The sequence below is a fragment of the Chiroxiphia lanceolata genome, chromosome 1, assembly GCF_009829145.1.
Source record: "Chiroxiphia lanceolata isolate bChiLan1 chromosome 1, bChiLan1.pri, whole genome shotgun sequence".
Lineage (NCBI taxonomy): Eukaryota > Metazoa > Chordata > Aves > Passeriformes > Pipridae > Chiroxiphia > Chiroxiphia lanceolata.
Window position 1 is genome coordinate 129,164,894 of NC_045637.1, and position 72,089 is coordinate 129,236,982.

The 72,089-nt window shown below is 36.2% G+C and overlaps 1 long non-coding RNA gene across 2 annotated transcripts; it reads right to left on the reverse strand.

Annotated features, from left to right (window-relative positions):
- Nucleotides 1–29,487: 29,487 nt before the first annotated feature.
- Nucleotides 29,488–47,249, reverse strand: LOC116794068. 2 transcript variants are annotated; one of them, XR_004359678.1, is made up of 4 exons: nt 46,994–47,249; nt 45,291–45,424; nt 43,694–43,806; nt 29,488–29,588 (listed from the first exon to the last, which is right to left on the reverse strand). It is a non-coding gene; the product is annotated as an uncharacterized LOC116794068 (long non-coding RNA). The 2 variants fall into 2 exon arrangements; XR_004359679.1 differs by having other exon boundaries at nt 47,173–47,232.
- Nucleotides 47,250–72,089: the final 24,840 nt, after the last annotated feature.

Consider the following 72,089-nt stretch of genomic DNA (forward strand, 5'->3'; position numbering starts at 1 on the left):
CAAAAATTACCACAGTGGATAAAAAAGATTCCAGTGGATAGAAGCAGTGGAAAAAAAGAAGCAGAGCTCACCTCTCCCTCAGAAATTCATCAGACCTTTCAGGATGAGTGTCCAAGGGACTGAAACATGGAGATTTACAGAGCATTGAGAAAATTGACTGTATGTAGGCATAGTCTTGTGATTTTTCATGTCTTCCCTTTTGAATTTTCCTTCATTTATTGTCAATCCAGATAGTATGCAGCCACCAAGCCAGTGGCTGGCTGCCACAATTTGTGTGATTTGATAATCAGACCCTACTTCCGCTTTTCCACTGTTCAGCAGCCTTCAGTATCATGGCTTAACTTAAAACAAATACAAGTCTACAGCAGTGGTGCTTCATCTGTTTATTTTTCTTTTGAAAATAATGGTATTAATATATAATAGCTATTCCATGAGAAAACCAATGATTGCTATTTCCCTTTCTGATGATAGAAAATATAAAGAAATTTTAAGAAGTTGCATTTCAGCTGGACTGCTCATAAACACTAAACTTTTTGCAGCTATTCTTTGTTAGAAACAGCTTGAATTAATTGTTTTCTGCAATGTATGCCAAGCAGCTAAACCAAGAAAATTAAAGCCAATGTGACTTTTTCTTTAATCCCTATTTGATTGCTTGATGCACTCTACTGATGAGTCTGTTGGCACAGTAGATTAAGTTACTCTTAAGCACTGCAACCCCTATTGCTCACAGCGCCAAATCCTAGAGGCATTTGTTTCCCTCTGCCATTTATTAGCAGCAAAAGTAATTAGAATATTTTGTAGATAAAACATGAGAATACTCAGTGGCTGAATATTCAGACCTTTCTGAAACTGCTGCAGTGACAGAGAATCCAGGTGGCATTTGCAGGTGCACAGCTGCAGTAAATGATGAAGCTGGCATCTTTGGCAGTTCTACTCAGTACTGATGGTAGTGCACGTTGGGTTCTTTTATCCAGTTTGTAATCTCCATTCCTCTTTTGTAAACACAGAAACACCCACACATTCAGTTTGTCTTCACATCTTTTCATTACATACATGCTATTAATTGCAGTCATTACACAAAATATTATTCTATTTTCCCTAATTCTGGTTTTACAAAGCACCACTTTACACATGCACACACATTCACAGACTTCAGTTTAGTTTAGTTTCAAATTTTTCATTGTGGGTGCCTGTACATACCAATTTTTTTTTAATATGAAGTTGCTAAAATATTGTAAGACAGAAGCACTCAAAACAACAAAATACTGTTGATAATTCTGAGTTTCAGACTGGAAGCCAGGAAATATTAATGACTTTTGTCTGATCTTGTCTCACTCAGCTGCAATATATGTCATTATGGCACATAATAACAAAATATAAATTACCTTAAAAATGTAATAACAAATACTTTAGAAGCAATAAAAATAACCCCCTCAAAACACACATGCACTCAAAGATGAGAAATTGAAATTTTAATAGATGTTTAACTAGAATCCTCACTCACTTTTTTCTGAACGTGAAAATAGAACAGAGCTTTGCAAAAATGTTTCAAAATTGGAAACTCTAAAAAATCAGATCAATTCCAAAACAGTGATGCTTAGCAGTAAACAAAATATGTCTCAATGGATTTTTTAAAAATATTATGATATCTATTTAAAAAAAAATATGACTCTTTAGTAGAGCCTTGATTAAGATGCCTTGTCACAGGAAACGTTTCTCACTTGTAAACATTTCTCAAGAAAACACACAGTTTGGTAGATTTTTGATATAGTAAGATATGTTTGAAATACGTTGCATCATATTGAAATCTAGTTTTGCATTGCAGATCAGATAATTGGTATAAAGCACTATTTGTCCTTTAAATATGTTGTTAGGACATTGATAGTCAATTGTCCTCCTGCTTCTGCCAAACCTGCCTGTCTGGCACAGTATTACACTGGCCACAGAACTTTTCAATCATGAAGAAAGATCCTGTTGAGCTGAACTCATGCTTGCTTCCTTTGCTTTACAGGCATTTCTATTTCATTCTTTATCTCCAGTAGTGCTTTTAGAAGGGCCTTTTCCATGTGACAGTGTGAATATGAGAACCGACATAATGAATTTTATGAGTAGCTCAGCATATGTGTTTTTGGAGGAATTTTTTTGCTCCCTAGTTGGAACTGTCTCTAGGGACAGTCTTCCTTCTACAGAAGACTGAATTTTCCACTGCAAGCCCACTGACCTGGATCTGAGCACCAAGGATTAACAAAAAGGAACTGTGCACCATGTGTAAAGGAGTTTTCTTCATTACTTTTTCACCTAAGACTAGTAAAGTAAAGGAAAGGAGCAAATAGTGATTCTCTGTATGATCTTATTAGTACAAAAGATAAAGCAATTAAAACTACTACACATGTGGTCTTTTCATCTCATAGAGCTCTCTTTGGTATTCTGCAGAAAGACCAACCAAATCACCGTCTCTATACAAAAACTGTTCCATATCAAAATCACTGTATTTGCAAAATGAATTTTAAATCTACTTTGTTTTCAAAATTCTTCTAAATGAAGCCGGTTGTTTAAATTGCCTAGCTACTTGAACAACCTGCAATTAACTTCATGTGTCATGTCAAATTATGAAATATTATAAGAACCTGTTAAGAGATTAAACATTTAGAGGAGGAAAGGTAAAGAACTCATAACAGTCTGAAGGAAGGAAATTAGTTTTCTCTCAGGTATCATTGAAACACAGCTTCCAAAACTGTTGGAATTGGTCAGGGCATAGTCACACATATCTGGCCACCCAGAATGGAATTTCCTGCCATTCCTTGCAGCAAAGTGAGTAACACAGCAAATTTGCAAGTCTGTATGTACACATGTATGAGACTTGAGAGAAAAGGTATGGAAAAGAGAAATGGTAAATCTGATTAAATATTCCTTTGACTTATCCCAGTGGCAAATTCTGCTGCTTCTGAATATTGGACACATAGAGAAAAGACAGGAGACAGATTTTTCATAGTGTGATCTGTAATGCGTATATCATAAGGCAAGACAAAAGAAAATACCAAGTCAAAGCAATTTCCAAATTGTTGTCTTCAAGATTTTATTTACGGCTGTGTATTATTTTCTAAGAGCTATTTTCTTCTTAAGTTTCTTGTACTATTTAAAGTATGAGACAAGTAATATGATGATACTGTACTTTTCTGTGCTTTCATTTTGCAATGAACTATATTAACTGAAATACCCAGGAGAAAGAGAAAACTTCAAAGCACGGCCCCAAATAACGTAGAGAATAGGTACAGTCTCCATACCAACTGAGCCCAAGCTTTAAGTTCAAACAACCTTTTAAGACACTTCCCAAGAAATAACTTTTTTAATGAATTGAGGTCATTTCAGGGGTAACAGTGATGTAAAAGTAGGTTCCAAATCTGACTAGTTCTCTTCTCCTGCACATGTCTTTTGTATCCTGCATAGCGGCTTGGGCACTGGGGATGACTCAGAAGCACCCTCACTATCCTACCACTTCCTGCAGTGAATAACTTGCAAAGCTAACATCAAAACCAGAACTTTCAAAACCTTTTAATTAGGAGTTTATTGTTCAGTTTAATCAGCTGGGAAAAGAACACAGATATTAAGAAATGCTCTCCATATGTGAAATAGAGAGGAAGTTCCCCAGTCAGAAACAAGCAGCTGACCTTCATAACAATGTTTATTTTCAAAATGTCATGAGACTAGATAATAAGTGTGAGTTGCCATAGAGTACTTCTGCATCATCAGAATTATAGATAGAGATGAAAGCCTTTCTTAAAATGAGAATGTCCCATTCATCATCACCAATTTTCATGTTTATTCACCCAAGAAAGAATGCCTAGATAGCATAATTTCCCACTTTATTGAGAAAATTTTCATCTTAAAGTGGGATGGCTGGAGCATCTCAAAATTCTGTATGAGATGTATACACAAATTATACCTTTTGGGTATCCTATCCGTAGAAAAGGATGCTAAGAGAAACTCAATGACAGTTGACTATGGTATAAATAGAATGCACAGAACTTCAAGTGTCACACTCCTGGCTTAATCCACGAGGAAGATGACTGTAGTTTTTCATAGTATTAATTTCAGGGGTTCTACTTCTTTATCCATTGGGATGTCAATTCTTGAGTGGATATGTCATAGTGTTCAAAAGCAGATTGTCTCCCAGAAGGAGGAGTCTCTAAATAGAGTCTCTTAGTCATAGCATATGAAAGAGTTCCCCAGAATAGTCAAATTTATCATAAAGTCCTCCCACTAAAATTTGGCATGTGATCTGTGAGAGGGATAGTGATCTGTGAGAGGGATATGTGGATGTGAACATAACAATGCACTCTTTTCCTGTCCTTAAATGGCCACCAGCAGTCAGTCAATCTGCAACCTTATTTGACTAATAGCTTTCATAGAATATTTCCCTTAAACCCTTCAGCTCTCCTCACCAGAAGGACAGTTTAACCCTTGATAACCATGTCATTCTTTAACACTTTTGACAAGTGACTCATCAGACCATCTAGGACTTTCAAGTGTACAGGTCCCTTTCTGCCATGAGCTCTTACCACTTCTACTCATCTGGTCTTGAAGAGTTCGATCCACAATGATTGTACCAGCTAGAAATAGTTCACAGAATTATGTACTCTTGTCCTTCCTTTTCTCCACCCTCACCACTCTCTTCTGAGCTGAGTGACACAAGGGGAAGTCACTGCTGTATCCAAACTGACTTGAACCACCTAATCTTCATGGTGATTCCTCTCCCTAATGCCTAACAAGTCTAGTTAGTTAGCTTAAGTAACTAGAGAGAAATATTTGTGCACAGCCTTTTCACAGGATAAATGTTAGGTTCACTGGCAGCAAAAAATGTTATGAAAGTGCAAAATGGTACTGTTATTCATCTGGCATGTGAATGCCACTTTTCCCCCTTCAAAATCTGGCATATCTAAGCCTTCAGTCATTTCTAAAATAGTCGTCCGTCCAAAATCACGTGGATAACTTCTGCAGTTTTAACTTGGATGTTTAAACTTTTCAGAAGGATCATTTTCAGAATCTTTCTAAGACTGTGTAATGCCACATATAACTCAGTTTGAACAAGCTGAATTTCTTTTGTTTTAAATTTCAGATGTCATTCATCTTCTTCACACTTCACACTCCATACTTCAAGGATTTTATTTATTGTGACTATTAGCTGGTCTAATTCTTGTAAAGGACATGCAAATTCTTTTGATATTTTCCTTGTGTAAGAACTGTCATTTATCACATGTATGTTGTTATCTCAGACTTTCTGTTAGTCTTAAAAATGAGAAAATATATGAAATATAAAATTAGACTCAGTAGATGAAAAAACTTTTTGTGGGTTATTTTTAAACCATATTATTTTCAAGAACCTACTGAATATTTAAATCCAAAGTGTTTATTTTTATTGTGGAGGTTTTTTGGTGTTTGTTTGGTTTTGATTTGGGGGGGGTTTTGTGGGTGTTTTTTTTTTTTTAATACTTTTTAATGTATCAACAGCTCACTAATTCCATTTTCCATTACCATTAACGATTTTCATGTTGAAACCTTTTCCAGTGAAAATTCTATGTGGAATTTTGCAACGTGCAACAGAGGTTATGAAGCACAATAGTAGTTTTAAGTTGTCCAGTCTAAAGAATACTGAGAACACGTGACTCATTATACTTGAGGAACTGAAATCATTAGGTGGTAACAGCTTGTTGTCATACTAACTACCAACGATCTGAATTAAAGGAGGCACCCTGCTGAGATCTTTACCAGGACTCATTCATTAATTCCATCTCCTTGTTCTCATCTGTTTTGCAGCTGCAGCCAGGTGAGAATTAACGGGGCAGTTTACATGAGGCAGATGGTAGGTTCCCCAGGACAACTCTATTTAAAGAATGAGGAGGAATCAGTAACTGGATAATAAGCATGGGACAAATACAAGATGTAAAGATTTAAGGTATTTTCCTGTATGCTTTTGACTCACAGTTGCTCCTGGTTGGAAAAAAAGAAAATAAAAGAAAAAAAAATAGACTGACTTCTTATAGTATAGAACCTTCCTGGTCAGTTTAATTTCCCTACATGTGTTACAGCTGACAATAGCTCTTGAAGTAACATATCTACTTGATAACACAGAATTCTTTTAAGTAAAATGGAAGTGCTCATGAAAGGCAGAATTAGTTCATGTCTGTTACTGAGCACATTGAAGGTAATTTCTATATTAGAAGTGAAATTAAGAAAGCAGACAAATGTTTTCTGACGTAGTAGGATCAGAGGTAACCAGAGTTGTCTACTATACAACATAGGTACTTTGAAAAGTGCCCTTGCAGTGGTTCCCCTGCTTCCTGAAAAATTATAGGGTCTGCTTTAGAGACAATCCTGAATAAAGAAGTCCTGAGACAGACTCTGAAGTACAATTGCTCCCCAGCTGCTTGCTGTTTGTCCAACATGAAGTGACCTTCAGCTGCACATATCTTGCATTTGCTTTTCCGTTTTAGGGTAAAGTCACAGACAGTGAAATAACGGATCACTCGGGCCTCCGCAGTCCTTGCACCTTTGAGCCACACCAGCTCCTTCCCACGTTCTGTAGGCAACCCATGGGGATAGTTTTCTCCTATTTTATTATTTACCATGGAAGGGCAGATCTAACCTATTCTCTATATGTGACTGCCCAGTCAGTTCCTAAGGGTACTTACTACCTTATACAGACCACACAACCTCCCTGAACAGTTTTCCTCTTGTTCTTCCTGCCCTTTTTTACTCCCACCATGCTTTGTAAGAGCTCCACATCCTTTGATATGTCTTGTTTTTTCATAAGTTCTAGTGTTTTCACTCAAATGTGTTTGTATACCGGAACACATGGGGTGTAGAACCTTTCATAGCTCCTGAGCACCATATTTTTCTTGGTAATGGATTTCGTCTTCTACCTGACAGTCTATGCTTGACACTTATAAACATAAAATTAAACTTCCAAACAAATTTTTAAAACAATTCTTTGAATTAGCACACTGCACAGTATCTCAGAAAGCTTTAGTAAGCACTGTCTCCCCCACACAGCTTCCCAGACACTGGATTAAGATGATGTTCATCACTCTTATCCTGTATGCCCTGTACTCACTGATTCTCTAGGCTCTTTACCATAAACTTATAAAAATTCAGAAGGGCACAAGGGAAATTATTTTTAAAATTGCTCCAGTTCTATTAAGAAGAAAATATCAACGACACTGTGGGAGTTTTCTTTTCCCTGATATGGTCAGAAAAGTTTTGCAAACACGTTGGCAAATGCCCATGAGACAAGTACGGTGTTTTTATTTCCATTAAGCTGATATGATTTTGACATTATTCGGTTTGGTATTCCCTCAAGATACACATTTCTCAAAACAAAGTATGCCATGTTTCTCATGTTGACATTAGCCAGATTTTACCTTCTCTCAGTTTTCTGGTACCTTATTTCTCAAGTAATAATATTCAACATATAAATATGTTCTCAGAAACGGCCTCTTATTAGTGAAGTTGTTTCTAGAACTAATGTTTGGCTTTTCAAAAGTACTTACATGAAATTGCAGTTTCAAAGAATTGAGCATAAACTGTGACAAACTTTAGGAGATTTAGGTGTACACATTGTGCATTTTAATATCTATTATAGATTTTTATTGGACTTGGTTTACATGTTTTGATCTCCAGAGGGGGGAAAAAATTAAAAAGTTATATCAGTTATTTAATAGTTAGTCTGTCCATATGCATTTCATGAGGATGCCTATTTTCTACTATAGTCTTTTCCCTGCAATTAATTTCCGTAGTATTGCCAGGTACTCTAGAGCTACATTATAACTTAACTTTTCCTCTAACCTTACCGTTTCATACTCTGAGATGCTTAAGTGACAACATGATCCCACAGATCAAATCCTGTCTCCTTGAAGCAAGTGAGAAATGGAAACCTGCTAGTTCGCTGCGTTTACAACTCGGTGTTCTACAGCAGCTAAAGGTTAAACGAGTGATGTGGTTTTTCTTCTTGTTTTTGTTCTATGATTTCTGCAAAGAACGGTCTAAGTAAAATGCTTTTCTTCTTTTGCACATTGTTCATTTGCATGTTTTGTTTCACTGGATTAAAGCTGATATCACAAAGGTTACATTAATAACTGGTGTTCTTCAGCTACTTAACTGAAAGTAATAATCAAAACCTTTACTTTAGATTTAATGAAGTTGAAATTTAATTGGTGTTCTTTACTGAAATACTCAGCTTCTTCACCCAGAATATTAGATTAAATAAAATTCCTTTCAGTACAAACAAACTGCATAAACAGTAAAAAAGTACTGAATGGATGCAACACTACAATGATATCCTGGTGGTATTACAGAACTCATAAAGTAAGACAAGTTTCTCTTTTAATTGGAAACTCCATCAGTACCTAAAACATTCCTGCTACCAGTACAGTAATTCCTGGTGAGATGAAGGATAACCCCAAAAAATCTGAATGCAAATATTATACTTAGGAAAGATAATTTTTGATCCAGATCTTCAACATAAAACTCTGTATCTAATCACCATTAACAATATTAATGTATGTTTGGAGGAACAGGTTTTGATAGTTTGGTAGCATAGGATATAACTTATACTGGGGGTTTTTTTGTTTTGTTGGTGTGGGGATTTTTGTTTGTTTTGTTGGGTTTTGGTTGGTTTTTTTTTTTAGGAAACACATAGATCTCTTTTCTAAATAAAGACTATTTGATTGAAAAGCTATTCTTGACTTCTCTCCTGTTTGAAAATGGCACATCCTCTTTGGCTACCATGACATCTTTCTAATATCATAAAACTTCAATGTTTTGAAAGTAAAGGTCATCCTAGAAATTTAATATCTGACTAGAAAAGATCTCTTCATCACTTTTTTCTCCTTTGATCACTTAATTGTCTGCATTCTCATAAATATGCCTAAAGAAGAACAGGATAGATCAGTCAAGTTCAATTTAGGTCTTTAGCCAAGATCTGAGTAATTAAAAAGATCTGTACTATTTATAACAACTTCTGATACTAGCATTTGACAGCTTAGAATGTCTGTATCTTTTCACTTCAACTAATGAAAAAGCCCTTGTGCATCTGCTTGAATTAGAGGACTTTGTTATTTCTACCTGCATATACATTTATTATTGTGCTATTATACACACAGAATAAAGTCTGATCTAGTGCACTGTAGCTAAGGAAATTAGGCATATGTACTCCTGTATTAAGAGTAATCTGCTTAAACACCTCTCTGGGTTCCTCTTGCTATACTATAGATAAGCTAAATAAAAGCAGAGTCTCTTAATATTCATTCCCATCTTCAGCCATGAAGTAAATGGCTATTCATTCCATATTGTGTTAGCTATAAAGTGGAAAAGGTATTTTATATTAACAAACAGCGTGCATACTGCTTTTGTAACTACTTTCAAGTAAGGAAAGAAAGCATGAGCCTCACCTACATCTTTTTAATGACCTTTTAATATATACTGTGAGAGCATAGCCTTTAGTTACAAAGATAAGCAGAATTTCCATTCTGCTAGACTTCAGAGGATAGAATTATACCTTCTTTATTTTCTTTTATTACTGATATGGAAGATACACAACATCAAGATGCTTCAGTTCCCCTCGAGGTATTAAATTTCTACAGCTAATACTATAAAAACCCTCTTTTGAGGAAAAATTAGTAACATCAATCTGTAATATTAACAGTCATCTTAAGCATTTCCCAATCTGTAGCACCACATTAGCACTCTGTCAGCTTTCACTCCTTTTTTATGGTTTCCATATTGTCTCTGAATATTACTTTTGAATCTTTCACACATATAAACACCTAAATACCTCCACTTCGAACAGTCTGTAAGTTAGCTCATCTTGTTCAAAGATCAAGCAGCTCATAGGTGTTCATGTGCATTTATTTTTGCTGAATCAAAGTCATGACTTGACACAATATATAGTGAACACCTGTTAGGGACAGTTTAGCAGTGAACACAATGGTGCTATTTTAACAGTTGGACTCAATCTTAGAGATTTTTTCCAACCTAAATTGTCCTATGATTCTCGTATTGCCACCTATTGCAACCATTTCTATCAGCTATGCAAGAACAAAGTTTCTTATCATCCTACCTATGTTTCCTTTTGAAAAGTGTAGACTGTTGGTTATCAATCTCAAAATAAAAGAAAGCATATCTATTATTTTATTACTGTATTGAATATATTTTTTCACTCCTGAAGGATGCTTACTGTGCCTGAAAGTTTCGTATGTTTTTCCAGGTACAACATTTGTTTAAATGGAAGCATTTACTTCTTTCTACAAAAGTTATCTTGTTTTTTATTCTGCTCATCAAAAGTGTGTGCTGCTAGAAGGTAATGTGGAGACTTCTTAATGTTGAGCTGACGAGGGAAAAAACATCCTACTATAATTGCATATAAATTTGTAACATATATTTCTTGAATTGACTATTTATTTGGCAATTATATGCACAGATAGTATATAGCTTATATCCCGTTGAACCTAGTTCTTCATATGTCACTTTGAAATTGAATGTGAAATTGAGGACAGCTGTATGAACTTCTGTGATTCAGTTGCAGATAGAAAAGTTCAAAACAAGATTCATAAACATTAAATCTCAGCACTGAATAGGCTGGTAAAAGCAAACACAAGAGAACTCACCTATCTGTGGTGCTTCAGGAACCACAAACCAAATCCAATTTGTTTTGCTCAGGTGGGTAGTTTCTCCCTTGAGTGCTGGGTCTGTCTCGGACAAATAGCTTTGCAATTCAAAGAAAATATGACTTTTACTAACAAAATTCCAGTGGTTGACATAGCAGTTGTATGAGTCTGTCCATTTATTTGATGAAGTCTGCAAATCATTACACAGAAGAGAATTGTCTGAAAATAATCATCATATTGATTCAAGCACTATCAGGAGTAAAATCTAAAGCTGAATTTTAAGATTCAATGGTGTATACCAGTTTTATTTTTCTTCTAGTACAATGAGTTTATAGGATACAACAAAAACATTTGAACAATTTTAAAGTAATTCAGGTTAGAATTTCAGACAGATTCAGAACTTCCCACAGGCAGATTCTGCAGTACATTGTGGAACTGCTAGGCACTATTTTAATGTTAAACTAAAATGATTAATGTCCTGGCTGGAGACCATGGTCATTCCAGAAACTCCTCCCAGAGAGTTCTGACCATAGAATTGACTAAACTGTACAAGGATAATGCACCTGTAAATGGTAGAAGGTGCTCCAACAGATGAAAAATTGATCATGTAGGACCATCCTTAACACAGAACTAAGATAGTTAGGAGGCATTTTGTATATACTTTAGGATGATCAATAGCAACAGATGGTGCATGTGCTGAAGTGATCAAATAGGACCACAGGCCAGCTGGGCATAAGAATTTAGCAAAAAATGCTCCATGGAGCCTCAGTGAATCCCACAGGAGTCACTGTCTCACTCAAGACACTGATTGTCACCACCAGGACAGCAGCTAGCCATCCTGTTCAAAAGAGTCACTTCTCCACGTGAGCTTTATCCTATGCAAGAGACACCAATATCTTCATGTTTTAGCAAATACTCTCTGCCAAATGTAATTCAAACATTTTTAATTACAATAATGAGAAGAAGTGGAGAATTAACATTCTAAGTATTCAGCAAGTAGCAGCATGTTTTATATTCTTCATAAGAGAGAGGTTTTTTTCATTTCATATGCATTCACAGCTGCTTCAGTGAGTAATTCTGAACAGTCATATGACTGCAGATATTAGACTTAACAAAGATTAAAAGGGGGGCTTTTTTGTGTGAAGATTTTATTTCAGGAACAGTATTTACGGCTTTTTATTTAAACTTGGAGGCAACCAAGAAATCAGAATTGAAGCAAAGCAACTAAATTTTTATGCTTCGCTGGTTTAGTCTCCTGAAGTCAAAAATGGCTCTTGACTCATACAATATTCCAAGCTTTCAGTACTGTCTTTTACATTATTGGTAAGTGGGAAAAAATTAATTTAGCTAGAAGTATTTGCCTCTAACAAAAATTTAACTTTATGGTTGTCTCTTTCAGTGTTACTATCATTCTGAACTGCTGTAATCAACTGACTAAGGAGATGTGAAAACACAACCGTATGATAATTATGGATAGGGACCTGTTCCTCTCTAATTTTAGTAACAGCCCAGAGAACCTTAAGCTTGAAGTGTAATGTTCATAATTCAATAGTTGCCCATGAAGAATAGCATGGGTTTAGCCTGGTTTGGTCTCAAATTCTTAAAAACTTCTCCCCAGTTGGATGTCCTAACCCTCACCTAACTGTCCCCTACTGATCTCTAAAAGCAGCATTTCACTGCAGCAAATATAGGATGTGTTGATGTAGATGTCTCTGCATCTAAAAAAGTCTCTAAGGCTTTTTGAAAGGCTTTCTGTCTCATAGTCTTTCTTTTAATAACTTTGCTAGCTTTCACCTTATACAAATTAAATGTATCCCATATTATTTTTACCTCCAACACGATTAATTACGTTGTGCAATTTGTTTGGTGCCTACTTCTGGGCACACAAAGATTGTAGAATTGTAAAATGGTTTAGGTTAGAAGCGGACCTTAACGAGCATCTCATTCCAATCCCCCTTCCCTAGGAAGAGATACCTTCCACTGGACCAGGTTGCTCAAAGTCCCACCCAACCTGGCCTTGAACACTTCTAGGAATGGGGTGTCCACCAGTTCTTTTGGTAACCTGTTCCAGAGCCTCGCTACCCTCACAGTGAAAAATAGGATTATTATATTATTATATTATATTGGCTTGGTGGAGGCGAGGGACAAGTTGAATCTCATGAAGGTGAGACACCCCAACCCCTACAGCCTCACCAGGCAACCTGGAGCAGCTGTCAGTCAAAGGCAGCCCGGCAGCATACCCCACCCCCTGGAGCCTCACATTGTCTGCCACACTGGGAGCACTGCCCCTCACCCCAACCCAGAGCCCCAGAGTGGCCAGTGGGCTGGAAGTCCTGCCTGGGAGGGGCAGCCACAGGGGGGCCAAAGCACATAAAAACAGGAACACATACTGTCCATCTTTGCTTGAGTCGTACCATCTGGCCACATAGAAGCCGGAATCTCACAGGACTCTGGAGGTAACAGTGAACTTCTCTTTTTCTCTCTCTGTCTTTACTCCTTCTTCTCATAATCTCCTTTCTTAATATTTTGGGTAACTTGGGACTGAATGGGTTGGATTTTGCTAAGTCGTATGGGTTAACATGTGGTAAGTCAGTGATCTGAGGAATGCTTTGTTTTGGTTGTATGTTACTCTTTAAACTTTTGCAAAGGTCTCCTATTTCCCAAGTTTACCACTAAAGTACCTCCTGAGAAAACGTGTGTAGCTCTTCTCCACCATCTCCACCATCTCCACCATGGTGACTCCACCATCTCCCTGAGCAAGATGTTCCAAAACTGGTGCCTACTTGTCTTAGTCTTTGCTGCTGTGTTTTATACTCTCTGTTTCTCTAAAGGGAAAGAAAAAAAAGACAAATAAAATGGTATTTCATAGAAGTAATCAATTTGGCATTTTTCTTTTTGGTGCATTGTGTTCATATATCCCTGGTACTTTCAAATTTGAGTTCTTCTTGGGGGGGGACTTTATGCTATTATTTGTTGGCAAAGTGCCAGGAACACTGCTTTTCAAAGAGATACTAACTTCTTTTTTATAAAAAAAAGTTGCTTAAGTGCAATCCAGTCTTCTTGCCTGGTAGCTGCAGCTGGTAAATAAAATCTCCTCCTATCCTCCTCTGTTCCTTCCCACGCAAACAGGCAACTATGTCTGACTTTGTTACTGAGATAGCACAGACTACATGGGCTACATAAAAGAATTCTCATGCTCTCTCTTACTGTTAATTATGTTTTTTCTTAAAATCTCCTTTGAGAATAAATGATTTAACCCCCAAGCTACCTGGCATCTCATGAATTGTGTTCACGCCTCACTTTTTGATTATGGTAATGCCACTGATAACATCAGCACAATAATTAATAGCAGGTTTTGTCAGTTTTCTGCTTGACAAAATCCTCCTCAAGCTTTACCTACATCTTACCACATCACACAGGATTACATTGCTTTCCTTCTCCTTTTAACCTTTTTTCACTTTTCTTGTTTATATGTGCATATCCTGAACTTGATTTTCCATAGTGCTTATGTTCTTCATCTCCAAGTGAAATAAAAAGGGTTTTCAGGGCTCCAAGTTTTCTGTTTTCTCATTCTCAGTGTTTAGTAATGCCTTACCAGCAAATTCTTCCAAAAAGAAAATAAGGATACCCCTAAACAGTTAGGTTTTTAGCTGCATCTTGAAACGGTCAGTTCGCAATAGGTTAAGCAAAGCTATTGACAATTTCAATTTACAGCTGGCAGTAATTAATTGAGAAAAACAGGAAATATCCACAGCAAGACCCCCATTATCTAATAAATTATTTGCTTTCAAAATACATTAAAATCATGCAGATCTTCCCAGGACTGTCTGTAGCACTACACTTACCTGCCTCCTGGCAACATAGTTAAAAAGACAGTGTGTCTCATTCCACTTCTGATTTTATAATGAGATATGAGCCTGCATTAAAGAGTAACGTGTTTGTTTTCTGACTGAAATTCCCCAGGTATTCCAGGATGGCAGGCAGTCTTTCTATCTGTCTGCGCTACTGTTAACGTGTTTCATAAATCTAACTCAAATGCGGCTGAATCTTTTCCATTACAGAGCATCAGGTTTTGAAGCTAGGCAGACATCACATGCATGAAGTGGTTAATTATGTTGTGGCTTTCAAAGGCAATCTTAGTCTAAATCATTTGCTGCTCTGTGAGAGGAGGGTCACCTATGCACCATAACTACAAAGAGAAGAAGGCATTTCTGCTGTCTGTTCTGTCTCCATTTTGAGTGCAGGCTGCCTGCTGATTATTCTGCATTCACTTCTCTAAAAAGCTTATTAATGTGGTCTAGAGGGAGACTGTCAGAAATGGCAGACTGAATCAAGGGATTTTCCTTCAACATCCAAATGACATGCTGCAGCAAGAGAATTAAACAGATGACTAAACAGTGCCCTTTTGTCTGCAGATGAAGATGGGATTGCCAACTTGTAAACCAGCGACTGACATTTGGGTGGATTAAATCGTCCTGCTATTGTACTGCTAGTTTCTAATCACTGGTGCTTTCTTGATCTCGAGTGCCTCAGCTGAAAGCCTTCTCAGTTCTCTGAGACTTGTTTGCTGAAACCCTCAGCAGAGTTTTTGCTGTAAACATTTATTCATAGGGAAGTACTGCTCTGACACTGACTGAGGAGAAGAGTTGGCTTCTAGGTATTTAATTAAAACATTAAGCAGAAAAAGCGTTAGTGTCAACAGTCACAAGTGCTTTACTATAGCTGTGGGTTGTTATAATTGAGTTTTCCTGCAAATGCTTCTCCTACCCTCCTTCCTCCTGTAAGAACAGGAATAGCTTGAGGTTTTCTTTGCCTCATGCTGTTAGTTGTGGCTTTGAGACTGTACCCCATGCTGTCATTCTCTGGATTCTTTCAATCTGGTTGTTAGCTTTAATTTCTAAAATCAAGATTGGATGGCAACAAGGGGCTTTAATGAAAAGTGGAAAAAAAGTCATTTGTTAAACAGCATTAAGAATTCTTATGTGCAGCAGCATATAATATGGTCAAGCTGATTTTGTTCAAAAGCTTCTTACCTTGTAATGTATTTTAAAAGGGAGAATGCACTATTCAGGAACCAAAGGTACCATGACACCTATAGAAGTTCTATCCAGTTTTCTATTTGGCACCATTGTGATGTTTTTAATTAAAAAAAAAAAACAACAAAACAAAACAAAACATAGACTGCACTATCCCAAGAACAATGACATTAGAATTTGCATTTAGAAGGTAGGGGAGGTCACACATTTATTTATTGTCAATCAGTTCAATAAAATACTACTCACAATAGTACTGCTTTATTTTAAATAAAATAAACCTGTATCTCCTAGCTTGAAAGTAATAAAACAGTACAAAATAATATCACTTCAGAACTCTTTATTGAATGACATCTCTAAAGAACATGCTTTTCTTTTCACACTCTGGGAAATCTTACTTCTACTACCTCAAATTGTCCGTGCATATTACATCTTCAACATAATGAGTCAAATAAGTTTCTGTTCCCTGAAGAAGGCAGGAAAGTAAAGATTTCTTTACATGTAACATGTAACATTTTAAGTCACAGAAACTACCTCTCAAAGGAAAAAAACCCTGTATGCTACCATTTCCACACTGCCTCTGGCACTCTGGACATAGAGGTAAAGAAGCTGGTAGTTACACATTCTGATCTCTTCACATCTGTAGTTATTATAGATTCATATTTTTAACCTCAATTCTCTGCTTTTGACAAACAGAAGTTAACGGGAGAAGTTCTAGTAGGATATGCTTTAATATAGTCAGCTGTCTGTTCACAGGCACCTCAACTTGAAAATAATGTATTAATACAGTATTTCCCCCTACTTTGCATACCCTGCTTAGAAAAGAAATTCAGGTTTAGGCTAGCACAACCCCCTTGTGCAAAGAGTTGCTGGAGCCCTCAGTTTCTCACACCTTGGCCTCACCTTCCTCTCTGTCACCATGCCACAGACAGCTGCACTCCAGGAACTCAGGCACTGTACTTGGTACAAGATCCTCCTTGTTGCTGCTAGGTGTTTCCCCATTTCTGCTTTTGACATAGAGACACAAAAGATTAGTACTTCATTTCAAAATACTTAAAAAAAGCCCCGGAGCACAGACCATTGTCCTGTTAAGCAACACATAGCTATTTTACAGACATAACGTGTATGACCACGACAAAACTGGAGCCCAGACTCAATTTCATGTGACCCCAAACACTTTGCCTTTTTTCTGCAGTGGTAGGGATAGGCAAATACCAGAAGACCAGCAACCGTGCTACTCCCTCATAAGTTAGGAGGCTATTCCTATTCTATTGTACGGTCACAATACCTACCATTCAAAATCAATGGAAATGAACCTTTTTCTGTTGCTACTTTATTCATAATGGGAACAACCACACTTTCCCAGCATCCCAAGTCTTTAGTAGTCTGATTTGCATACCTGTGCAAACAACATTGCAGAAACTTTTTAAACCTGCTAAATAAGCTTTTGAAGTATTATTAGAAGATGAAACAGTCACATGAAAAGCTTAAACAACAAGAGCTAGTATTAGTCTTTCATTCTGTAAAAAAAAGAAAAAGAAAACTTGATGCCAATACCAGAATAGCTTGACTGAAAAATATCTGAAACCTTTGAAAAGATTTCTTAGAAGGTGAAAATGAAATCTCAATAGAACAAATTTAATTGCAAAAGCTGTATTAATTCCATTTAATTCTAAGTTTTTCCTCTATCTGCACACATACAGAGCTTATGCATATGTTGTATTTTCAGCAAAACACATATCCTTTCGTGTATTGTCATGACTTAACTTATTAAGACTGGAATAGCCGAATAAACATTTATTTTTCATTCCCTCCACTTTCCAAGAAGCATTGGATTTTTCTTTTGGCAAAGACTTAAGAGGAAAAGAACAGCACATTTTGATACATTTATCTTTGTTTTTACTCACTATAGTTCTTAGTAAAAGGAAAAGGATTTCACCTAAATGTTATCTATACTTGAATATTTCTCCTCAAAAAATGTGAAGAGAAAATTCTGAGCAATCCTAATTCATACTAAAATTTTTTTCTGCAATTTATTTTTTATTTAAGTGTTGAAATAAATAGGAGTGAAAATACATCGAGCATTCTTACTATAATTTTTAAAGAAATTATAACAAGCTAGAAGAACTTTTAGCACATGAATAGGTTTTTGATGAAAAGTTGTGAACTTACACACTAGTGACTAGCTTAATTAGGAAAGATATTTTAATTAAGAAAGAAATTGTTCTGATATCATGTTGTCACTGCTTTCATTACAAGGTACTGCCTAAACTGTGGTAAAGCTATTAGAAGTCTGTTAATATAAAAGGATGATATCTCTTTAAAAATTGCATTAGCAAGCTGGGAATATCATTAGTATACAGCTGTAACCCTAAGAGTGTAAACTTGAAAGAACTGTTTATTTTCTGCCTTGCAGCTGTGTGTAAAACCCACTGAGAGAAACTTGTTACCAATTACTGGTTTAGAGGCTTCAAGTAAAGACAGCAGGTACCAAGAGAGTAAAACAGTCTAGCTCACAAATAAATATACAACAGTGAAATTCCTTAAGAACAGCTGTTAAAGGAAAGGAAATATAACTGCTGAGAAGAAAAAAAAAAAAGAATTTGTAAGTCAGGAAGTGAATAAAGCAAAGCAAGATGTAAGACGTAAAAAAAAAATAATTATCTGAGAGAAGGAAGGTTTTGCATCATCTTCCAGTGATAAAGGTGAGATCAATCATTACAATTCAGGAAACCAATATATTTCAAACAATGTCTGAGTACTTGTAATACGCAATTGGAAAGTCACTTCTATACAACATCATGTACATCGAAGAATATATTGCAAAAGGAAATATATAAAGGAAATATAAGTGTAAGAGAAACTATTAACATGAACAGTTGCAAACAAGAAATCTATCTTTGAATTGGAAGAAAGTCAGTTCAATCAGTGAAAAGAATTTGGTGGCATTAACTGGAAAAAAAAAAAAAAAGGAAGGATTTGGGACATACCAAGAAAATGAGCTCATAAATAAGAAATAACTGATAATCCTGAGATGAAAAATGTAAGTGACCAAGGCAGGAAAATCTTAACTCAAAAAAGTTATGTATGGGTTGTCTAATGTACTCTGGAAGAAGGGCTTGAATACTGGGGACTTCTCTCACCCACAACCCCTATTCATACTGTAGCTCCAGAGTAATTAGCGCCTCAGTTAGCACATGTCCCTCTCAATCTCTTCCCAAGGAGCTCATGACCTCATCGGACATGAGAGAAGGAGGACTCTTCCCACACCTAAGCCCATCTCTCCCATCCAAGGAAAAGGCATCCTGAGAAAAGGAGAGTGATGGCACAGGACCAGATGCTGCATAGTCAGGCAGGAGGGAATTTTGTCACAGAACAACTGTACTGTCCAAAGACTTTATCACTCCCAGCTACGCTGAACTTGTGTGAGTGCTTCTCATTTGTTTCCCTGCAAAATAAACCAGATTAACTGGAATAACCATAGGAGAATTTATGTGCTGAATTTTCTGCTAAAGCTAGTCAGGAAAAATTCACAAAATCCATGACCTTGGCTAGCTCTGTAAATAGTACTACATGCAGCAAGAGTAGCTTCTCTAACCGTTTGTGCTAGATTCATAGATTAACCTTAGACTTCCTTCTTAATATTTTGGTTTAGTCCTGCCTTTGTTCTCCCCATCTTGCTTATGGATGGCTACCAGTTTAATATAATCCTTGTATTCAGAGTAAACACAAGATCAATACTGCACTCAGAACTGGTACAAAAGGGAACATGGTGGACATTCTTGTTTCTTTTACGTCCTCATGTTGGTAGGATGAAGTCCAGCTCATTGTACTTTATGCTTCTACAGCATTTTTCAATAGAAGAGCTTGAAGTGCTGAACAAATATAAACCCTGTAATACCCACTGGAGAAAAAAAAAACGGTTTTGTTGTATCTCTGCCTCGTCCAAAATTAGAAAAGGAAAGAAATTTAAAGATAAAGTCAAAGTCGGACAGATACTAAGGAGAAAGCAAGAACAATGAGAACCAAAAAAGACCTTAAGCTGCTATAAATTAGGTACTAGAATGTCCATTCTTCAGTTTCAAACCTCTGAATTCCTTAAAGTAGAATCTACAAAGGGCAGTTATACATTTTATTCTCCACTACATTGTATAAGAAAATTGCTTGCATGAAAAGAGTGGTCTTCAAAACGCTTATATTGAGCCATAAGCTTCCTAAAGGAAACAATAATGCCTATGCACCTATGCTATTCACTGGGGTTAGTATATAGCGAAAAGTCTCAGAAGTGTGATCATCACAATATGGAAAAAGGAGACAACTATGATGGGCATGTTAGAAACACAACACAGAATGGGATTAAGTCAGAATCAGGTCAGATTCTTCAAAAGAGGCAGGCACACATGGGGCATTATATTAAAGCATAATGGTACAATAAGAGTTCTGGACAAGGCAAAAGGCTTCAAACCACAAAATGTTTCTAAAATTCTGTATTCACTGAAGTGAGCAGATAGGTGTTCTCAGTAAAAACTGGCTCAAGCAAACATTACAAAACCCTAAACATATCCTTTGGCATTGAAGGCTTGCATGAAGTGCATGAAACAAAAATGTGACAGTCTACAAAACATTTGTGTTCCTACTACTACAGCACAGTGTTAAATTTCTCTGTTATAGAGTCTTTCTTTGTTTTTTATAACTTGTACATAAAAATTAAAAGTTATTTTTATGTGTAATTCATTGATAGCAAAAATCAGGCAATTACTGATTAGAGAATGAAAGTTGTCATTTCTTGTGCTATTTAAATGTAGGTCACTAGTTACAGTATATCATAAACACACATACACTCTCTTAACCAGGAGCTAGTATTAATCTGACAGGAGGATATTACACCTGATTATGCATTGTAAGGTTGTGGGAGTAATTGAATTATTTCCAATTTTAAAGCAGTTTTGTTAAGATGGCTGTTGCTTACTCTAAATGCTGTTTGTTTTTCTTTAAAGTGGCAATTGTGACTGCATTCATTTTAAATGCACTCTAAAAGGATAGTCTAGTGAAAATTCCTTGTTTACTTCAGAGAGACTGCTTAAATGTTTAATGACATTAGCTTATTGCAAACGGTATTCATTTCCTGTATATGCAAATTTTCTTAATGTGAAACCCCCATAACAGGTAGAATGTAGAAAGTTAATGAAGCCATGTAATTACAATCACTATAGTGACTGCAGTCCCTGGAGAACAATAATGTGATAACATACATGGGGTTTGACTTTCTTTGGAAACAACAGCTTATAATTTGAAAATAGATAGTAAAATATTTTCATTATCTTCTGCTGTCTCCTAAGGCAAATGGCAGGTACAAATAGATTATGCTTTTATTAACTTCAGAAATGGGAGATAATGCAATTAGACAACATTTAATTGTTTTCCATTTTCCACAGCTGGCACTGGACTTGGTTTAAACTCTTCTTTCCAACATAGGGTAAAGCCAGGGTCAATGTGATTTCACCCTGGAAACTTTTTTTTTCAAACACCAGAAAGGTACACATTGAAGATAACCAAGTATATGTCATTGGTCACTTTAAAGTACATAACAGAGAAATCAAAAGCTAATTAGAAGCTTTGAATGTCATTTAAAGAAAAGATTTCAAAGGACCTATTTTGAATTTCAAAGATTTCAGTGCAATTTTTTTAAATAGTTTTGCAAATAATAGAAAAAAATTAGAAGTATTTAATACCTGTTCTTATAAGATTGTGGGGTTTTTTATTATTACTGTTAGCACTGTGAAGAGAAGAGGGTACAAAGAAACCCCGTCCTCCAGTGGCATGCTGTTGTGGTGCAGCAGGACAAACTCCTGCAGCATCAGGAAATCATCTCTCTGGCAGTTCTGGGCAAATAAGAGCTGTCCCATAGGAAGACTTGCTATACTCTCACCTCTTACCCAAGAGAAGCACCTAACTAAGAACCTGGTCAGCCTGAGATCTCTGTAGGGTAAGCGAAAAGAAATAAATGACATGAAGTCTCTGCTGGCAATATGCAAAATTTGTCTTAAAGGTGACTGTTTCTTTCCACTGAGTGGACCTTTAACTTAGGCATCTCAGATAGATGGCCAAGCTTTGTCGGTATTCTTTTTTTTTTCCAACTAATTCACTTCAATGCTGCTAAGAAACCACAACATTTATGTGTCTGCATTAATTTTCTGCTCTCAAGGATGCTTGTCTACTTCACGGAAATTTTATATTTGGCTATTACAGAAGATGCACTTTTAAAGGGAGGGAATACTTTTCTTCGCAGAATGAAAACATCTTCTTTAAATGATGAAATGTTTCCTTTAGCAAAATGTCATACTGTTAGAATATTACTACAGGTTCTACCACAATATTCCCATTGCCCACTGCCATTTTGCAACAAGGAGCACAGAAGTGGTCATGACAAATTTATGAGCTGACATGTACCCTTCCTCCTTTACTCCATGTATAACTCACCTGCTGTTTACTGTTCTAGAAAAAAATATTTCTTTTATTCTGTTGGTAATATGCTGCCTCCTTGTTTTCTTCTGACACAAACTTTCAAAACAGTAGTGCCAAGCAAGCAGGAATAGGTTGACTCAGAGCAGAGCAAGCAGCTATAAATTATGTAGGTCACTACCAGCTGGGGCTCTCATGCAGCGTGTAACAGTTTGTAGCAGCAGTTCACACCATATAACCAGAAGCAGGAGCAGGAACTGCAGGTCGACTTAACATAGTCAGCTCATCTTAATGATGAGGCTAAAATACTGAATTACAGCTAATGCCAGACATTTTCCATGAGTGTTAAATCTGAGTTGTTAAATTGGGTGCTGCTCATTGTATCCTGACTGAAAGTGAGCTGTGCACTATGGCACGTTCTGGGTGCAAGTTTCCCAACCCTGCACATTTAAGACTGATTGGAAGTTTGTCACTGCTCCAATCCAGTCGACAAACACAGGTTTCTTCCCCAAAAACAATCTTGAAAGAGGCACTTGTACATAGCCAAGTCTTTTTTCATTAATGGGGACAGGGCACATACAAGTTGCACATGAGGAACCTGGAAGTGTTGCTGGTTCAAGAGCAACGGAAATCGGGCAATTAATTTCTTGAAGCTTCTATATCAAACTCAGCCACATTAAATAATTCCATTGATTGAATTACATTTGCATAAAATTTTAACTCAATTGTTGTGAAGCACAAATAAGTCAGTAAAACTCCCTGTCTGTTCTTGAACACTTCACATTCAGGAAAATAACTATATTTCCAAGATAAATTAATTGTCGTGAATTCTTCATCCACCTTAATTTATCACCCACCTCATTGTGAGGATTAATTAACATCAGCAAAGTAATTATAAAGATGAAAAATGCTGTAAGTATTTAGACAACATACATATCTGTTCTGAATAGAATATGAATCACATCAAAACACTTCTCATTCCATCTCACAAATACTCTGGTTTCATGTGTATTCCAGCACTTTGGAAATCATGGCTAGGTTTTTTTCCACTACAGCTCTTCACCATAGATCTTTGATAGTTAAAGAAGAGATTGCTGATGGTGCTATTGTGTCAGGATTTCAGTGGGCTTTGGATTCCTAAACTTCTTTTGGAAGTCAAGCTTAGAATTGCAAGCATTAGCAGGCATCGTACAGCGTCTGACTTTGACACACAGATGTAGCCAATGATAGTAAGGAAGCAAAGGCTCCAATATGCAGAACCAAGTCATACTTTTTTTTGATGAAGAACTTTAGAGAGAAATGTCAAGTTTAAAGGACATGCCCATAATCTTTTTCTTAAAAACAATTATAGGCAGCAATTTGCATCAGACTGCTACTAATATTCTGAAATAAATTAATGTGGAAAATAGAAGGATGCATTCTGAACAGAGGTGTGATATGTTAAATATTCTTTTGAGAGAACTTCTCATAATGAAATATTTTCATTTAGCATTTAGCATTTAGAGGAGATGTGCTGCTTTGATTGTCCTTTTGTTGAAGAGAGGGAAAAAAATAGACAAACTGTTTCTAGCAGTTACACTGAAAACCTGAAATTGTTTATTTTAAGCTATTCAGGAAGTTCATTTTGCATGGAGACAGCTTCCAATTAAATTGCAGGTGTTGTTTCTAAAAAATGGGTAGTTCCATCTTTCAAAACATTTTGAAGTTGCATCTCAGAAGAAAGCACATTTACCAGACAATCCATGATTTCTAACAGGCTTGTGATAAAATTATATTTATGACTATTCCAAAGGTTATAAAACCATATCCTGAACCCAGCTGTGACTGTTGAATCCAAAGCCTCCTGAAAATATCAGAGACATTCTGATGGATTTCAGTGGGATTTGGATTTTTGCACACATAATTTTTGTTATTTTTCATGGATATTCCAGCAGATTAGACCTTTATATCTGTAAAATATGTTGAGATTAACTGATACATAATAACATAAGTATCATGTCTCTATGCTAAAATGGGAAAACAAGGTCTCTAAGTTTGGATAGTTAGGAGAAGGGAATAATTTAGAAATGTGTAATTCCAGATTTGCAATGGTACAACCATGCATCTCCACAGCAAGAGATAATTCATGTTTAGCTTGACATTTGAAACATATTTTTAAATGCACATGCAGATAATACACATTATTCTAATTTTTCCAACCCCTGTAGAGAGATCCATAGAGATTTTTCTTTAGAGAATAGCACCAAGAAGTTAGGTAGCACCAAACTTTTATGACCTTACTTCTTGGATCCAGCTATTAATCTAAAACTTGTAAGAGAGTCTCAGAATAGCATTGGCAAAAACAGAAAAAGAGACAAGAGCAATAACAACAAAATGGGTTTTTTTCTAAATGCTAAACCATCTGTGAAAATTTTCTTCCAACCCTATGGACACTTATTGTAGCTCTTGTATTTGTAATTACATGAGGCTGATATGTCCCACACTAAGAATCTTAAAAAAAAAGAAATTTAACAAAATTTAACACTCATAACAGACCACCTTTTGGTCAATACAGTCAAAAATACATGCTTTATTTCAGCAGTTTATTATTTTAAAATATAATCTGCAGAATCCAAGTGATTGTCTACATCATCGCTCTTCAATTTCACACTGGTATAGGATGGAATGGAAGGTGAAGGCTGTTTGCAGTGCCTTGTCACATCAGTAACACAATGGATTCTGTGAGTAATGCTCTTTTCTACTACTTCCTTGGAACAGTTCCTGTTTTGTAGAGTAAGCGAGAGAAGAATGCACAGTGAAAACTAACAGCTGTTTACTAAAAGAAGGTTAACATTCAGTGACCATTCAGTGACTTTCTACATGTTATTAAGGATTCATTATCTTCATTTTTAAACCTTTTTTTTTTTTAACCAATTTTTTACCTATCTTTTAAGTGAATGAAGCCTGGAAACCTTCATATTGGAAAAGGATGGAGAATAATCCTGAGATTGATGCTGTCTTAAGGAGGAGAGCATTATTTTGTGCTAATCTATATATGATGCATGACAATTAGCACAGTAGATATTCAGATAATTTGGTAATATTGTCTTAGAACTGCAGTACAGGTAGTAAGCTCATATCTCAATACTTTTAATTTTCTGTTAAAATAGATTGTGCTGGGCTTAAATGGAGTCCAGTGTCCAGAAGTTCTTTTTGTTGTTACCTGCTGTGTCCTTGGGCAGCTCACTTAAATTTTTTTTGCTATTCAGGTGTTTATTTTGCACACTGTTCTTAGTAGTTCTTCCTCCTTCCTTCTGATGTGTTGTACCTCATGTTTGAACACGAACATGAAGTGAGAGCTTCCAGAATTGATGAAGAAAAAAAATTAATAAAAAAAAATGCAAGCTGTTTATGTAATGAAGGAATTCTAGGAGATTTTGGTCATGTGAAACAGTATTATCCAATAGTTTAGATGTGGTTGTTAGTCAGAATTTACAGTTTTGTGAGTTAGGTGAAAGTACGCTAGTCACCAGATTTTTTTCTTAACTGCCCCTGAAAACATTCAGCTTGAGCACTTAAAGTCAGTTCTGAAGATGACAAACAAGAATTTTTATCTTTTTTTATCTGGAACAGTAAATTTACACTAAATCTGCATAACAATAAAGTATATTTTAACATAATTATATATATTGAGCTGGCTCTGCTTTGTAGATTTTGATCTCTTTTAATAAACTAGCTCTGACTATGCTAATAAAATGCATACAAATGTTACAGCCCTGTCTGTACAACCACCACTGTACATTAGATATACCCTGGTGTGAACAAATTAGAAAGAGCAAGGGATAACAAAATATACTATGCTGATAATCTGCTAGAAGATTACATTTATATATTAAGTATAGCATGAAACTTCAGGAATGTTTAGAGCAGCCAGTGTGAACTATCACAGCATGGTTTAATAAAATTGTAACATATGAACATGCAAACTACTGGAAGAGTCATTAGTTTCATTAAGAATATTACAGTGAATAAATTAACCTAAAACAATAAAACCTGAACAGCAGATATATGTAAGTCATTTACATCTTGTAGTAGCCTCATTTGGTGTAAAAAAAGAATGAATGTGTTATGGTAGGGGTTTCATTAGCACTTGCATTTCAATTGACTTAGAAGCACACCATAAGACTACAAAGGCAATAAATATCATCTATAAACAAGAATACTGTAAAAGGGTTTTTCTTTTTTTAAACAAGATGTTCTGTGCCATTACACTTTTTAATAGTCATTTTACATTTTCAGTATGAAAAAGCTAAAAAACTCGTGTTGGTGTTGTCAACTAAACTGATGTTCATATTTTATATGACTATACTACATAACTCTCCATTAACCCTAACAGTGCATTGCCATGTGATGAGACAAGATTAGAAAGCAGATTATACCATATTCTGTTAAAATTATAGTAACTTTACCTCTTCTAGATAAATTTTGTCCATGTTTGCTAAGCTTTTATGCAGCCTAACTGAAATAGCCCAGGGAGTAAAATTGTTTATGAACACTGTTATTCACTGACACCAAGAGACATTTTAGCATGTCTTAATTATAATTTTGGTAGTACCTGTGTAAATAATGCACAAGAAGTCTCTTGATCTCATTCTCTATGGGACAAGAAGACTGAATGGATTTCCTGACACCTGACCACATGTCTGAACTGTTTTACGCAATGTCATTTCTAGGAATAAAATTCAATATAGACTGAGCTATCAGTTTGAATGACTTGTATCTTATTTTGCATCAAAGATGATTGAAGAACCAGGATTATACTGTGCCTAGGGCTGATGCTTATCACCTGTAATCTGTTGCTGTTCATGTTCATATATCTGGCATCCTATGCATCATAGTAATACATGATGAACTATTTCTAAATCAGAAATATGTGAGGTATACTATGAAAAAATAAAACCCCCACTAGTTTCTGCCATCATAAAGGTATGACTGTATTTCTGCATCTCAAAAAGAGAATAATTTCTGAGACATTTTCATAAAAATGGCTAAACATGTAAAAATATTTATAACTTTTCATACATAAAAAAGGCGTGCAAACCACCATTGTAAGTCAAAACTGGAATCATTTTAGCCTAAGATGACACTAGAAAAGAGAATAGATCTCTCTTCTATAGAGAGATTGTGTTTTCAGAGGATAAGAACCTCAGTATGATAATTCTCTTGATAAATCCACTCACTTTACAAGCTTCATAAATAAGAACATCTTGATCACTACATGAAATAGTACATGTTTGGTTCTAATTTCCCTTTAATACAATTATATTTTTGGCATCCAAACATCCTTTGGTAAAACATCCAAGACTTAATGAAGTATTTCATGACAAGGATTATATCAAATACTCCACCCTGTCATGTCTCTTTTTCCAGTTGCTTTCTAATCTACTTCATCATTCCTTATACAAAGGTCATTCAGTAACTATGAATATAGAGGTTACACTGCCTTGTACGTTATATAATCCAATTATGTTGCTTTTGAGAAGGGATAGAATGAGATGGTGCATAATATTCATGCTAGCAGTTCATCACTAATTTGCTTGGGTTTAGAGATTTCTGTTCCGGTCTCTGTAATTTTCTTTATGAATTTTCTTTATATATATTTGTCTGTTTGTAGGAACAATTCAAATGCTCACTAAGATTTCTTTAGTAACAAAGAAGATAAAGTCCACCATAAATTAATGCATGTTCAGTACTGTTTCTTCAGGGTGATTGTTCTGCATTTAGTAACAATATGTAAATTTTCTTCCATATTGGCACTCAGACACGCATAAGATTTTAATTTTTGAAATGCTGGTGTTGTGCACTTGAACTAATTGCATTATCAGAATTTGTCATTTTCTTTTTTTTTTTTCCCAATCACTTATGACTGTAGTTGATACAACTTGATCCAGAATATCTCTCTTTGGGATTCTTCTAATATCCTCCTTTCTCCATAACAAATGAAAATCCCCTTTCCCATATTTTGTTTAATCCCTTGGAGCACTCCTTTTGATCCATGGCTGGTTAAGATTCATTGCTGAGAAACGTGTTCAGATTCCTGAATATGAGTAAAATCAAATATCTCGTCGTATGTTTTTTGATCCTTCAATGAACTCTGGCAGATTAATAAATATGGTTTCCCTCTAGAAAAGTCATTTGATTCTTTATCACGACATGAGGTGTCTACTGAACCTGTTATTAACTGTAGTTTCAACCAATTTACCCATTAAAAGCATCAGGCTTACTAACCTGCAGTTCTCTAAATTTTCCTATGAAACCCTCTAGTGTGTGACTATGTTTACAACCTTGCTTCTTTTCTAGTGTAAAGTGGATATTCAGTAGATAAATTACAAACCATATTTTGGCACTTTTCATATGTTGATTTCTTCATAAATTTTGGGTAAAAATAGTTATGGTATCAATACTCATTTCATCAGTTCTTTCAAAAACTTGAAATGATGGCACTAGAAGCTGAGATAGTTCATCTGTCCTATCCCACTCAAGAGGATGGGGGCTAGATTGTCATAAGCTCCTCTAAACTGAGCACTGAGTCAAATAATTCATTCTGACTTTTTATGGTGTCTCCATTCTCTTGAGAACCTACTTTAGATCTTGATCTGTAGGTAAGTGCTACAGATTCCCTGCCAGGCTGGCAGGATTTTTTTCTATATTTCAAAAATATATGAAGAAGCTGGTTTTCAAATTTGTTTGTTTGTTTGGTTTACCTTGTTATTGTTTGCATCTATCTTTTCTATTTAATTTAATTTTTTTTCTAACCACAGCTTCTGCTTTTGTATTTTATAATCTGAATTTTTCTATAATCTGTCATGGTTTTGGACCTGTTTTATGCACATACCCCCACACCCCCCCACACACATATATATATACACAAGCACACACCCTTGACTGAAAGAGAGCATGTACCATGTTCTTAGACAAGATTTATGCCCCTCGTGTTTATTTTATCGTTTTAGCTAGTTTTTTTATAAATTGTGTGACATGCTGTCACAATGTCATCTGAATTCCAAGACAAAACCATTGAAATAGTATAAAAATCACTTCAAAGTCTTGTCATATTGTCTCAGTTTTGAAACGCTGAGATTTTATTGAGATTTTATTTACCACTGTAAGTAATTTCCACAATATTAAGCAACTATAAATCAGAGCATTCAAGTACAGCACGAAAATTTTATTGGAGAGCATCATACCTTGCTTATATTTTTGTAAACTGATGCTACTGGAGAGCATCATACCTTGCTTGTATTTTTGTAAACTGATGCTATTCCTAAGAGATTATCTTTAGCTCTTTATAACAATGGCAGTCCTTTCCAAGCAAAAATTAGATATGGTTGATCACTGACTTTCAGGCAATCAGTTGCCACTTTTAGGGGATGAGGAAAAATAGACATCTTTCCTATTAGAGAAAAGAAAGACACACCATATTTGTCATAGAGATACAGTTTTGAATTTCACTAGTCTGCTGAAAATTGTTCTAATTCATCAAAGTTCCTGGACTATTAAACGTAATCGAGAGTGACTTTGCAATTAGCAGTCTGACAGTGCTCTACTGCTGACACACATGTATGCTTGAAAGAAAGACATATGTACGTTATATGATGTGTTTTCCATTAGAAAGAAAATGGGATATGTTTGTCTGTGCTTAATCAAAACAATAAGTCTGATAAGGAAATTTCTCTTGGGGTTAGGTGGGTTCTTTTGGTTTGGTTTTCTGTTTGGTTTTTTGTTTGGGTTTTGTTTGTTCATTTGTTTGTTTTGTTTGTTGTTTGTTGGGATTTGGTTTTATTGGGTTAGGGGTTTTCTGTTGTTTTTAGGGTCTGTTTTACACTGGACAGTTAGAACAGATTAGCAGGCTAGAAACATTTAGGGAGAACTTTGGGTAGGTCTCTGTTGCATACAAAGCTCATGCAGATATGCTCACATATCAGTATATGTGCTGTTACATCTCCAGATGTCCAGACTTCTGTCTATTTTGATCCCTTTCAAGCAGAGGTTAAAGAAATTCATTCAAAAAGATACATTTATTATAAAAAGATTAATTTCTAGAACTTGGGTTTTATGGCTACAAATTATTAAAAAATTTTAAGCATATCAGGCAAATCTCCATCCACTGTAGTGTATAATATACACATACATATAGTGAAAGAATGATAACCACATCCCTTGTACCAATGGCTTTGAGAAGAATCTGATGATCTGATGTCAGTCCCAGATACATCCTTTCTCAGTGTGACTGAAAATTCTTCAATTAAAAAGAAAGTACATAAAACAGATAAAATGTTTTGGTTAAGATACTTATAATCAGATTACAGATAATTCATCCTGAAACTAAGAACCAGCCAAGGAACAATGGAAAAGTCTTTTTGCTTTGTCATAGGTGATACAGATAAGAATTGCAATCAGTAAATCCATGGATGTGAAGGATATGAATTTCACTTCATACATCCCACCAATTATCATATTTAGGAATATTGTCTAGGTTTACCTCCACTAGAATTAAAAACTGTGACATAATGAAACGAGACATCAAGTTTTCAGAAAAAGAGGCTATAAAGCTCTAACCCAGCTTCAAATCAGTTAATGAGACCCATTCTAGATATATAAATGGGCTCATTTAAAGTACAGTTTGAAAATAAATTGAAGCATTTAGAAATTTTTTCTTTGCATTCATGATTTCTCCTCCTCATACAAAATAGAAGAGACTGTTTAGTGTAATAACACTTAAAATCCCAAGACTCTCCTTTATTTTAATTGCTTGGGCAGTCTGAATTTCCAGAATGAAAATAAGGAATGATCATTTAGTTTGGGACTTGTCATCTGGGGTTACTCTTTAGTGTCTTATGACTTCTGCAGAACAGGGTGAATACAAAGGCAGATCCACAGTCTAGAGAAACTCCAATTCTTCCACAGTTTGTCACTATGACATATGAATCTAATTTATCAGATTTTTTAACATTGTTTTACCCTGTTTACACCGTGACTTCCATTCTGTTGACCTGAATAACCGAAGCCTATATATTTCTGATGGGATTTTTGTAAATAATTTCTCCGTCTGGCTTTTAAATTTCTTCTTGTGTGTTCAAGAGGTAATTTCAAAAGCTTTTGCAGGTTCTGTATCTAGTAGTCAGGAGTTTATGATTATCATCAAACAATTTCATAACTAAGATGCAGGGAATACATGCCATGAATTTTGAATCAAGTAACAGAGATGCAACAAGAGGCAAAAAACTTCAGCTGAAAATCTTTAACATGAGAGTCTTGATGGAGTCTGTACTAGAGTTTCATATGCTTTTTTAATGGTATTAGAACTTTTTTATTAACAAGATAAATAATACATTTTATTTCAAAATCTAAGCTTTATTTAACCACTATTTGTTGGTTTTTTTTTTCATTAGAAGCTAAAATTTTGGACAAAGTTCATTAAAAAAATGCAATTTTCAAAGAGACTTAGTTTCTCCCTGAAATAAATTCTTATTCATTTACAAACTCACTATCTGTATTATGTATTATGCTGTAATTTTTACTGTTTCACTTTCCATTATTTGATTGATTCAAAATGCAAATTAAAAACAGCAAAAAGATTATATACTTGCAAAAAATCCCCCCAACTTTAATAACTTTTGGTTGAACTGAAAAATTCTGAAACATTCTGAAAAATTTTTACCTTGGATTTGTTTTGCATTGCCTTTTTTAGACAATAAATTTGCTTTTTTAAAGTTTTATCTAATCTTGCCAGCGGGATTCCTATTTATAGTGAATATTAATGCAATGTTATCTCATGAGAGAGATTATGTTATAAATATTTATATATTTTTTTATAGCCTACTATAATTTACTGACCAAAACTCATGGAAGAACACAGTTCTCTAGCTCACTGATACAGAATATGTTAAGCCAAAACCCATTGAAAGACTCCCATTAACTTCAGGGGATCCTTTTAACAGATTCAGTGCATATTTTTTACCTCCATGTCTGCTGCCAGCAAATATGCACTAAGCATGAAAAAGATATCTAAAAAGCAGCCAGATATACTGCCTGGATCAAAGGAGCATGTTTCACTCTGCAGCCAGTTCCACAGCACCCTTCTGTTTTCCCACTGGCTGCTGGGCTTGGTATCAATTCTTTGTGCCTTGTACTAATCATTCCTCTTTTGTGCCTTTGCCTATTGAGCAGAAGCTTTTTATTGTGTCCAGAGCAGATTTCTGAAGTCACCTCCCAGGACTAAAAGCAGCACACGTACTGGACAAATACCTGGTGCTTTTAGTCTTCTGATAGGCAATCTGAAGCCCAGGAGGCCTGATAGGGTAGGAATAACATGATAGTGGAACTGGGAAATATGCCTTGACCAGGGACCATCCTAGGTGACACAGCAGTTGGTGCAGCCTCAGGAACTTTCTTCCCTTGTCTGATCCTATAACCCCTGCCAGCCAGTGGGAACTGATGAAGCACTTACCTATTATAAGAGTCTTAGAGTCAATGCATGAGATTTAACTAGCCTGCATCCAAACAAATTAGATAGAAGGGGATATTTTAAAATGCTTTTTATTGTTTTAACTTTAGAGACTGAGAAAAAAGACCTTTTTTAAGATTCTGTCATTCCCCTGCTTGCAGAAATACTGCAAACCTTCTACCACTGCCATAGTTTCAATGGCTTGCTGCAATTTGCCATTTGTGACAATGTTCAATAAATAGAAATTGTAAAGTGCATCAAAATTATATTTAAGAATCCTCTTCATCTGCAGAAGACCTGGTTATTAGCTATATTGCACATTTAGCTCCAAGGGTTCTGATTATAATCAATAACTAATCAGAAAGTAACTTACACAAATGAAATCCTGAATAATATAAAACTGAGTCATAACTTCCCCAAGTACATAAATACTAACCCTTTTATTGAAAAAATATGCAGTTAGCACTTTTTCTCTTTTTATTGTAGCATCTTTTTCAGAAACAAATTTAAAAAGTGAATTTGCAGCAGCAGCCTCTGCTTTCAGGGGCTCTGTATCTACAGTAGTGCATCCACTTTAATCAGAAAAGTTGGACAAGTGCCCTCTCAAAGGCATGGTGCTGGAGAGAACATGCAGGTGGACCTGATTGGAATGGAAGATCCAGGGGTAGAACACCTCTCTGAAATGGACAAAAATGAATCAGAAATCCATCTGCAGAACATGCAAGCTAACGCTTGCCTCAGCTCGGAAGCATAACTCAAATGCTGTGGGAAAAAGTGTGGTGAATAGAGTTATTTATGGATGTCCAGGGATGAAAGCTTTGCCTATAAAGAAAACCCACAGACACTCAGTGAGGTAAGCACCAACAGTGTAATAAGATTTAATGTGACCATCAAAAGGGAAATAAAATGGAAAACTTTTTGATCACACTTTCTATAGCGAGGGCAAACTGCAGGAATGACCTTTACTGCTAATGCCAAAACAGTGAGCCAAATTCACTCCCGGTGTGACAGTGCTGAATTCCAGTAAATTACGCCAGGGATGACCTTGGTCCATTCTGTTTACATATCTTAGCTATAAGTACCCAACAGTACCCAGAACATATTGCTTGAAGCAAAAACTTTTAACAGTCCAGAAAAATCACAACCCCCCCCAAAAAACTAAACAAACAACGAAAAAAACCTACAAAAAGAAAAAAAAACTCACAAAAACCAGCCAATTTTACTGAAAATTCAATTCAACTTGGGCTTAACTACAACACCAACAACAAATTGGGGGTAATTCCTGCTCAAGAAATGGCTTCACTATCCACCCAAAACACAATAGCATGCACCAAACATTTCACTACCAGAGAACAAAGCAAAACAGAACATTTTTCATTTATTATGAGTATCCTGAAGGTAAAACTGTAGTACCTAACAGCTTCTAAAATGTTCTTGCTTTACGTTTTTAACTGTTCCATGGACAGCTTTTATGCCATCTCTTATTTGGCTTTTATCACTGGCCCTCATGGCAGGAGAGATGAAAATCTACAATAATTCCCCAAAACATCAAGAATTCATAGCAGGCTTAGCTCATGTAATTCTAACTAACAGTAAAGTGCTGGTAGCAGTGCACCTGTAACAACTACTTAGACCTTTTTCCCCTACATTGACCCCAAAACAATCCCAGGACACCTACAAGAGGAAGTATCGTCACTGATGGACTCCAGCACCTGCAAAAACAGTTTTTTAACAAAAATGTTAAAATTGTTTAGCAGGTCCTGGGGTCCATCAGTGCTGGCACATTTTAAACATCACCTCCTAAGGGCACAGGAGCAATAGTTCCCAAATGCTGGAAGTTGAGCAGGAGAGGCAGAAAGTTGCCTTGGATGAACAGGAATCTTCTCGTGGAAATAAGGCAAAAAAGGAAGTGTATGCCCAGTGAAAGCAGTCAAGTGACATGGGATGAATAGAGATGCTGCTTGACACCATAGGCAGAAAATTTGTGTGATCAAAGCTCAGCTGGAGTGGAAGCTGGCCAGAAACACAGGAGACAATAAAAAGAGTTTTTCAAATATATTAATGGCAATAGGCAGTATAGAAATATCATTGGGCCATTAGAGAATGAGAATAGTCACCTCACAATCAAGGTGACAAGACAGAGGTGTTTAACACTTTCTTTGCCTCTCTCCAACAGTGATGACGGAACAAGGGGGTCTCAGTGCCCTGAGGTAGAGGACCATGACTGCCAGAACGATCAACTCCAAGTCGACCCTGAAATTGTGCGGGATCTGCTACTCAAGCTGGATCCCCACAAATCTATAAGGCCTGATGGGATTTGTCCCAGAATCCTCAAAGATCTAGCTGATGTCATCACAGAACCTCTCTTCATGATTTTTGAGTGGTCTTGGGAATCCAGAGAGTCCCAGCTGACTGGAAGCTGGCAAAAGTTCTCTCAGTTTTCAAAAGGGGAAGAAGGAGGACCATGGAAACTGCAGGCCTGTTAGTCTCACTTCTGTGCCTGGTAAAGTTATGGAGAAGATTATTCTGGGAGGTACTGAAAAATGCCTGAAAGACAACGCAGTCGTTGGTCACAGCCAGCACAGCTTCATGAGAGGGAAGTTCTGTTTATGTAACCCAAATAGTTGATCAAGGGAAGCCAGTTGATGTAACTCTTTGGATTTCAGTAAAGCTTTTGGTACTGTCTCTCACAGGATCCTTCTGGAGAAAATGTCCAGCACACAGATGGATAAACACATCATGTGGTGGGTGAGCAATTGGCTCACAGGTCGAGCAGAGAGGGTAATAGCAAATGGGGTAACGTCAGACCGGTGACCTGTCACTAGTGGGGTTTCACAGGGCTCCATTTTTGGCCCTGTGCTCTTCAACATCTTCATAAATGACTTGGATGCAAGACTGGAGGGGATACTAAGCAAGTTTGAAGATGACATGAAACTGGGAAGAGCTGTCGATTTCCTCAAAGGCAAGGAGGCCCTGTAGAGAGACCTTGACAAATCAGAGGGCTGAGCAATCATCAATCATATGAAATTCAACAAGGCAAAGTGCCAGATTCTGAACCTGGGATGGGGTAACCCCAGATGTACAGACAGACGGGGGAATGAGATGCTGGAAAGCAGTGCCTGGGGGAAAGGGACCTGGGGGTCCTGGTCAATGGCAGGTTGAATATGAGTCAGCAGGGCCCTGGCAGCCAGGAGAGCCAACCATGTCCTGGGGGGCATCAGACAAAGCATCGCCAGCTGATCGAGGGAGGGGATTGTCCTGCTCTGCTCTGAACTGGGGCGGCTTCACCTTGAATATTGTGTGCAGTTTTGGGCACCACAATGTAAGAAAGACATTAAGCTGTTAGAGAGCGTCCAAAGAAGGGCGATGAAGATGGTGAAGGGCCTTGAGAGGAATCTGCCTGAGGAGTGGCTGAAGTACTTGGTTTGTTGAGCCTTGAGAAGAGGAGACTGAGGGGAGACCTCATTGCGGTTACACCTTCCTTGTGAGGGGAAGAGGAGGGGAAGGCACTGATCTCTTCTCTGTGAGGATCAGAAACAGAATCCAAGGGAATGGTCTGAAGTTGTGTCAGGGGAGGTTTACACTGGGTATTAGAAAAAGGTTCTTCCCCCGGAGGGTATTTGGGCACTGGAACAGCCTCCCCAAGGAAGTGGTCACAGCACCAAGTCTAACAGAGTTAAGGAGCATTTGGACAACACTCTAAGGCACATGGTGTGACTCTTGGACATGATCCTGTGCGGGGCTCGTTGGTCTTTGTGGGTCTCTTCTCATTCTGCATGTTCTGTGGTTCTGTGATACTGTAGTTCACATAAATATATATATACATATATATACTTATATATATATATACTATAGCGCTTTATAGGGTTATTCCCAGGATAAATGGCTTCACCAAAGACAGATAGTTGCTTCAGTAATAGTAGTGTATGACTTGAGACAATACCAGAACAACTTGGGACAATACAGAATCAGAGGAACTGATTCTGCTTTATTGTCTTCAAAACAAAAAGCCTGGGCCACTGAATGACCCATGGTCTCTGGCTCCCCCAGAGTTAAAATAGTCTTCCAGTGTTGTACAGATTTTCCACTGTACTCACAGTATGCGCTCAGAAAGACCTGCAAAGACCTCAATATCAGGACAAGGATCTGGGTAGCAATTCGAACCATAGCTTTCTTTCATTCAGTGACTACAAATCAGAAGGCAGGGTGCCTAGAAGCTCAAAACATCTCTACTTCAAACTGCCCAGTCTTCTCAATCCTTCCTTTAGTAGGTTTCACTTTCTCATTCTGTAGGCACTCAGACACCAATGGCAACTGTCTTTCTTCAGTGCTGTGCTTTTCATCTGCCTCACACCAGTCTCAGCCTGTGATCCTATTTCTCTTTGCACATTATGATGTGAAATCTTGTCGCCTACTAAAAGCCACACACATTAAAAAGAATCCTTAAGAAAATGTGAGTAATTGTTTCAGGCAGACGTATGTAATAAGACAGAATGGAAAACTGATATTTCTGAAAGTGGTTTTCTGGATACTGAGTTTACTGAGATGTAAAACACAGAAATCCATGGAAAGACAACATGAACTCTGCTCCCTACAGTTTCATCTCATTTCACAAGACATGTCTATCAAAAACCTCAGTGATTTATTAGAGTTTTTAGTGAGAATGTAACAAAGACATGTTAGAGTTCATTAAAATGGCAATTTCTGTGATAAAAGCAAACATCCACTAATAAAACCAGTCAAAACTACTTATAAAGGAACTATCAAAATAAATTCTGTTATATGGTAAAAAGTAAACAGAAATTGTAAAGGAAAAGTAGACTTTTCATCTTGTGAGCACCAAAAAGTTCATAACAAAGCTAATCCAGAATTATGACATCATAAACCAAAACTAACTCTGGATCATCTTCTTTGGGTTTATTTCTGTTTAATTTTTTTTTAATTCTTTAGGAAGGAAAGGTGTCTCTTTAAACAAGAATAGAGTGTAAAAACTTACCAAGTAGAATAGCAAAACCAGACTGAGAATATATGAAATGTCCAATTAACTTCCATAAGGAGTTAACACTGTAACCTGGAGGTGATGATATAAATACCGGTGATATTAATTGTTCCATTTTAACTGCATTGTTTCACACTAATCTCACTGGTAATGTTATTATATCATAAAGATACATTCTCTGCCACTTCTCTTTGTTCTCAAATACCCTAGTTTTTGCATAACAGGAACTGTCTGTTAGAGCCTGGAGTCAGCTCTGGCCTTCACAGTGTTGAGGCTAAGATTAACTCTGAAATGTGAAAAATTGAAAATGTAATCACAGAGTCAAGTTGATTTGTTGCTATAAAATAAATGCAGCAGGGCTACTCTATTATATATTTTCATATGTATTTCTGCAGAGCAATCACATAAAGAAGTTATAAACAAATGTAAGATGCTGGACAATTTTAACACAAAACCCAGGAATCATGTAGGAGGCCATAAGGTTTTCTTCATAATCTATTCCCAGGATAGTTTCTGAAATATTTCTGACCATAATTTGGATTAAAGCTTTTCTTGACTTGAAAAACACATTGTTATACCTGAGTTTTTCAGTGGGGCAATTTTAGGCAATTGCATAGGAACAGAAAGTTACCTATAAGAATTAAGAGATCTCCCACAAAAGACATATAATAAATGATGATTCTGTGAAGGCTTTCTCACATAAATGACTAAGAATATCCAGTCCATTTTGTGAATTGGTAACGGCAAAAAAGTCACCTTCAGAGGAGCGCTTAGCATAGAATTAGACAGACACAGGATAAGAAAATAGAAAGGATGTTAACCAATTACTTAAGCACAGCCTGTACAAATGAAATCAATGAACGTTTACCTACATCAGAAATTAGATTTACCAGGACAAAAGAGAAGAAATTAGAAAGTTTCTTGATAACAGAGTTAATGATTATTGAAAGGTTTGAAACTTGCAAAATACTAGCCCTCTAAGATCAGAGTGTATACATTCAAGTCCAAAGGAGTTAGAAAACAAATTAATTTAGTGGATATTTTTATAAGTTTATTAAGCCCAAGAGAAAACATTAAAGTTTGAAACATGTCCAACATCATTACTTACAGAAGAGTAACAATACATTAGGAATTTTCACATTCCCTAGCCCTACCCATATTTGTTGTTACAGATCACATAAAATAGATTTAGTTTATGTTATTTAATTTTGTATGAAAACCTAAGTATTCAGTATGGCTAGGAACAGGAGACCACACTTTCCTCGGGATAGAAGTCCTTGTTGATATGCAACAAATCATTCTTATTACTGGCAAACCAGTCTCAGTTTTTCACTGACTTCCATGCATTCTTCAAGTAAAGGCTTGGGAGAAAAGGAGAGCTGCTGACTTCTGTTGAGGTAAAACTGGTTCTGGTTTTAGTAGTTGAGTAGTTGAGTTAACATTCTTGCACCAACTCTATTCACAATCTTTTTCAGCATGATGCTCCAAAGGGCCACAGCAGACCTCGATGATCAGGACGGTATCTCCATTCGATAGCGTACTGATGGAAGCCTATTCAACCTAAGGCGACTGAAGGCCCACACTAAGACCTTAAATCATCTTGGCCAGGACCTGCTTTATGCTGATGACGCCGCCCTTGTTGCCTACACAGAGGCAGCTCTGCAGCATTTAACATCCTGCTGAGTTCTTTGGGCTGGAAGTCAGCTTGAAGAAGACAGAAGTTCTCTATCAACCTGCACCTCAGGAAGTCTTCCTTCATCCCCATATCACCATTGGCCAATCAGAGCTCAAATCAGTCCAGCAGTTTAATTACCTAGGTAACCTCATCTCCTCGGATAGTAAGATTGATGGAGAGATAGACAACAGGTTAGGAAAGGCATATAGTGCCATCGGAAACCTTAATAAAAGAGTTTGTTGAAATAAACACCTGAAGAAAAGTACCAAGATCAGTGTTTACAGAGCCATAGTGCTGTCTACTCTCTTATATGGTTCTGAATCATGGATCATCTACCGCCACCACCTGCGACTCCTAGAACGCTTCCATCAACGCTGCCTCTGCACAATCCTAAACATCCACTGGTCAGATTATGTGACCAATACATCTGTTCTAGAACAAGCAGCAGTCACAAGTATTGAGGCCATGTTGCTGAGAACACAGCTGCGTTGGGCAGGGCACATCTCCAGGATGAAGGACCACCGCCTCCCTAAGATCCTGCTTTATGGTGAACTTACCACTGGCTGCTGCAAGAGAAGAGCCCTCAAGAAAAGATTCAAGGACTCCCTGAAGCAACATCTCAGCCTTGACCATATTGATCAACATAACTGGTCTACTCTGGCCTCTAATCGGGAGACCTGGAGACACACCATCTACAACGCTGCTGCTTCCATTGAGAACGCACGCAGGATCACTCTTGAGGAGAAAAGAATGCTGAAAGAATCGTGCCTTGGAGAATTTACCACCTAAGGAGTCCTTCTGCTGTACCTTTTGCAATCGGACATGTCTATCTCGTATTGGCCTTATTAGCCACCAGTGTGCTTGTAACAAATGTGGATAGAGCCTTTCTCAAATCTTCGTTCACGAAGCCCAGCCATGATGAGTTAACATGACTTATATTACTACAAACTAGTGATCAAGTAACCAAATAATTAGATTCCACTGTGTTAGCAGAATAAGAAACACAGAATGGCACAAATTCATTGTCTTATGTTTTCTTTCCACACTTCTTTCCTCCTTCACATCTGTGGCATGGTTTGGATGAAGACAAAGTAGAGCAGAACACTGTCTTGTGGGAGCTTTAGATCAAAAGAGAATTTACCTGTACAGGGGCAATTCTTAATTTCTCATTTACTAGTATAATCTGGTCCTTTCAAATTATCAGATATCATTTAGTCCGCAGAAGTTTGAGGTGAAACAACATCAGAGTTTTCACCAGGATAGATGCAAATTATAGGATGTTTAATACTAACTTGGTGTTGGCATTTCCTTTTGTTTAATTTTTTTAATCAAATTTTCAGAATAAAACTTGTGTGGGACTACAAAAATTTTGTCCTATCAATAAGGGCTAGTCAGTGGTATTTTCAGCATCTCTATATTACAAACTACAGAAATCTGAACTAGATTTTCACAGGTTTACTCAGACATGCAGGAGCAAAGTAGCTGCAATAGCACGAAGTTCATTTGAAGTGAAATCTAATCTACTGAAAAACTGCCTCAGAAGAAGGATAATTTAGCCTCTGTGGTATTCCCTGCTAGCATGCCTAGACAGCTCCCAGTGCCATGCTAATTAACTTAAAAATGGCTCACTAGAGGTATCTATGCACTGTATTCTTCAGGAGCAGTATACTAATAGCAATATGCAAAAAACACTTTGCTGAATAAAAATGGATATATATAGTGACTTGAGATAGCCTTGTACTTATGCTAAATGAGCATCCTCAAAAAGGACAAATCATGCATCTTTCCTGACGTGAATTCTAATTAGACATTAAAGCAGTTTGAAGGAAAGACTCTAAGTGAAACCTTGCCATATTTAAAATTCATGTGTATGCCAAAAGATTAATTTGATATAAGATATGCAACTATATGTAGACAGAAACACAATCTTTTTCCTATACATTTTTTTCTTCAATAAAAACCTGGATTGTAAGAGTGAAGAGAAACTTCAGACAAATTTTCTATTGCAATCTTAGCTTTATATGTAGATTATTTGCTCTAGCAAAATACAGACTCTGTTACCACAGATTAGAATCAGAAACCAGGAATGACATAAAATGTACTAGAAACCTATGGAAGACTGGGTCTACAATTGATGAGACAGAGTAGAGATCAAAACTGAAAGCCATTTTCTACTCCAATGCCCAAAATAAAAAAGCAGAAGAAAGACACTTCCACAAAATATCACCAGTAATAAGAGTTCTCATACAAAGAAGAAAACAGGTGTAGAAGAATTAGGCTAAGTTTTAGAAAAATTATAGTTGGCAGAAAAATAACTGAAAGACATTTCAAGCAGCTCTGGGTTTGGAAATAAAAAGTAATTCCAAATGTACACGACAAAGTGTTGTACATATTTTCTTGAAATTCATCTTATTCAGATGTTGATTTGTTCACTTGTTTACTGGTTGTTCTGTTTAGCCATGTCAAATATCCAGGCATGAAAGTATGATGAATTATAATAATGGTGATGAGACTGCAAATAAATTACCTTAAATACATTAAAATGAATCCTTAATTAAAGCTAAATACCTAAGCATATGTAATGCTAAGGGGTTAATATCTACACATATACTTGAGTGATTTCCTGACAACTGGGTTTTTTTCAGTAGATGTAGGTATTATAGTTCAGTTTCACCTTTGTGATTCATCATAAGTGATTATCAGGTGTTCATTGAAGTTTTCAGCTTCTTCACCTTTGTTCCTGAACTTGGCTGCTAAATTTCACATATATGTATTAATACAGAAAATAATTTTAGAAACTTTTATTTACAAATAGTTAATATCCATTCTAGAAAGATGTCTACTTTCTCACAGTGATGGTACAATATTAATATTATACTAATCTTTTTATATAGAATATTTACATTTTAGGGTACTTATTGTGTGAAAAATGTTTGGTTGGACAAGTAGATTAAAGAGATAAGAACATATCTTACTCTCTGTATATGTATTGTAACTGAACTATTTTATGCCAAAAGAAAGTAATTTAACGTATTCTGGCATATATGAACGCACAGGAAATTAAATAGAAAGTGTCTAGGGATTTTAAAAAAGACAATATTAATTGAAAGAAGGGACAGGAGACTGTGTATAAGGGTCTAAAGGAACAAAGGTAGGTTATTTTTTATTCTGTGTAAGGTCTAGTGTAGCTGATTGTTCGAGATAGTCTGCCCGTAAAAAAGAACAATATCTAATGAGGATGGATGTATCACCTAAGCATGTAAGAAATGGCTGCAGCAAGAAGAGAATTGTGATGCATGTGGAGGGTTCTTTTTTCTTCAGGTCCCTCTTCTATGATTGGCTTTGAAAACAGAGAAAATTTTTTCTACATTTGTTGAAATGACACAACGGAAACAAATGTTAACCATATTTAAATGGTTTCCCTTTGGGAAAGTCAGAGATGCAAGAGAAGTGCTAATTTCCATGCATGCTTTGTAAGAGATTGAGGTTTTCATCCTCTGTTGTGTGTTGGCATTATGTTGTTTATTTCCCAGTGATAGAAAGAACTGTGAACATGGTGCAAAATAAGGAACTGTTGTTAGAGTGTGTCTATTCACATGGAATGCTCATTAATCTTATACTGTTCAGACAGGACATATCTTTTTGTACTTTTAAATTTTGTGCCATGCTTAGGCATCAAGAGCTATGTTGATTTGTAACAGACTAAAATTCATAGTTGTTCTTAATCATATTAATTTCTGTTGCCACCAAGGCCACTGTATTAATTTCTGATTAATAGAATTAATAGAATTAGATTAATAGAATTAATTTCTGATACCATCCCATATTCAAGATTAATTTATTGCATGTACACTTAATAGTTTAAAATAACATGTATTATAAGGTTTTGGCACTTTAAGAGATGAAAACAGCTGCAAAAAGACATTAAAAGGTCAAAAGTTTTAGTCAGTTTCCCATCAATTTTTTTTAGTTCTATGTCCTTTTTCTCATTTCATTTATCCTTGTTCAACTTCTCAAAATTGATCAACACTTTTCTCAACAACTATTCCACCCTCCACTACATCACTCTCCTTTAGAACACACATCTCAGCTTTTGATGAGAACAAAAAGATGAAAGATTGAAATCTTCCCGGGATCAAAGCCTGGGATATTTGAAATCATAAGAGTTTTCCATATATGATGCAGTGACTTATTGACTCTGCTTCTTTCACTGTAGAATTAAGTGCCTTCCTTTCCTTCTGACTCAATACCTCTCTGGATCTAGCTGGAACAGCCCTAAAATAACTTTTCTTCTTGTGTCTTAGTCAAAACCCTGACACATCAGCCCAACAGAATGGGTCTGGAGAAAAAAATGCTTATTCTCAGATCCCAAGGTACCTGATGAAAAGAGGTTTCTCCAAGGTGGATTGCTCCACCTTGGGCTCCAAGGAAGTCACAGGAATCATGATCTTCAAAATGATTCTGGACTATGGAATATTTTGAGTCCACTCCTTCAATTAATCAGGTGAGAGAAAGGACAAAAAGAAGGGAGGAAAAAAAATGCAGACATTAGTTTCCATTAATTACAATATGTAAGACATATTTCTTTATTTTCTGATAAGATCCTGTTACTCTTGTGTTTTGGACAGCTACCATTCATTCTACATATTCTTTAAAGTATTTAGCACAATGAAGCTTCATTTAGTCCAAACCATCATTACTGTAAACAAAATTAATGAAAACAGTAAGTGAATATTGCTCAAGAACTTTAAATGTGTTTTTTTGGTTGGGCTCGTTCTCATGAGTCCATTCTTTATGGCCGTTATCTGCAAGTAATTCTTCTTACAAAGGAAAGGCCTACAGTTGAAAATTATTCAGATGCCAATTGTGAAAAATTAATTCATAGCCTATAATTATGATGATAATGACACCATGAGTAATCATAAATCACCATTATGACTGCATGATCACTGATTATTGTAGCACTGGGCTTTTGGTTAGTACCCAGTAATATTTTTAGGAGCTACATGGCAAACTGAAAACATTGGCAAAGTAAACTTTACTGCAATGAGGCTACTAATTTACAATGTAATGTTTCTTGAAATATTATGTTTTCTTGTTTATCTGTTTTTCCTATAAAAGTGTAGTCGCATAGGCTGCTTGTGAATAACTCACTCTAAATTATTCAAATATGATAGCATCATACATCCTAAGATGGAACTAATTACAAGGATGGGCTGGAGTCTTCAATAATCTGGAATATTGTTTTTTAATGTAATTCTGCTTCTGAAATAATTACTCAGAATCAATCACTGTCAGGATTATAGCAATAATCAAATTGGAGTTAGAAGCTGTTGATAATATCTCAGAGTCCAATTTCTCCCCACAATAAGGAGATCAAATCAATCCAGCAACTGAGAATTACATTAGGACTATTCTAAATATAGTTTGCATGCATCATTTTACATTTTTTGATCTTGGGTTCATTTTCACTTTATTTGGAATAAATATGTCCATGCCAAACTTTAGACAGTATTTTAAAAATAAACCAAATTATTCTCAATTTATCTGAATAGTGACTTTCACTGCAAGAACTACAGCATTCTTTCCACTTCCGGTGCTGATTTGTGATTCAAAAGGAGGACAACAAAATAGGTCCCAAATGTTTGTTTCTCCTTGACTCCTGAAAGAACACCAAGAAAGAAATCTGTCTGTTAAACCAGTGACTTGCTAAGTATGTAAATATATGTGATAATCTACTGTTACTAAACTTATAAAGACTATGTATTTAGTTATCTTTATTTTAAAAATTGCAATGAATATTCTGTCTTAAAAGGATATAAAAACATTTATTTGGCTTTGAATTTAAGCAAAAGGGAAGATTTGGACTGCATTTTCCAAGGAGAATAACAATTAAAGTATGCATTTGGAAGTAGTCCAACTTCAGAAGAAAAATAATTAAAGTTAGTAAACAGAATTGTATTAATGACACCACCTTACTGAAATCAGGCTAGAAGATCGGTGTCATATTTTTTCTCTACTTTATTGGTTTGCTGGATTCAGAAGTTAATTCTTCAAGCTCTTTATGTACTCTTCCAATGACTTTGTATCTTTCACTGCCTTGTTCTTCTGCAAGAAATGAGTTAGCAATTCAGTGCTGCATTATATAGGATCTTGATAAGACAAAGTTATGGAGTCAATTGCAAATCTGCCTGAATTGTGTCAGCTTATTATTTTGACCAGGGATATTACTGGCAATTTTGCTGACCTCTGCCTAAGTGAAGCATTTATTGTATGTTGTCTCCTCAACAAATGTTCTCTTTCCACATAGAAAAGAGGAGATAAAAAAGAGCTGGGAAGGAAAAGGGAAAACAAACAAAGTAAAGAAGTGTTCCAAGAAAGAGAACAGAAGTAAAATATGTAGGAGCAGAGCAGAAGCCGATATACGTGAAGAACAAAACTTAATTCTAGGAAAATGGAAAAAGATATGTATCTGTCAAGTATATAGGCACAAAAAATACCCTGCTATGCCAGTTTTCACAACTCTCAATGCACTTGCTAGTAGGTATAGTAGCCCTATTATGCACTTTAAAATCCTGTCAGGCATCTGACTCCCTTTTATGAAAGTAAACACTTCGAAAGTGCTGTCTAATATCTTAATATAATTTTGAAATTTTTACATTCAAGAAGTCACAGAAAATTGCAAAATTATTCAGACCATATGTCAGTCCTATATTCTATAAAATTCTATTGATTGTTTTCCATCCAATTAGTATATTTTTCATCTGGATTTTAACACATTTATGTAAATAATTTTGTCAACCTAACTAAAAATATACACTAAAATCACTTAATCAAAAGAAAGCATCCCGTTTCTCTCAAACAAGACCAATTTTTTGATGAAACTTAAAATTTCCCTTTACATTTAATTGTCCAGAAAAATTGTTGTATTCTTGATAATGCCTACAATTCACTTCCTCCAGACATGCTAGGAAAAAAAAAAAATATAATGAAGGCATATTTTAATTAATATATAAATATTACTATTATTATTAGCCTAACTTTAATTTATATATACAAGATTCTAGAGTAATACATGTATACTGTATGATGTTCTTACATTTTTAAGGAACATTAAATTGGAAATAAATTTCATTATATTTACCTAATTTTGATGCTATGTTATATGGGCAGAGGCACATAAAGGGAGAAATAGGGTTTCAATATAAAAAGAATTGGGCTTTTAATATCTACCTAGTTATAAACCCTGACCTATTTGAAAGTCTGAGATGATGGTAAGTAAGATAGAAGTTAGACTTTAGGCTTTCCGGCTTGTCTTCTGACATTCATTAATTATTAAGTCATATCACATTCATGAGAGAAATTTTATATCCCGTATAAAACCATTACACATCTTTTCTCAAGGCAAATATACTTTCACAGAGAGAAGGCTGAATGAATACACAAATGGCAGGTGAATTCTTAGGGTTCTTTGAAAAAGTGTGTTTCTAAAAACAACACATGTAAAACCTCCAAAATTTACTAGGAAAATAGTGTGAGGCTGAAGACCAGTTTTTACATAATGGACATTACTCAAACTGACAGAAGTGTCTTTAACTTCATAATTTCTTTGGTGGCTAGTGCAAGCCAAATGCAAAAAAAATTCCCCACTAAATCAACGAAAATTTTGTTGCAGACCTCACGAGGGCAACAAGAAGCTCTGATGTTTGTCTTGTTTTTATTTCATTTGTCTCCTCTACTTTGTACGTGAGCAAGGATTACTGGTAAAAATCCCAAAGTATATAAAATTTAATTCTCAGGTGTGCAATAACCAGGACTTTTTCTCTAGACCCCCCTCTCATTCTGGCTGGCATGACCTGCACTCAGCAAGAACACAAGCAGAACCACGGGACTCAGGCACTTGTCCTTGCTGCGTCATGGCAGCAGTGGTTCTGATATTAATCCTTTCATCCTGTGGTACTAACACCCTGTTACACTACTGTACCCACCCAAGGTGTAGGCCATCTGAAGTCACTGAGGCAAAGGACTTTTTGATGACACCATAACAATGAATTGTGCTGCCTGGTTCCAAATGCCTTTTACAAGGCTAAACTGATGCCTTAACTCATCACCATGTCATCTCGATCTACCTAACTTACCCCTTTAAATAGCACCAGAGAGTCTTCAGCAGGACATATGCAAGTTAGTTGTGTGTCTGCACCTTTCGTGGCTGTAGACCAGGGTCTGAGCCCTGACCCAGTCAGCATTTTTCACATGGAACAGAACCACATTCCCTGAAAGTACAATCCCCTAGGTAGCTGGAAACCACTTCCAGCTGACTAGAGTCTCCCTGAGCTGATGTAAAGCAGCACACTACCAGGAGGCTCTATGCTTTCTTATATTGCTTCTTCACCACCCTCTTACAAAGCAGAAAATTGAAGGAGAGTAAAGAATGATCAGAGCCTGGTTTAACCCTGTTTCCTGTCCCGGGAGGTTCACTGAAGCACACCTGGGAAGGCAGAGAGGCAACAGTACTGCTTGGCTCATTGAGTCTAATTGTCCGCTCTGGGAAGTTAGGCTAAAACAGTAAGAAGAAAGTTATTCAATTCCCACTTTAAGTGTCATCATCTTGTGTCTTAATTCTCAGAAAATAAGTGTTGTTACTGAGCCAAGCCAGGAATTCATCACATATTTAAAGCAACAGCATCCAAACTGCCAATTCGTAAGTCAAATTATGTTTCTATGGTTTTTGTTTTCTTTAATCACAGCACTCCAGCCATTTTTTCTATCTCAGGTGACACTGGAAAGGTTTTATATCAGTCCAAGAGAGATAAACATCTCTCTGATGACACTATAGGTTTGAAACATAGCTTTACCCTCTTAAGTCAGAGCAAAGTTGGAGCTATATCCAAACTAGGAACATTTTGAAGATAACAAATCATAGCCCAAGGCCCAGTTTCTGCAATGGGTAGGACTTAATCAGGCAGCTGCTTCTGCTGACATCACACGTTGCCCATAATGTGTGGGGTTACACATGGTTAGGTACAAATTACAAAGACAGGAGGGAAAAAACTGTCTCCACAGTCACTGTTCCCTTAGAGCTTTTGTTTACTCCTTGAGTAGTACAGCAGGTCAAATAGAATTTCCTATAAACAATTTGGTCTAGTTGTCTCCTCAAATTGGGATAATATAAAATAAAACAAAAGGCAAATTCCTCCCCTCATAAATATTCCAATATATGTTCACTTCAAACAAATACTGTTTCAGTAAGGCACCAACATTCTCTTCGTGTTCAACTTATCGCTTTCTGTTGTATTGTAGCTGACATTAGAAAAGAATTCACAGTAGAATTGTCATATAATAAACCAATATGATTGCTCTAGCCACATAAAACCAAAAGATTTTAATTATTTTCTGGAAAAAGGACCAGTGGAATTGATGTAGATATATCAATTTTATTGAACGCATGAATCTTTTCCCATTGTGAAGTTGTTCCAGAAAAGGACTACTTTCTAAAAATTGTTAAAAAACAGATTGTCTGGAAACAAATTACTGCTAGCTGTGTAGCTAGTACTAATTCAGGGCAAGGGGTGCACTTCAAAACCTTGTGATACGGTCTTAACTTTTTGCAGGTTAAAATGGGAATAATCCTTAGAACTGACAATTTTAATATATGTAACCAAGCAGCTCTGCCCTTTATATTTGCATTTGAGTTTCTGCATTGATAAAAATAAACACAGGTAACTCTCTGAACGCTGGGAGTACTGGATGGCTGGAAAGCATAAAAGAACTTTGCAACAGGTCAGCGCTTCATACGCAGCACATGCACAAGGTTTTGAACTCATAAGGCAGTATTCAGAGAAATGAATAGGTTTACACAGACAAGATGGTTTTCACACTCACATCTCAGTGAAAAAGACCCTCTGAGACAATTATTAGCTTGGATCACTGCTTGTGGACCCAGGCTGGCTGACATGTCTGTTCCAACATAAGGGTGTCTCTGGTCCTCACTCATCAGAATTCTTTTTTTAGGATCTGCATGGTCATGGTGTAGATATACTCTCTTTCAATTAGTTTTTCTTTGATTTTGGATACCTGAGCAGTTGCTACCTGGGAACTCAAAAGCCACTCAAACTTGACAATCTGCACATCTGTGATTGACAATTTCTTACTTTAATCTTCTCTGTGTATGAATGGAACCAACTTTTAAAAGACACAGTAGGCTCTGAATGCAGTAGACCATCTGTGTAAGCCACAAGAGCTGCCAAAAGCAGAGTACCCCTCCTGCGCTCTGCTTTTTAAATAGGTTCCTTGGGGAGTAGCACCTGAGATTTACAATGTCTCAAAGCAGTCTAAGACTCAAAGAAATGGGATGCCCAATAGCGTGATGGAAAATCTCTTAGGCTTTGGTGTTAGGTAGGATGGAGACGATGATGATGGTGACAGTATACTAACGAGGACAACGATGCTGTAGGCTGGGTAAGTTACCTAGAATTCCTTAATTAAAGGTGTCTAAAGCATATAACTTGCTTGTCTTGCCTAATTTATTTTCTGATGGTTCATATTTGTCTATTTACTTTATCCTTCTGAGACTTTTTGTCCCTAACCTTACCTAGGCTCTTGAAAATCCATGCTAACTGTAATCATAGCTTGAAATAATTTATGTCTGTGTTTTCTACAACCTTGACCTTTCCTCACAACAAAAATCTACATAATATTTGGAAGCTAAACTACACTATTATTCAATGTTTAGTCAATTTCCAAAGTGTAAAACTCTTCTTTTTAAAAAACATTCTTCAGAGCTCATGAATCTCTGAGTCTGAGAAAACGGGATGCATTTGTAACATACCAAATTTTCTGGTTTTCGTGGACAGCATGTAAAACCAAGGGAAATCCAGCAGTTCTGACGGAATTTTACTGAGACAACAGAAAACTCAAATTTAAATTAGCAGCTGTTATTCTAAGTGTATCAAAACCAAAAAAATGTTTGTATGGACCCCTGCAAAGCAAAACTGTCAAGCTTCACATTATTTCAAGGCAATACAGTTTGCTGTAATGAAAAACACAGTTAATACTTTCATATTTCCAAGACCCATCTTACCATATGTTCAAAGATATATTCATTCTCTCCTAATAGTTTTACACTTTCAAAGGACATGGAAGCATATTTTCCTCTAAGTAATGGCAAAATTATACTGTTTCTACCAGATGAAAGAAAGCACATCTGAGGGGTGGAAGAACAAAACACGAAAGCCTAACAAAGAAGCCCATGTGAACCTGTTTGTGTTTCCATATATTTTTTGTCACTGATACTCCAGATCTCAGTGTCGCTGTAGTACCATCAACAAAACTCTCATTTATATATGAAAATAAAGCAAGACTCCTTCTGTTAGCAAACACTGTACTGATTCTCAAAAAACACAATGCATCCAGATATTCAGACACAAGCATATCTTAATGGAATTGTTAATTAGAATTGTATTTTTTCTTATATCTACTATTCAGAGATGATGATGGAACAACTTTTTTAAGATAGCTTAGATTTTACCCAAGTTTTGTTAGGGTCTTTTTTATTAAAACAACTAGTACATTGCGTGGAATAAACGCATTTTCAATGAAGCAAGACTAATGAAAAAAAGCAAAACAAAAAAAATCTTTGTTTTTTACATCAAAATCATTCCTATCATTTTGTAAATACCTTCCATGAACTCATCAGCTTCAGCAAGTTCAGAAGCAATTTAAATTCCTCCACTGCTAAGTCTTTCCAAATCTTCCTTTGTTGATTAGGAAGCTATTTCTGATTTCTAGTTTAAATTTATACAGTTGTATTCATTTAATTTTCTGAAAGTACTCTCCTTTGGTATTTATGACTTTACATTTATTTACTGAATGTATTTATGAAAAATAATAATACCCTTCTCAACTTTATATTTTGGTAGCCTGAATAAACCAATTCCCTTTAATCTCTTTATAGACGATAAGTCTTCCATTTCCTCTGGTTATACAAGGAGTCCTTCTTTGCTCCTGTTCAGTCTCAGTGGATTTTGTTAGTTTGTATTAAACACAGATTGCTTAACAGAATATTACTGTATTCCAAACATGCCCCTACTAAAAGCCTTATAAAGCAGTTACACAGTACCTGGAATATTTCTTCTGGAAATATCCACACTATGTATTGCAAAAATGCCACCTTTTTCCATAGTTTCAGTTTAACTACAATTTTGCCTATTTGGATTTGTTCTTTCATCACATTAATCTGACTAATTATTTTGACTTAAAACAAATGTTATGGTATCCATTTCAACATACATGATCTTGTACTGATCTGTCTTATTGCTATCCATCCTTTGAATATGTACCATATGATAGCCTTGTCTTTCCCCACTGTGGTAGTGAGGCTTGGATTGGTATAGACTCTACTACATCGTCAAGCTCATTGCTCATTAAGGAAAATATTGAACAAAGGTTATGAAAAAAACCAGTACCCAAAGAAAATAAGAAGTGATTGATCCCCTTCCTCGATAATTAGTACCAACGAATTATCTTTTTTTCTTATCCAGCTTTTTATTCACCACACAATGAACTCTGTGCACCCAACTGTCTTCACTTCAATAATTACTTGTGGGAATTAAAGCGAAAGTATTTCCTTAAACATAGCTGTACAAAGTTAATGAATTTACCATTTCAAAGGAATGAGTTATCTCAATAGGCATTTGTTAGAAATTACCCTTGATAAAACCACTATAAATTTTAGTTTATGTTCTATCTCCCTCCTTCACATAACAGTCTCAGATGTACACCTGCTATGAACAAGTACTTCCTGGAGTACCCCACCACCACACATCCTTTTTTAAAAGTAGATTTATTTGTAGCTTTCAATGTCCTGAGTTCAAGTTCCCTCCTAAAAAACAAACCAAAATCATTACTACTGGATTTAAAAATTCATTTTCCGATTGCTTTAGTATTTTTAAAAGATTAGATTTTAACAAATTAGTAGTCCAAATATTGTTTTAACAGAATCACACAATCACAGAACCATTTAGGTTGGAAAAGACCTCCAAGTTCATTGATTCCAACATTTGAATGATCACCAACTTGTCAACTAGGCCAGAGAACTGATAGTGCCACATACAGTCATTTCTTGAAAACTTCCAGGGATGGTAACTCCACCATCTCCCTGGGTAGTCTGTTCCAATGCTAAACAGTCCTTTCCGTGAAGAAAATATCCAACCCGAACCTCCCCTGGCACAGCTTATGTCCATGTCCTGTCATCCTGTCATTAGTTACAGGGGAGAAGAGACTGACCCTCATCTGGCTACAACCCCCTTTCAAGTGGTTGTAGAGAGCAACAAGGTCACCCTTAAGCCTCCTTTTCTCCAGGCTTAACATCCCCAGCTTCCTCAGCCACTCCTCATATGACTTACTCTCTAGACTCTCTGTTTGTGTGTTTTCATCACAGATATGGCAGCTTTCATTAGTCAATGTGCAGTTTCATGAGTACATACATACATACATCACATACATACACTATTGTCTGGATTAAAACTGTAATTAAAACTATTTATTTACTCTCTGGTTCACAGAATTTCTTTAGCTTTATATGCATCCTTGGTACTGGAATGTGTTGCATAGGCCTCACTTTTTATCTATGTGAACAGAAAGCTGTATTATTATTATTATTTCTATTTTTGTTTACAAAGTGAAGAACTTCTCAACTTTTAGCTATTTTCACTCTATTCTTTATTTACCCTAATTTCAAGAATTAGCTCTTTTGTTCATCATTCTTTTTCCTTCAACAGGAAGGCTATACCTTTCTTCTGAATACCTGTGTGAGTTGTTTATTCTTCATTCACTATTTATCCTTTGACAGTTTATTATTTTTTATCTGAAATATAAACTCTGTAAAATTTGCATTTACTTAACATAAAGTAAATAAATTCTGGACATCCTCCATGTTCAAATTCTTTGTGTCTTCTCAATAAATCACATCAATAAGTTTCTTCCATTTCTTACACTTTGCTTTTCCCCTCCCAGATCTACTTTCCTATAAGTAACATTTTCGGAAGTACTGAAGCAGCTCTAGGATTGTTCATTCCCAGATTTTTTTCCACAATCTGTTCTCCATAGAGATGCATACTCCCATTTATTCTAAAGAACTAATTAATAAATTAATTCAAATATTGATCCTCAGTAGTTTTGCAGAAGAATTTTCTACCTCTCTCCGCCACATAAACCTATGACAGGAAGAAAGAACTGAAAAGGATGAGACTGTAGGGGAAAAAAAAAAGTGTAAAAGATTTAGAAATGTGAACAAGACACAATGGAAAAAGAGAAAAAAAAAAAAAAGAATTAAGGGTAATACAATTAGATGGGGACAAAATAACATGAACCATAAATTTTCCAAGCAGAAAGAAATCTAGACAGTCAAGACAGGAGAGATAGTGGAAAGCAATTTAGACAGCAGTATGAAATACAGGAGCAAAAACAAGCCAATGCAATTTCAGTCTTTGTGCATTGATAACAACACAGTGCAGCACTCTATCATCTGGAAAAAGGAAAAGTAACTTAAGAATTTAAGAATGTTTCTATTGTGCATCTTATACAGGGAAAAGTTATTGTGTCTTATAGTACAACCATCATAGCACTAGCACCTCTTTCCAAACTACATCAGGACTCAGACTACATTCAGTTGTCCAAATGCTGACTTTGTTGAAATATTATTTTTACATGCGCAATGTGGACTCCATGCTGGCTGCAGTATTCACAAGTGGGGAAACTGAAAAGATGTGTTGTGTCTAGGTTCAGTCCTTCACAAACTTTCTGTTTGCATTGTTAAGAAACTAGAACAGGTCATGAGCACTTTTCATCCTTGTCTCAAATTCAGCCCAGGAAGGCATCACCTACCTCACACCTACAGAGAATGTTGATATTTTAGTATTATATGATTCCATTCCTGCCATACAAAAATCAGTCTAATATTAGTGTTTTTGGGCCAGTCCTCCTTCCTATTTTCTAGGATTCCGGTGTTACTACCTATACTGTCTTTTGAAAAACAGGATTTCTCCAATACTTCACCACTACTCAGCCCTCCCCATCACAAGTTGTTACCTTGACTGATCATGTTTTAAAAAGTAAACACAGTTTCTGTAGAGTTTAAAAGCATTTTTTTTATCACAGAGTAGAAAACTAGTCTTTGTGGTATGCACTTGGCAATGAGGTTTAACACTTTACTAAAGGAGCTGACAGCACTGAATACAGAATTATTAGTACTCTCTGAGTAAACAGTGTAATGTGAAACCCCAAAATCCTCCTCTTAGCCTCTCAACTTCCTCCTTTCCAGCTTCCTCTGAATGACTATTCATCCTTCACTGACTGCAGAATCTCTCAGCAGTTTGTTAGCTGAGCCACCTAAGACAGCAAACATGGCAAACACAGAGTCACTTTTCAGCAGAAGCACTAATAGCATTTATCAGATATTTGTTAATCCCTCTGTAAATACCTTCAACTGGTTTTCTCTCTGCATTTCCTGTGTCAAGGAGACCTATGTTTGGAAGGCTATTTCAGCAGGGAAATTCCTAGAGCTCTGATCCAAGTTACATATGCAGTTTAAGCATATTCCAGAGTAACAAACAGTGAGATACCAAACTGCTCCAACCACTGCAGTCCTGAATCCCTCTCAGTAAGATTTCACTTCATACTATGCTAGACATGAAATCTTTTATGAAACAGACATGAAAATTCAATTTGACCGATAAACATATGCAGAATCTAGGAAAAAATATATCTAGCATCAAAATACAGTTAGGAGAAATGCTTTGGGTTTCATCATTTTGACCTTTCTTGAGATATGAAGAAAGTATTTTAAGTTTGGTTTGAATCCAAGGTGAGAATGTGAATGGAGCTTTTATCTTAGATAATAGGCACCATAGCACATGTCTATTTGTTGGTCCTTATTTGCAAATCCTAAAATAATCCCATATATTTTTACTTTTGGAATGGAGGACATTGTATTAGTCATCTGCCTTTGAATTAGACACCCTATTTTTCTCTTCCTCTATATCCCTCCCCTATCCTTTGTCTCATCAACACATTTTAGTAATTTTGAAACATGTATATCATTTCAATAACTAACTTCCTCCAACTATACCCTACATTCTCGATTTCCAGATTTATTCTAAGTGGGATGTTCCGTAAATTCTAATGACTGAAATCATATTCATATCTACACACAAACTCCACTTCTACATTAATATGAAAGTCAATTTTAGGTGCACATATTTTAAGGATTAATTTTCAGCTGCTCTACTAGAACCTATAGATGTTTGAGTTCACATATTCCTGAACGATTTGATAGAGAGATACAAAGGTTTAGCAACTTAAATCATCATCTGACCTATACCTGGGGTTTGATTCCCATATCAACTATCTCTATAATCTCTAAAGCAAACATGGATTACAGAAGGCTTGAATGAAAATTGATATTATAGTGTATATTGTCAGAGGAACTATTTCACCAGTTCATTGGATTTTCAAGTCTGACAGCATTAAGGACATCACTTGTTTGTCTTGATTTAAACTCAACAAAATTTTACCTTAGAAATTAATATTTATAGCTATTTGCTTCAGTAATGTTATAAACTAAGATCTGCTTATTGTCCTGTGCTTTGAATGAACTTCACTTATTAAAGAAAAAGTAGCTTTCATTAAAGTGGTTGCTTTCCATTAATCTCTAGAAAATGTAGTGTTTATCCTGCTTGGAAAAGGAAGGGCTACCAGACAACACATCCCTTCTATTCCTGCATAAGGCCATGGGAATTTGGATGGGGATTATATTTAACCTTCTGTATCTACAAGATGGAAACAACAAAAATTTTCCTGTCTGATCATGCGATTTGAAAAACTGAATCAATTGAGACTTCAGCCCTTAATATAAAGCATAGCGTTGACTGGCAAATGAACATGCAAGTATTTTAAGGTACATTTCCTATAGTGAGTGATGAAAGAGTAATTATACTCCCCTCCTAATGTTACAGAGCCACAGTCAGAGCCTTGTTCTGTTTTTACTGCCAAATCTGAATGTTAGATGAATATCTAATCTTTCAGAGTGGCCTGCAAATATTAGACTTTTCCCTGTCTTTCCCACTGCTGTATAACTTCGTGTGTCTTCACATAACATCACTGAAGCTCTGCAGGTTGAAATGTATTGGTCTGGGTGTTTCCTTATGTACAAAGAATGGTTCAAGCCAACAAAAAGAAGTGTAGTGAGACAAAACTCTACTACTGATTTTAGGATAGATTCTGCTACTAAAAAGGTGATATCATTGATTCAGGTTAGTAGAAATACCAGAAATAATGTGTGTAGGAGAGAGTTACAAATCTGATTCTTTGGTTCCTAGACTGTTCAGCACAAATGTTCTGGAGAGAACATACCTATTCACATTGACTACATTCAACTGTTAGTAGTGTAATAAATAAGTAAAAAGAACAGGAGTAATTTCTTTTTAAATACATTTTATAGTAAAATTTTTGAAATCGTTAAATTCCCCTCCGTGATTTTTAAATTTTTTTTTCTAAAGGCTAGAAAGCCTATTTGGAGATTAAAAAACAAACAAACAAAAAAACTAACAATATCAATTTCAAATCTATTTTTCTTTTATGTACCCACTCTTGAATCAGAAATATTATAAACTAACAATATCAATTTCAAATCTATTTTTCTTTTATGTACCCACTCTTGAATCAGAAATATTATATCTGATAATATATATAATAATATATAATATCTGATAAGAGATTGTATCTTTCTAAGCCATCCACAATTAAAACTCCATCATATTACCATCCGTTTAAGATATATTTACTGCTTTCAGGATCTGTGTATTTTTAATATTCATGTAGTGAAGCAACATATTGCCTTAATTAATATAAGTCACATTAATTTATCAATCTCTGTTTGAAATTTGTCAAATAGTGATTAAGGTGTAATAGAAAGATGCAATCATAGCTACCAGGAATTCAGCAGTTGTCTCACAGTGAGAAACTCTTGACCTTACAACTCATTTACTCTTCAGCTTGGCCTGGTAATCTCCAGAAGGAAATGATGTGGAACACATGAGAATTCAGGTCAGAACCCTGTTAGAATCAGTGTGAAAGAGCAAAAGATTATTAGAACTCTCAATAAATTATGACTGAAAATTATTTCAAGGGAAAAGTGTGCTAGGATGCAAAAGGAGCAAGCAGAAAAATCATTAAATAATATGCCTTTATTCTACTGAAACCATATCAAGCCTGTTGTATATTGACACTATACAAATATAAATTTCTGTTATATTGTAAATATTTATGTTTTCAAAAGCTTCTTGTTATTTGTGATAACAGATGTCGAGAAAGAGATACACAGTTCTATTATGTGTATGTAGTTTTTTTCTATTTGCTCCACTTCTTACACTGATAAAATCTTGTAGAAATTATATGCAAAAATATTTGGACAATAAACTGAGCTGTTTAACTACAAATAACCAAATTCACCCCCAAAATGCCATAAAACTCCCCTCATTCTCACATTCAGGTACTGTGCTCACTCACAGTCTTCTTTGCTGTATAAGAGTACCAATACCTGCAAGGTAGAACAATGTGTCCAAAAATGGGTTTTCAGTCTAAAATCATAACTGGCAATATCTGAACAAACTATACTCTTTGGCAGGTTGCAGTTGGGTGGTTTTGCTTTCTCTGTGGTTGCTGCTACTCCCTATCCAGGACTGGTTAAATGTGGTTTAGCATCTTATTTTTATTATTATCCCACTGCTTAACTTTTGCCTTGAATTCAGACTTTATCTAAACTCTCCCAATTTAGTGTGTGTTATCCCACACAGTCCTATCACATCTATCTTACTGTTACTCCAAATCTCTAACCTTGATGGTTAGTCCCTTACCTCCCCTCCAGGTTTCCCACAACCTCTCTTCTAGATGAAGAAGGCCTATTCTACTCACATTGACTGTAAATCAATAATGTAGCTATGGCTCACCAGCCTCTTCCTCTAGTTACTGACTGGTGATGAACCACTTTCTTCAATACCAAGATCTCAATCTTTCCTGAAGGATGGAAAGTCCAGTAAAAAATTCAACTGGTGATTATGCTTTGGATTTTTTCATTGCATAATTCAGCCTAACAATCTGCCTTATGAAAAGAGGCTTTTCAACGGCCATTTGGCTTCATCATGCTCTACAAGACTAGCAATGTGGCTGTCCTATTCAACACCAACAGAGAAGGTAATCTCCATATAAAGTCCTTTCTGCTTTCAAGGCACTACCTGACAAGAGATGAAGGGCTGTAAAATACTGTGCACTATTATTCACTCAAGTAAATGCAAATGTAAGAGAACTGATCTTAAGCGCTCATGCCAACACTTAAAAAAATCAGAAAAAGAGTTCTATAAAATGGAGCAAAAAAAAAAATTTGAAGCAATATGTGGAAAAATACTTCAAAGTGATCACCAAAGTAGGGCTTGTCAGAAAACTCTGTTCTCTCAGACAGCAGTGGATATGCTGTCATTTGTCTATTGCTACCAAGTACTTAAAGAGTGAACAAGGAGAGAAATTCTCAGTTAGAGCAAAGTCTTTGTAATGCATACATTCAAAAATAAATTTTAGGATCAGTTAGTGGTTCCTATTCTTACATATCTAGTGACACACACCATCTTGGGGTCCTAGTGAAATGCTCACATCTATTTTTATTGCACTTGGTTCCTTAAAAATAATCTCATGACATCACAACTGCCACTCAGAGATTCTTTCCCAAATTACTTGCCATTGTACTGGAAACCACCAGATGGCGACTAGAAATGCAGCTCTTCATCATTTCCTGAGACTGAATAATGTTCTGTCTTCAGACCTGGCTTCCTGGTGGCCTTAAAGGGCAGTCAACTTAGAGCCGATGAAAGGAAAGCATTTATCACCTTCTGCGGTTTACATCTGCCTGCTAGCCAAAATCTTAAAACGGCTTCAAGCAACTTAAGCATGCATAGATCTGTTCATAATGCCATAGTCTGCGATGAAATTTATTCTAGAAGTTCTCCTTTGCCTCCAGCTTAACAACATGTACAGTCTCTGAATGTTGCAGAGATAAATCTGCTATTTCACTCAAGAAATTCCAGGTCACCTACAAGCTCAGTGTCTGGGAGCAAGTCATATCATAACAGGGAACTGTAGCTCAATTGATCTGAAAGATAAACTACATTAGCAGCAGAAGAAAATCAAAGTAATAAAGGGAAAAAGATTGAGCATGGAAGTAAGAAAGTTTTTCTACTGTTATAATAATGCACATATTTATTACTCTGTCTCGGTCTTGCTTTAGTCACAAAACAATGGCTGTGTATCAAATGGATGAGAGTCTTCTTGTTGCCAGTGTGTCAGCTTAACTTGGTTTATTATTTTCTTTGTTACATCCGCTTCATTAATTTGCTTTAAATGACCTGAGAAACTACTGGGAACATATTTTACTGCTAAATAATTTATGTGGATAGTAATTATATGTGGATATTAGTCTGCAGTTGCCTTCCCTTGTACATGTTACAGTCCCCTCTCTCAGAAAACAAAGCTAATTACAAAACATCCACAGTTCTTGAATTCTCTAGTTTGACTAACTACACAGGTTTCATGGCTAGTGGCACTTACATTTCTATGTGTTGGATTAAGTTCCCTGGGTCTTGTTCGAAAGAACATGTTTGCCATACTTACATTGTGTACATTGAGTATTTGAACATGCAAACGACTGGTTAGAAGACTTTAAATTAGACTTTATGCTCAGCCTCTTGTTTATACGAGGGAGAGAAAACAGATTCATGGACTAGTGTATTTTGATATATTCAGGAGCTAATCGTTCTTCTTTCATTTTTAAATAAAGTATTTTGGGTGTTTTAGGGGGGATGGTTTTTTTTTTTATTTGGTATTTTCTTATATTCTGAATTTAATTATCAGGGAACAAAGTAGGAATTCTTCCCAATTATCTCTTGATTAAAATGACAATGACTACTTAAAGTTCAGTGAAAGAAACCAATAGTCTTTTGTTAATGTGTTTTTTCTATTCCAATCTGATTAATTGGATGTGAACAAGAATGTTCCTTCTTTATCATCTTAAGAATTTTGCTTTAAAATAAAGCCATCAAAAATGTAAATTCAACATGTTTGAAGAGCTTGGAGAAGTTGAAGAATCCCTGCAAGTGGAACAGAACTTGTAATCAAGAATTGTTTAGTCTGCAAATTTTGCCCTATAATGAATAGGAAGGAGACTACTACTTTACTGAAGAACTAGAGTGAGCACAGTTACAGTATCAAACAGCAAGTACCATGACAGTATCAAACAGCAAATATTTAATATTTGAAGAATTAAACATCAATTAACTGCAGGTGTAGCCTGACAAAAAATACAGTATATGCCTCATAATTTTATGTCTTGACATATGATTTACAGTTTCAGATATGCCATATCTTAAATAGCTGATGTAGCTGTAAATTGCCATTTACATCTAACCCTTATTGATTGAATTTCTTGGTCCCTTGTGTGTGCAGATTGAATTTTAAAAAAAATTTTAAAATTATAAAAATTCTTCTGAATTCATATCCAATAAACCATGCAAGAATATATCCTTTATGAGTTCAGTGTGATCATAATTTTCAAAAAGAGTCCATACACAGTATATTAAGTATTTACTTGCTAGTTGCATCCAATTAGAGTGGATTTTGATGTTGTCAGGTTTTTTTGCTTAACCTAATAGATGCACTAAGATGTGTCAAAAAATAATTAAATCTTAAATGAGAGAAAATATTAATATTTTATTCAAAGTGTTGAAAGTAACCCACTAGTGTATTACAATACATGCCAAGCAATTTTCTCCTTTTACAGATTAGCTCTCTGACAGGGTTTCCTTTTAAATAAAATGTAAACACCAAACATATAATATTATGAAATACAGCTGCAATGTGATCCTATTTTACAGAATTCTCTCTTTGCCAATAACAGAGAAGATCGTTCAATTCATTTAAATTTGAATTTGTTTTGGTAGTCCTAGAACTTGAATATAGGCTTCTTGATAGTGAGTGGAATTCGAGTTTTGTTAGTTTCTTTGTTTTTCAGTCACCTTTCCATAAAAATGTTTGGATGTGGGGCTGAATATGATAAAGTTTAAGGTACAGAAAGTGTTGTTGCACATTGGAAGGTGTTCTAGACAGGTACATCATCTCAGGGACAGAACTAGAATTAAAGTGTTTCCAGGAAATATCTTGGTATTGCTATTAGTTTTCAGTGCTCCTTCTGGTACTACAGCATACCTTCTTTGTTTTTCCCACCAACTCTCTGTGAGGTGTGGAGAGATGCAAGGGAACTAAGCCATTTCCCATTTTCTTCAAGAATGCTTGAACAGGAGCTCCATGGTTCTCCTCAGATCCTTACAGTGGTACACGTCAGGTGCCTCATAGGTACCATAGAAAGAGGAGAGATGACAGGTAAAACTACAATGTTCTTACTCTTAAGACCAGTCTAGCTCTTCTGTTCTGCAGGTGTTTACCATGTATCTACGTGTTTACTACATAGCTGAGTATAATTTATGAATATATGCCTGAATTTCATGTTGGACAGTCTGTTCGCCATAACCTATAAAAATTATACTATATTAGTATAATGTGAGTATTAGTACATGTCTGCATGATATGTTAGCTATAATGTCTACTATATATTCTATAATACATTATTATTCTGAGCTTTGTCTTACCCCAAAATGCTCATTTATTTGGTCTTCATGATCAAAATCTCTCTTGGGTGCAAATTTTTATTTCTAATTTTTATAGATCACATGCAATGAACATGACAATTACAGTTTACCTGGATTTGAGTTCTTTAAGCACTGGTACAAAACTACGTATACCACAGTCTGTGATATAAGCTATCACTTCGTAAATGCAGTGGAAATGTACTAAAAAATACAAAGAATTGAAAGAATTTAAAGAAATAGAAATATCTATATTCTTTAGGGCTCTTGTTGAAAAGCCTATAATATGTACAAGTTCTGCCAATTAGATTTCACTTACTGTTGATTTCATTTCATAAATAAAGTAGAAAATGATGGGTGAAAACAAATTTTCTACATTGCCTATTTCCTTCAAACCCGAGCATATTCCAACTCAAATTTTTGTGTGTCTAATAAATATGAATTGTGAACAACAAAATGAAAGCATTGGAAATAAAGTGTGGGGATGTTTGTCTTACACTGTTCACCAATAAAACAAACAAAAAAAAATCTATCAAAAATTCTACTTCACCTTCTGCAGGTCTATTAGCCAGTCATACAACTTTCAGCTGAACTCCTAACCCTGAAAAACTTTTTACTTTTGTGTTGATGTATGAAATGTACACAGCAGTGAGAAGAAACATAAACTTCCAACAACAGACTTCTCCCCTTAACCCATTATTCTGGAGAAAAAGCCATCATCTACTCCAATGTACAATGCTGTATGGACTAGAATATCTGCAAAAACCTCTTTTCTTTGTAACATTAGATCAGATAAAGCCAAACAAATTTAAAAGAAAACACTTAAATTTAAAAGAAAACACCTGGAATCAAACTACTCAACCAAATAACAAACTATTTTAAAATTAGGAACTTAACCTGATGCTGACTTTCAAGATTGGAAAAAGAAAATGAGGAGTTGGTAAGGAGGGAAAGTATCACTTCAATTATGTTCTTTGCAGTCTGACTTTCCACCGAGCAGGTCAGCTCAAAAGATGGCAACTTCAAAGTCACACATTCACACACTTAAATTCTTACCCTTCTCTATATCACAAATTTCAGCATCTAAGAAACTTTAAGAAGCACCAATGCTTGGTGTGAAGTCCATCCATCATGGCTGGGCTTCACGAATGAAGATTTGGGAAGGCTTTATCCACATTTGTTACAGGCACATTGGTGACTTATGAGGCCAATACGTGACAGACGTATCCGATTGCAAAAGGCACAACAGAAAGACTCCTTAGATGGTGTATTCCGCAAGACACGGTTCTTCCTGCGTTGCCTTTTCTCCTCGAGAGTGATCCTGCGTGTGTTCTCAAAGGCATCCGCAGCGTTATAGATGCTGTGTCTCCAGGCCTCCCGATTTGAGGCCAGAGTGGACCAATTATGGTGATCAATGTGGCCAAGGCTGAGATGTTGTTTCAGGGAGTCCTTGAATCTTTTCTTCGGGACTCCTCTCTTGCGGCAGCCAGTGGCAAGTTCACCATAGAGTAAGAGGTGTGAAGTAAGCAAAATATTTTAATACATATCTCGGGTATGCTTACCACAAAATCAAAGTAGACAAATTATGAGATTAGTGTACGTAAATTAAAAGTTTGTTTTAAAAATATGGAAAAAGAGGATTTTGCTGATTGGGCCTACTTGTTCAACCAGTTTTTAACTGTAATTATAACTGTAACCACAGTTTTCCACATCCAAGTGTTTGCTAATTTTTATTGTTAACCTCCATATTTACTTGCACAATTTGTAGGAGCTTTTCGTGTGTGAGAGAAGGTGCTGTCTCACATTATAGTGAGGTGAAGACACAGAGTTTCTTCCCATAAAATTACTGTTTCTATCATAAAGTCTTTCATCTACATTTTCTCTGTAGTGTGGCAGGTAATTCCTCATAAAACATGACTGTATCATCAAAGACAAGAGGATTGCACACAATTTTCAGTGACGCAGTTTTCCTTTTATTATTTATGAGCTCCTTTCTACCTGGACACCAAGACAGTCAAGTTGTTCAGTTGGTAAATCTGAAATCTCTGCATATGAAAGCGGACAGTCCAAAATCCAGAATATATGGGGCAAGTCTACTAATGCCCACTACTGTGGTTTCCAAAGCATTTTGAGGCAAGAAGGTTTTCTTCCCTTTTTTTTTTTTATAACAACTATAGTAAAGTTGTAGATGGGATGCCCAGAGACACTGTGAAATCTGTGTCTTTGGATATTCTGAAAACTTGGCAGTACAGGTCATCCTTGTTTTGTTCAGGGGTCACTAGGTTATAGTTCTCTGCAGGTCACCAAGTCAATTGTCCGATCTAGGTCTCTCTGTGATTGAACATCAGATTGTTACGTTTCCCACTGTTAGAATGTTAGCTGAGGGTTGCTCTGGACATTCAGCTCAGGAGGGATTGTGAGAGGATATCCTATCCTGTCTTTGCCTCGGATAATACCACAAACATGTCATGCCTCAGTTCCTGGGTCATTCACTCTCAGAACTTCTGATTTCTCAGATATCAGAGCACAATCCCTTCTTACCTGCTCTCACCTTCTGTCCTCTTCCTCTATTGCCCCTTTCCCTCCTCTGTCTTAGCCTCTGGATAAACCAAGAAAATGAGGCTTATTAACCCCGTATGGTCTTCTTACCTTGATATCACATTAAATGAAGCAACAAAAAGGCATATTGCAGGTCAGTAATGTGTCTGCTGCTTTTAGGCTCTCCTGATAAACAGGTGACCCAAAATATACTCTCTCACCTTTCAATTCAAAGGTAAGTAGAAAGATCTAAAGGAGACAGCTAACAAATCTTCCATATCTGCAACAATCTTTTGTCAGTGAACATCCAAGTAGGTAAAATGTGCCTTCCAGTGTGGGGACATCTCAAAATCACTAAAGGGAGGCAACATTTTGACCTCCTTAATGTGCAGCATACTGAAGTTGCAAATTTCTTTTGCTGGGTAGTTGCGTCCCTAAAACACAAAGTCAGGATACACTTAAATCTTCTTTATATGTTTCTTAATATTTCTATCCCTCTATAAATTCATTCATTTTGACTGGAAAATGAGCAGAAAAAAAACTGAAGGAAACATAAATAACACAAGCTCCAATAACAACTTCCACTATGAGCTTAAGCAAAACTCCCACTGACTTCAGGAGGAGTTTTGATTGGGTAAGTATTAATTGTCCCAGTGTCAGTAAACTCACAAATATAATCATATTAAGAAGAAATACAAAACAGCCAACAAAATGACTGTTGGGATGCTCAGTTCCAAATATGTCTTTTTCCAAAATATCTGTGCATCTTTTCAAGCCAGCCCTTAAAAATATTTATATACATCAGACTTTCAAGGTAATTCCTAGTTCAAGGTGAAACAAAATCTGTACTGATGTGTACATCATATCACCATAAAATACCAAATTGGAAGGGACCTCAAGGATGATTTGGTGCAACCTTTCTTGGCAAAAGCACAGTCTAGACAAACATGACCCAGCACCCTGCCAGCTGGATCTTCAAGTGTCCAGTGCTGTGGAAACCACCGCTTCCCTGTGGAGGTTATTCCAATGGCTCACTGTTCTCATAATGAATAAAACTTTCTTTTTGTGTCCCTAGGAGTACCTTGTACCCATTACCCCTTGTTTTTCCCGTGTGATTGCTTGTAAAAATGGAGTCTCCACCTTCTTTATAGCCACCCTTTAAAAACTGGAACATGTAGATAAGGTTTCCCTTAAACCTTTTTTTCTAAAGACTGAACAAATGAAACTCTCCCAGCCTTTCATCATACATCAGGTTTCCTGGTCCTTTGATCATCTTTGTGGATCTCTTCTGGACCCTCTCCAGCATACTCACATCTTTTTGATGTAACAGGGGCCAAAACTGTACATAGTGTTCCAGGTGTGACCTAACAAGCCTGAGTAGAGTGGGACAATGACTTCTTTAACTCAGTTGGTGAAGTCCTTATTGAAGCAGCCCAGCATCTTGTTGGCTTTCTTTCCTGCATCAGGACACTGCTCACACCAGTGACTCATCTGTGAGCTTCTGAGTCTGCTCAAAACCAAGAGAAGTGTAGCAGAGATGGAAAAGTGGATGAATAACCATTGAGAACTACAAGGACATAACCAGGCTGTGAAGAGACACAGAAAAGTAAAAGATCAGCTAGAATTGAAATTGGCCAGAGATGTCAAAAACTACAAAAAAGAATTCTTCAGGTATGTAAATAACAAGTAGAGGCATAAATGGAGTGTCTTGCTCCATTTACTTCCCTTATTGTTAAAGGGGATGAACTGTTTTGTGCTTTCAGGAGAGCATTCTTGAAAAACTCCCAGCACTCACTACCTCCTTTATCCTCCATGGATGCTTCCCATGGAATCATTCCCAACTGAGCTCTGAGTGAGCTGAAGTTTACTCTTCTAAAATCTAAAATTTTTTCTTAGTACTAACCTTCAGTGTGCTCAGTAGGATCCCAAAATCCACACTAGTGTACAGCCAAGGCTATCAGGAACTGAGATATTTCAAAGCAGATTTTCTCGGTTTGTGAGAGGCAAGCCCAGCAGTACCTCATTCCTGGTTGGCATATTTAACATTTGTATGAGGAAGCAATCCTCTATGCATTCCAGAATATTGATGAATGAGTTCTGGGCTGCTGTATTTTTCTTCCAACAAACATCTGGTTAGTTGAAATCACTCATAAGAACCATGTTCCACTGACTCGAAGCTTACTTAAGTTACCCAAATATTGTTTCATTGGCCTTATCATCTTGGTTTGGAGATGGGTAGCAGATGTCTACTGCAAGATCCCCCTTGGAGACAATCCCTCTGATTCAGAGACATTTGATAGGACTCCCACAATTGCCATATTTGACTTCTATACATTCAGGGTTCTCCTTAATATAGATCATGACTCCTCATCCTCTTCATTCCAGCCTATCTTCATGAAGCAGCTTATATCCATCCACCATGATCCTCCAGTCATGTTTCAGTTATTTTAATGATATCATACGTTTCTGACTAGGCAAGGAGCTCCAGTTCCTCCTGCTTGTTCCCAGGCTGTGTGCATTGGTATACATACACTTGAGGTGGCTGGTCTTCTGTTGTTCGTCTTGGGAGGTAACTAAGGGACATTTGTCCCTGCTCTGGCTGGCCTGGATTATTCCCAGGTTGGTTGCAATGGCATGAGCATTGCCACTTTGTACTCTGCCCCCCAAGTCCTTCCATTTAAAGCCCACCTCACCAAGTAGGCCATACTACTGCCAAAGATGCCCTTGCCTCTTCTAGACAAATGTATCCCAACCCTCCCTTGTATGTTTTAGTCATCAAAAATGTCCTCTTGTCATAAAATCTAAAACCCTCAAGACAGCGCCAGCCAGAAGTTGATTTGCATAATATATCTATTTCTGGCTGCACCTTTTTCTCTAACTGGTAAAATGGAAGAAAAGACAACTCGGTCACCAATACTTTGCTTGCATACCCAAAGCTTTGTATCCTTCCTTGATTCTGTCTGGGTTCTGGCTGTCATTTCATTTGTTCCCACATGAAAAGGTAACAATGGATAGTAGGTCTCTGCTCTTGACAAGCAGTGGCACCCTCTTGGTAGCATCTCAGACCTTAGCTCCCAGAAGGCAGCACACCTCTCGTGACTCCCTGTCAGCCTACAGGTGAGCATCTGAGTGCCCCTTAACAGAGTCACCCACTACAGGCACTCATTGTTTCTTTTTTGCAGTGTATACATCTGAAATACCTGTAAGGTAAGAAACATTTTTGTCCCCATTTCTGAGCAGAGAATTGAAGCACTAGGAGATTAAGTAAATTGCCCAAAGTGATACAGGTAGTAAGGAATAAATCCTAGTCTTCTAACACCAACTCAGTGCTTTAGTAATCCTCTCAGTTACAGTTGCTATAAGAAAATAAGTCTGATCCCTTGTAAATATTGCCTAGACCTCTAGATGTGTAATCCTGCTTGAATGCATAATGTCTGTTTCATTGGCTGGAGAACTGAAAGTCAGCTAACCATATGAAGACATCATTATAACACTGTAACACCGCCCATGATCACTGACATTCTGCTGTTGCTGCTCTGGATGGTCACAGTAAAGTCAGGTCAGAATCTGCAGGGATATAAAGTTATAGATTATTCTATCAAAATGTTAAATAATGGTTTTGAAATTCAGTGCATATATAAAAGATTATATCTGTACATATACCAAACACAGTGCTCAGTTTTCTTTTAATATCAAGAAATAGCTGCTTATTACACTTTAAAATACTCTCTTCATGAGCTAAAGGTGAAGGCCACCACATTGGTCTGAAGTTCTAACATGTCATGGATAACACAGTAAAAAGCAAAAAATATTCAATTTTGCATAACTAAAATGTGCCTATTAGCATTACCAGTTTCAGGGAACTGGTTAGTTATTGCCAGTGTGAACCTCTGGTATTCAAGTTTGAGGTATATAAATGACTAAGCAGAGAATGCCTGAAATTCGCTCAGGTTATGACAGCTGAGACCACAAAAATATTAATGAAGGTAAAATCAACAGAAGCAGAATTTTTAAAGCATACCCAGAAAAAGAAAAATCAACTAGGTAAGATCAGCTGATACTAATGGGTATGTTGACACATTTTGAAAGCAGTGACAAAAGGGAAAAATGTCACAAATTTGAAAAGACTTTGAAGTCTTTTTGAGTTTGATGTTTATAAATGGTATTCAATGGTAATGTTAGTTATTTGATCTCTAAGCTTTGCTAAATGATTCAAATTTAACCAACTAGAATAAACTTCCAGTAGTTCAGAAAGGTCAACTGTACAGTATACTGTGACAGGATATTTCACCACATATTAATGATCTCTCACTGTTTGCTTTCTCTTTTACCAAGTATTTTCGTTTTAATTCCCAAAAGCTTCTGCTGTTTCTTTATTGTTCTTTTACTCTCTGATTTACTCTGGAACTCTTCTCCACTCTTATGGAGGGTTATTATAGCCACTGTTTTGTCTCCTAGCACAGAAATGGGAAACATCATGTCAATATATCTTTTCGCATCCTTCCTCCACTATTTATTAATTCAGATAAGATATTGAAAAGTCACACAGTACAAAAGCTCTTCTCATGATCAATATGGGTAGCAAGGGTCTACATATTTCTCATTTTATATTGCTTTTTCTGCCCTTAGACTTAATCTCAGCATCCATTTTGTCCCAGAACTCACCACCACAGTTGAAAGCTGAGCCCTTTATGTGTACTTCCTACCAATGCTCCCCTCTCATATCTTCTCAGCAAAGACAGATAGCTGAAGATGTCTGCCCCAGCTGGGTCTGTCTCCAGGCTGCCCAGTACCACCACCACCACCACCTCGTTAAAAGCAGAAAGCAATAAACCTCAAAGATTCAGCTGCAGTTTTGTCTGCTCCAGAGAGGTCTGTCAGCTCACCTAGAACTGCTTATATAGAATGAAAACAGATCAGACATATGAAAAGGGGCAACTGAGAGAAAAGAGAAGGTCAACCAAGGCAAATTTAAGGCTAAAATAAAGTAAAAATATTTGAGTTTTAATACCATGTACCAACAAAGACTAACTTGAAAAAAACACAAAAATTACATTTAACTATAAGCATGGAAAAAATTAAATTGAGTAGCAACTGAAATTTATCTGAAGTTCATCTGGAAACTTTATTTTGTGATATACTTCTCCAGCAGTGATATTGAGGGGTATAATGTCTACCCTTCTTTACATAGAGTTTAAGAACTCCTTTGAGTTTTTCTTATGAAACCAAACCTTTGGAATAATAGAAATCTCTACCTGGGACATATTACAGCAGAAAACCTAAATGCTAGAAATATCTTGGAGGGATGGAGAGCGAAGGGAATGACAGCATGCAAGTATGCTACAATGTAACAGGCACATAATCAGCAACAGCATATTGGCCAACCTCACTGAAATCCTCGCTAAAAGTATCCACAGTCTGAAATCAAGATATTAAATACTGTTCTTTCCAAATCAACTTAATCTCAAAAGTTAAGAAAGACTCATTTCTTTGGGACAGAAAATTCCAAAGAATCACAACGCTTCCTGTGAAGGTATTAGAGTGGTCAAATAAGTTTTTATCAGGTCCAGGGGATGAGAGAGAATGACAGAAAGTCAAACTTTCGAGGTTTCAGTGCGGCAGACGCAACTCTGCATTCAGCCTAATCTACTTGATAGCATTTCCCTGAGCATGGTGACTATGAAAGGTTTAAGGCCTGTTCACAGGAGGCCAGTGCTGACTTGCTGGCACTGCACCTCTCTTTGCCCCATTCCCCACAGCCAGGAACGTGGCAACAAAAGCAGGTGCTTTTGTACCTTTTCTTTGTGCTTCTTTTGCTTCCACTGCATGGAAGTCTGCAGTGTCCCTTCCCTCACGGGTACCCCACTGGCAGGCAAGTTTTACCAAGGCAGCATGAAGCAAAAGCTGGCAGGGAGATAAATTGTAGCTGTGGTCTTCCCAGGTGTTCCCTATAAAAAGAATCTGAAAAGTTACTATCATTTATTCCCCTAAATCTCAACATGATACCTAATTGTGTGGTAGTGTGAGTATTAAGATTTTTTTTAAAGGCAATGAAAAGTGATGCCTGGACATTGAGGAAATGTATATACAAAGTAAAATATGGCATAGAAATATGACCTATATTTGCGCATAACTACACGTGCTTTAGCACACTGCTGTCCCTGTAGGTTTGTGAATCCATTGTCTGCCCAAATCAAAAGTGTTTTGAGACAAATGGTGGCCCCACATCTTTATATAGTGCCAGTATCAGCCTATAACTGTAGAAGTATTTCCAATAGGAGTTTCGAATATTAAGCTTTCCTCCAAAAGGGAAAATATCAACAGACACTGAAAAATTTGGGACAGGAAATCATTACTTGACAATCATGTAGGTTGCCATTATGCTTCTAACCATAAACTTGTCATCTTGTATTCTGACAAAAATTAATTGTCTTGAATTTAATTTAAAGGAAGAATACAATTGTTTTGCCACTAAAAATAGAAAAGAGACAAGGAATTATGACTTTAGAATATATTACATGTCTGTGAGAAGTGACTGGAAAATAAAAAAGAGTTCTACCCTGTCTGCCTCCTTATACCCCCTCTGAGGAGAAACAAGACCAAGAAAATAGCAGAACAACTCAATTTTTTCTGTTTAAAGAGAGGATTGTTATTAATAGTGATAGTTTGAAAGCAACAGATTGAAATTTTTTCAATAGTCATTATTCTGGGAGAAAATGCTATTTGTCCTAATTAAAACTTTTAAAATTAACACAGCAGGAATTAATTTGCTTTGGAAAGGGTCTTTAGGTACTTCAGAATTTTTATCACAACATAGCTCAGTAGTTGTGCAGTTACCTGCATACATGTGTCCTTTAGTTTAAGATCCTCCTTTGACCAATGTAGACAAGGACATGATTATATCCAAACTGAATATCCTGGCTATGGAAATAAGATCTATCATATCCTTTCTTTATCACTGTGACATTCTATATAAATAACCCATTGGGTCAGCCACTTAAAGACTGACCCAATGCTCACTGTATACCCTTGAGAAGCAAGAAACAGAGACCCAAGTCCCCACTCTGATAAACATTTAATCATTTATCTGACATAATCATCTCCAATAAGACCACTTGTAAAAGGACACTACATTCTGCCAGCTACTCTGCATATCTAGTCAGTAGGAAAGCCCTTGCTAATCTTGTTCCATCTATAATTACATGCTAAAGGAAAAAAACATGATAATAGACAGCTTTTTGTTCTAGCATACTACTTAGATCACTATAAAGGCTAGAAGAGTTCATATGGGAAATAAGGGTTTGAGCTAGAATTATTTATTGATGACAGTGGTAGATTTTTTTTTTTGCCAAATTTTAAATCAAGATGTGGTCCAGGTTAAAGCAGTTATCGTTCAGGGAAATCTCATGGCCCAGCCTGTCAGGGAGGGCTTATTAGATGATTACAGTAATTTCTTTGGGGTCTGTAAATTCAGAATTTTTGAAGATAGCACA